Source organism: Bufo gargarizans, chromosome 6 (assembly GCF_014858855.1).
Source record: "Bufo gargarizans isolate SCDJY-AF-19 chromosome 6, ASM1485885v1, whole genome shotgun sequence".
Classification (NCBI taxonomy): Eukaryota; Metazoa; Chordata; class Amphibia; order Anura; family Bufonidae; genus Bufo; species Bufo gargarizans.
The window spans coordinates 277,220,825-277,281,772 of NC_058085.1; the positions used below are offsets into that span (position 1 = coordinate 277,220,825).

At 46.9% G+C, this 60,948-nt stretch overlaps 1 protein-coding gene across 1 annotated transcript; it reads left to right on the top strand.

The window, feature by feature from the left end:
• Nucleotides 1–7,863: 7,863 nt before the first annotated feature.
• Nucleotides 7,864–59,734, top strand: VAPB (VAMP associated protein B and C). The gene is made up of 6 exons (XM_044299908.1): nucleotides 7,864–8,066; nucleotides 37,915–38,067; nucleotides 40,078–40,181; nucleotides 41,911–41,991; nucleotides 42,315–42,491; nucleotides 54,882–59,734. The coding sequence occupies exons 1-6, from the start codon at nucleotides 8,009–8,011 to the stop codon at nucleotides 55,038–55,040; spliced, it is 732 nt and encodes a 243-aa protein (XP_044155843.1). The 5' UTR covers nucleotides 7,864–8,008; the 3' UTR covers nucleotides 55,041–59,734.
• The last annotated feature ends 1,214 nt before the right edge of the window (nucleotides 59,735–60,948 follow it).

Consider the following 60,948-nt stretch of genomic DNA (forward strand, 5'->3'; position numbering starts at 1 on the left):
CTGATATAGCAGAAACGACTAAATTATGAAATTGCTAAATTGGGAATTGTATTTCAACCCAGAACAAAAAATGTGCTTTGACGGACACTAAATAACTTTCCCAGCCACAACAGGACAGCGGTAACGAGAGATTTAGCGGGATATAAATTTGAGGCCTAGTATTTAGGCGCTGGGTGACAGGTATGGGTTTAGTGACAGAATTAGATTTGGAAATGCACAGTAGCGGGTGTGTGAAGTTATTCTGAATGACCCTATGTGCACCTTGAATATTATATACCCTTTTAGGGATAGATTTCAAATAGCTCTGATATAGCAGAAACCACTAAATTATGAAATTGCTAAATTGGGAATTGTATTTCAACCCAGAACAAGAAATGTGCTTGAACGGACACTAAATAACTCGCCCAGCTACAGCACTAGGGACAGATTTAGCGGGATATAAATTTGAGGCCTAGTATTTAGGCGCTGGGTGACAGGTATGGGTTTAGTGCCAGAATTAGACTTGGAAATACACAGTAGCGGGTGTGTGTGAAGTTATTCTGAATGACCCAATGTGCACCTTGAATATTATATACCCTTTTAGGGATAGATTTCAAATAGCTCTGATATAGCAGAAACCACTAAATTATGAAATTGCTAAATTGGGAATTGTATTTCAACCCAGAACAAGAAATGTGCTTGAACGGACACTAAATAACTCGCCCAGCTACAGCACTAAGGACAGATTTAGCGGGATATAAATTTGAGGCCTAGTATTTAGGCGCTGGGTGACAGGTATGGGTTTAGTGCCAGAATTAGACTTGGAAATACACAGTAGCGGGTGTGTGTGAAGTTATTCTGAATGACCCAATGTGCACCTTGAATATTATATACCCTTTTAGGGATAGATTTCAAATAGCTCTGATATAGCAGAAACCACTAAATTATGAAATTGCTAAATTGGGAATTGTATTTCAACCCAGAACAAGAAATGTGCTTGAACGGACACTAAATAACTCGCCCAGCTACAGCACTAAGGACAGATTTAGCGGGATATAAATTTGAGGCCTAGTATTTAGGCGCTGGGTGACAGGTATGGGTTTAGTGCCAGAATTAGACTTGGAAATACACAGTAGCGGGTGTGTGTGAAGTTATTCTGAATGACCCAATGTGCACCTTGAATATTATATACCCTTTTAGGGATAGATTTCAAATAGCTCTGATATAGCAGAAACCACTAAATTATGAAATTGCTAAATTGGGAATTGTATTTCAACCCAGAACAAGAAATGTGCTTGAACGGACACTAAATAACTCGCCCAGCTACAGCACTAGGGACAGATTTAGCTGGATATAAATTTGAGGCCTAGTATTTAGGCGCTGGGTGACAGGTATGGGTTTAGTGCCAGAATTAGACTTGGAAATACACAGTAGCGGGTGTGTGTGAAGTTATTCTGAATGACCCAATGTGCACCTTGAATATTATATACCCTTTTAGGGATAGATTTCAAATAGCTCTGATATAGCAGAAACCACTAAATTATGAAATTGCTAAATTGGGAATTGTATTTCAACCCAGAACAAGAAATGTGCTTGAACGGACACTAAATAACTCGCCCAGCTACAGCACTAAGGACAGATTTAGCGGGATATAAATTTGAGGCCTAGTATTTAGGCGCTGGGTGACAGGTATGGGTTTAGTGCCAGAATTAGACTTGGAAATACACAGTAGCGGGTGTGTGTGAAGTTATTCTGAATGACCCAATGTGCACCTTGAATATTATATACCCTTTTAGGGATAGATTTCAAATAGCTCTGATATAGCAGAAACCACTAAATTATGAAATTGCTAAATTGGGAATTGTATTTCAACCCAGAACAAGAAATGTGCTTGAACGGACACTAAATAACTCGCCCAGCTACAGCACTAAGGACAGATTTAGCGGGATATAAATTTGAGGCCTAGTATTTAGGCGCTGGGTGACAGGTATGGGTTTAGTGCCAGAATTAGACTTGGAAATACACAGTAGCGGGTGTGTGTGAAGTTATTCTGAATGACCCAATGTGCACCTTGAATATTATATACCCTTTTAGGGATAGATTTCAAATAGCTCTGATATAGCAGAAACCACTAAATTATGAAATTGCTAAATTGGGAATTGTATTTCAACCCAGAACAAGAAATGTGCTTGAACGGACACTAAATAACTCGCCCAGCTACAGCACTAAGGACAGATTTAGCGGGATATAAATTTGAGGCCTAGTATTTAGGCGCTGGGTGACAGGTATGGGTTTAGTGCCAGAATTAGACTTGGAAATACACAGTAGCGGGTGTGTGTGAAGTTATTCTGAATGACCCAATGTGCACCTTGAATATTATATACCCTTTTAGGGATAGATTTCAAATAGCTCTGATATAGCAGAAACCACTAAATTATGAAATTGCTAAATTGGGAATTGTATTTCAACCCAGAACAAGAAATGTGCTTGAACGGACACTAAATAACTCGCCCAGCTACAGCACTAAGGACAGATTTAGCGGGATATAAATTTGAGGCCTAGTATTTAGGCGCTGGGTGACAGGTATGGGTTTAGTGCCAGAATTAGACTTGGAAATACACAGTAGCGGGTGTGTGTGAAGTTATTCTGAATGACCCAATGTGCACCTTGAATATTATATACCCTTTTAGGGATAGATTTCAAATAGCTCTGATATAGCAGAAACCACTAAATTATGAAATTGCTAAATTGGGAATTGTATTTCAACCCAGAACAAGAAATGTGCTTGAACGGACACTAAATAACTCGCCCAGCTACAGCACTAGGGACAGATTTAGCTGGATATAAATTTGAGGCCTAGTATTTAGGCGCTGGGTGACAGGTATGGGTTTAGTGCCAGAATTAGACTTGGAAATACACAGTAGCGGGTGTGTGTGAAGTTATTCTGAATGACCCAATGTGCACCTTGAATATTATATACCCTTTTAGGGATAGATTTCAAATAGCTCTGATATAGCAGAAACCACTAAATTATGAAATTGCTAAATTGGGAATTGTATTTCAACCCAGAACAAGAAATGTGCTTGAACGGACACTAAATAACTCGCCCAGCTACAGCACTAAGGACAGATTTAGCGGGATATAAATTTGAGGCCTAGTATTTAGGCGCTGGGTGACCGGTATGGATTTAGTGACAGAATTAGACTGGGATATGGCCAAAAAATAAACAGACTATTGCTGGTTAAATGCACTTGGTGTGACAGCTTCACCCTGATGTAGGCTTTAGCCAAAAAACAACCACACCATTGAGGGTTAAATGCACTTGGTGACAGGCGCAGCTTGCCCCTGATTTAGTATATGGCCAAAAAATGAACAGGCTATTGCTGGTTAAATGCACTTGGTGTGACAGCTTCACCCTGATGTAGGCTTTAGCCAAAAAACAACCACACCATTGAGGGTTAAATGCACTTGGTGACAGGCGCAGCTTGCCCCTGATTTTGTATATGGCCAAAAAATGAACAGACTATTGCTGGTTAAATGCACTTGGTGTGACAGCTTCACCCTGATGTAGGCTTTAGCCAAAAAACAACCACACCATTGAGCACTTGGTCGCAGCTTGTGCTGGCGCACCACAAGACACAAAATGGCCGCCGATCACCCCAGAAAAATGTGACTGACAAACGGTCTGGGCAGCCTAAAAACAGTGAGCAATTGAGGATCAGCAGCTCAATGATCCACAGCTGCAGATCGATCAGTTAATCAAGTCCTTTGGAGGAGTTAATCTGCCTAATCTCGCCCTACTGTCGCAGCCGCAACCTCTCCCTACGCTAATCAGAGCAGAGTGACGGGCGGCGCTATGTGACTCCAGCTTAAATAGAGGCTGGGTCACATGGTGCTCTGGCCAATCACAGCCATGCCAATAGTAGGCATGGCTGTGATGGCCTCTTGGGGCAAGTAGTATGACGCTTGTTGATTGGCTGCTTTGCAGCCTTTCAAAAAGCGCCAAGAAAGCGTCACAAAAGCGCGAAGAAAGCGACGAACACCGAACCCGAACCCGGACTTTTACGAAAATGTCCGGGTTCGGGTCCGTGTCACGGACACCCCAAAATTCGGTACGAACCCGAACTATACAGTTCGAGTTCGCTCATCCCTAATCACTAGTGAGACCTCATTTGGAGTATTGTGCGCAGTACTGGAGACCATATCTCCAGAAGGATAGTGATACTTTGGAGAGAGTTCAGAGAAGAGCTACTAAACTAGTACATGGATTGCAGGATAAAACTTACCAGGAAAGATTAAAGGACCTTAACATGTATAGCTTGGAAGAAAGACGAGACAGAGGGGATATGATAGAAACGTTTAAATACATAACGGGAATCAACAAGGTAAAAGAGGAGAGAATATTTAAAAGAAGAAAAACTTCTACAAGAGGACATAGTTTTAAATTAGAGGGGCAAAGGTTTAAAAGTAATATCAGAAAGTATTACTTTACTGAGAGAGTAGTGGATGCGTGGAATAGCCTTCCTTCAGAAGTGGTAGCTGCAAATACAGTGGAGGAGTTTAAAGGGAATCTGTCACCTCCATATGGCCATATACAGTGCTTACATGGCTCTGTAGCACACCTATACAGGATTGTAACGGTACCGGTGTCTTTGTCTTTAGACTTGCACCAGCAGGAAAAACGAAGTTTAATTCATATGCAAATTAGCACTCACAAGTGCCCAGGGGCGACGTTCAGTGTGTAGGTGCCCAGGGGCGGCATTCAGTGTGTAGGTGCCCAGGGGCGGCGTTCAGTGTGTAGGTGCTCAGGCTGCTCTGCCTTCTTCTCACTTTACTCCTCCCCAGCCTCTGCCTTTGCCCACCCTCCAAGTCTCTTGCCTCATTGATAGGTCCGGACTTGGAGGGCGGGCAAAGGCAGAGGCTGGGGAGGAGTAAAGTGAAAAGAAGGCAGAGCAGCCTGGGCACCTACACACTGAACGCCGCCCCTGGGCACTTGCGAGTGCTCATTTGCATATGAATTAAACTTTGTTTTTCCTGCTGGTGCAAGTCTAAAGACAAAGACACCTGTACCGTTACAATCCTGTATAGGTGTGCTACAGAGCCATGCAAGCACTGTATATGGCCATATGGAGGTGACAGACTCCCTTTAAGCATGCATGGGATAGGCATAAGGCCATCCTTCATATAAGATAGGGCCAGGGGCTATCCATAGTATTCAGTATATTGGGCAGACTAGATGGGCCAAATGGTTCTTATCTGCCGACACATTCTATGTTTCTATCAGGAAAGCAATGAGTTTTTGTTGTTTCAACAGTACAAAAGGAGCGGATTCTAGAGATGTTTTTGAGGTGCAGGCGGCACAGGTGGGTGAGTGATTGAATATAGGGAAGGAGAGATCGGTGTCAAACATAACACAGACACAGCGAGCGTGCTGCCGAGGCGTAATGGTAGTGACACGCGCTGAGATGGAGATATTAGGTTTTGGTAGGTTAGGAGATGGGGGAAAGACAAGAAGTGTAGTTTTTGAATGATTCAGTTTCAGTTAGAGAAAGGACATAATGTTAGAGAGTATGGACAGTCACCAGTGTTCTGTAGTAAAGCAGGGGTGATGTCACGGGATGAAGTGTATAGTTAGGTGTCGTCGGCACAGAGATGGTACTGGAAACCAAGTCTGCCGTCCTATTAGTACACACAAAACCTGTTCTAATCACACAGCAAAACAAGTTACTTCAGAACACTGAGGTAAGGAGCTGCCTCATCCTCCTTTCTGCTTGTCAGGGATTATGATCCTGTATACATTTAAATATGATCTTCAGCAGAATCTCTGTAGGAATGGAGTTCATGAGGAGACATGAAGTACAGAGAGGAGGTTTGGATAATGAGCAGCAGCACTTGCAAGCAATCTCCATTACCACAGCCCCACATTACCACAGTCTGTCCTGTCCGTCCTCTCTGTACTTCATGTCTCCTTATGAACTCCAGACCTACAGAGATTCAGCTGAATATCCTATCAGCTGTATTCAGGATCATAATCCCTGATAAGTAGAGAGGAGGATGAGGCAGCTCTTTACCTAAGTGTTCTGAAGTAACTTGTCCTCCTGTGTGACTAGGACAGCTTTTGTGTGTACTGATAGGAAGGCGGCAATTTTATTTCCCCTGATAATTGCTCTCCAGACAAAATTAACAATTAGAAAAAAATGAAAGGTATTTGGGAATATATTTATAATAAAGTAATATTTAAGTATTTTCATTTTTTAAATTCCCAGAGAACCCCTTTAAGGGCCCATTAACATTTTTTGTGGATTGGAATGTAGACCCATTCATTTCAATGGGGCTGCAAAAGATGCGGACTAGAATAGGCATTTCTGAACGAGGGCAGCACGTGCCGATCCGCAAAATGCCGGAATACACACGGCCGGTATCCACGCTTTGCAGATCTGCAATTTGCAGACCGCAACAATGAATACAGTTATGTGAATGAGACCTAAGGCCAATAGACTGGGGCATGCTAAATAGAAGCTGGTGGTCTACAGTGTCAAATGCTGCAGAGAGGATCCCATTCACTTGTGTAGATGGAGTGTAACGTTACTTTCACACTTGCTGCCGACGATTCCGGCAGGCAGTTCCGTCACCTGAACTGCCTGCCGGATCCGGCAATCCAGACGCAAACTGGTGGCATTTGTCAGACAATCCGGATCAAATGCATTGAAATACCGGATCCGTCTCTCCGCTGTCAACTGGAAAAACGGATCCAGTATTATTATTTTTTTGCATTTTTAAAGGTCTACGCATGCGCAGACTGGAAAGCCGGATCTGGCACTAATACACTTCAAAGTAAATGAATGCCGGATCCGGCATGTGATCAGTATTTTTGGCCGGAGAGAAAACTGCAACATGCTGCGGTATTTTCTCCATCCAAAAAACGTAAGAGGGACTGAACTGATGCATCCTGAACGGAATGCTCTGCATTCAGAATGCATTAGGATAAGGGTCTATTCACACGTCCATAGTGCATTGCGGATCCGCAATACACCCGGCCGGCACCCCCATAGAAATGCCTATTCTTGTCTGCAATTGCGGACAAGAATAGGACATGTTCTATTTTTTTCCGGAGCCGGGGACCCGAAGATCGGCGGCGCACTCCAGAAATGCGGATGTGGAGAGCACATAGTGTGCTCTCTGCATCCATTCCGTCCCCATAGAGAATAAATGGGTCCGCATCTGATCCGCAATTTGTGAATGGAGCCTAAAACGGATCCGTTTTTTTTTCCGGTAGTACCCTAACTACATCTGTTTCTTCCCATTGAAGTGAATGGGACGGAAAAGCTGTAATGAGACCCGCTCGCCGCTGCGAAGTCGACAGCCAGCAGGTAAGCAGTGAAGAGAACGCAGGGCTCCCACAAATGCTGCAATCTCTTCAGAATGCTGATCAGCAGGGGTGGCGGGAGGATAGGTCATCGGTATAGGAAACTGGACAATTCCTTTAAGGATTGCTATCATCCGAAACGCGTAAGCCAGTTCTAGTCTGCTGTATTTTGTACTGCGTTTTATGGGACCGCTTAGCCTTGCTGGATTTTTCTAGAGCAGTGTCATAGCTCCATTCTTCATCCTTCTAGCCAATGATCCTCCCATAAACATAAGATACTGGCCACCCTAACAGTGCCCTGAATACAACTCTTCAGAATTGAGGGCTACCCTGTGTAAACACGTCCATGAGGACGGCAGCCGGTGTATCTACGTATTTCCAGGGCAGGGTGCTGCTATCTGTGTGGATGTGAGTCACACGGCTTTTGCCCTGCGTGTCCCCTGCAGCCGGCCCCCCTCTTCCTCCTCCTCCTTCCCTCCCCTTCTCCCGAGCATGCGCGGCGGCTGAACCGTTGCACTGGGCCTTGCAGTGCGTGACGTCAGCAGCCTCCGCCCTCCGCCGCTTTGCTGCATCACCAGCTCCTGCACTGCTCACTGCACAGGCCCGAGCACCCCCTGACCGCTGCATGCACTGCCCCTTCCCGGAGAGCACCCAGGAGGAGACATGGCCAAATCCGAGCAGGTCCTTGTCCTGGAGCCTCAGCATGAGCTCAAATTCAAAGGTGAGGAGCCCTGGGGCGGCGTCCGCCCGGCGACATAGGGGGTGGGGGTACCCCTGGGGTGCAGGGAGAGGGACGGGCGGCATGTGGCTTCCCCGCCCATGGGGGGATTGCACAATATTAGGGGGCGCTGGTGGCGTGTATTCTGTCTGTGTCCTCGTGTATTATACCGTAGTGGGGTGAGGTTTTATGTATATGCTACATACATATGTGATTCACCTCGGCATTGTGCTGCCTGCTGTATGGGAGCTGCTCATACACATATATGTGTAATATATATATATATATTCTATACATCTACCCAGAGAATGCCAGCTCATGGCGAGATCGTCCTACCTGCCCCTGTGACCCCCTGACGTCCAGGTGTGGGCCCCTGGCACCCTGTGATCAGCGGTATATTATACCCTGGTGTATGGATTACATGATCTGCTATATGGAAGCCTAGCCGTCACCTGATGTATAGGGTGCCTCTGTGTGCATTACATCTGCAGAGCAGACACCTGATAGCGGAGGAGGCTGCGGCCTCTGTACCTTACATTGGGACACTCGGCCTGCTTCCCATTCCCATAGTACTGGGTTCATTCCCAGCCCTTACTACGGCGACAGCAGACAATAAACCCACAGGCTCTGGTATGAAAAGCCGTGATTCGTGCGTCTCCCATCCGAGGATCAGCGGTGCTATATATATCAGTCGTACAAGTCTGGGAATCCCTGCTGCGTTCCCATACACAAGGGCCCCTGGGCCCCCCTATCTAATCCACAGTATGAGGACCCGCGGCATATCCCCTGTGTATAGGAACGCAGTAGGGATTCCATCCCAGGCTTCTGCATCAGTTCTCCAGCTGCTGGGACGTGTAGTACTACGACGGGAAGGGACGTCACCAAGCATTCATCCACTAGCAATGTGGAGTGCAATATAGTATTCCCAGTTTGGGCAAGAAAGTAATTTTTTTTTGTGTCGCCCCGGGTACCTGAGGTATAAAATATTTGCAGACCCAAATGCAACTCTTCATGTCAAGTTCAGTCAGATGTCCCTTTCCAGGAAAGCTGGGTGGCACCTGACACGGCTGCCCTTCAGGCAGTGAAAGGGGGCCCGAATGCTGGACGCCCACTTGCCATTATGCGGTGATGTAGCTGGTAGTCATGTATCCCAGTAGGAGGTGACAACCACTATAGAAGATGGGATGGTGGCCGCAGAAGTTGTCAGCCAAGAAATGGCTGAATAGGATTCCTAAAAGGAACACTTCGTGCGAAACGAATGCGCTGCGTTGTGCAGGGCCTGAGGGGGCGAATCGTGACACAGGGATTTATAGATCACAAGGCCTGTTCTACACTGCTGTAATATGAGCACGTTTTTTAACCTCTGTATTACAAGCTCACAGCCCCCACCGTAGCCATGTAGAACTTAAAAATTTTACGTCCATAATATGGAAACTAAAATTTGGCCATCTGTAACTGACTTTTTGAATCCCTGTGTCATGCTCCGCCCTCTCAGGCGTAGCACATTGGGTTAGATTTGATTGGAACGCCCCCTTTTTAATGCAGTTTTTCACAAACTTTTTTTCTTCATTACCCAAAATTGTTTATAAAAAAAAAACAGTTTAACCTTTATTTATTAACCCTTATTTACCTGATTGCTCGGTTTGGGAAACACTGCTTGCTTTAAGGGTAAGTTCACACTTGAGCGTTTAACGCGCTGTAAAACGCGCAACACATGAAAACCAATGCTTCCCTATGGGTCTGGTTCACATTTTCGCATTTTACAGCGCGTTTGAACGCGCTGTAAAACGCCCGACGCTCAAACAAGTACAGGAGCTTTTTTTGGCGCGTTTGACGCGCGTTTGGGCCATAGACTCTTTGGACAACACTGCTGTCAATCACCCAAACGCGCATCAAACGCTCGTTTACTATTACAAAAAACGCACATAAAAACACGCGACAAAAACGCGCATAGAAACGCGCGTTTGCGAAACGCTCATGTGTGAAACCAGGGTAAGGGGTTGGCTACTTTCTGGTTACTGTTGACCAGTGTGTATGTAAAATGATTATATGGCTCCTACCAATATAGTCTTTGTTGAAATTCTGCTCCATTTTCTATATTTCAAAAAGAACGTCCCCTTGTTACACAGAGGGCCTGTCCATAAAATGGCTGCTGATGGAGGGTCATGTGACCAGGCAAATCACTCCCTTCCAATACATTGACACTGTCATCCGCACTTGCACTGTTGGGAGATTTGTGCAGGTGCAGTGCGTTTGAATGCAGGAGGCTGATGATGTGTCTGGTCACATGACCCTCCATCAGCAGCCATCTTATGGACAGGACCTCTATAGGGACAGCACTGAAGATTTGCCGAACAAGGGGACATACCTTATGAAATAGAGCAAACGGCACAGAATATCTGCAAAGGCTGTATTAGTAAGTGCCATATGGTCATGTTACATGCACATTTGGCAACATAGCCAGAAAGTGGACAACCCCTCTAAATGAAGCTCTCTAGGGTCTTCCTTTGCCCGTTTGTGTTAGTGAGGTCATTGTTTTACTGGCCACTCTGTAGGTCCCCGGTTACATTATGTGTCCACAGCCTGACTACCTGAGCTCTACAGCATCTGCAGTGTCAGCCGGGAGTCAGTCCCTCTGTGCAAGTCTCTGAGACTCCGGTGCACACAGTGGACGCTATAGTGTTCAGGTAGTCAGAATGGAGCTCACAGTAAGGGTCCATTCACACGTCTGCAATTCTGTTCCGCATTTTGCAGAACGTAATTGCGGACCCATTCATTTCTATGGGGCTGCATGATGTGTTGTCCGGATCCGGAAATTCCGTACTTCCGGGTCCGCAATTCGGTTCCCGAAAAGAAAAAATATAACATGTCCTATTCTTGTCCGCAATTGCAGACAAGATCGGGCATTTTCTAATATAGTTCCGGCTATGTGCGGTCCGCAAAATGCGGAACGCACTCTGATCCATGGATCTGCAAAACACATACGGATGTGTGAATGGACCCTAAGATGGGGGTTACCTGCAATACCATTTACAGACCGAAAAGAGAAAAAATTCCTGGAGTGACTTGACAGAAGAGGATATCTCAAGGACGTGTGTTTACTGTTAATTTTCATTTCTATGCAGTGATTGCCCCCCCTTTGTCATCGGCACGTCACTTCTGGTTGTCGGTATCATACAGCGGGCACTGAGATGCCGCTGTCATGTAAGCCTTTGTACCCGCCTGGCTTGTGCTTTTATCAGTGAAGTGTCCTCTGCCCCTGATGTTACATCAGATTCCATTACTGAGGTAGAGTCAAAGTGCTTTGCAAATTGAGCCAGCGTCTCATGGGGGCAATGGTTTCTGCTGCTCAGGAAGATGAGAACGTACAGTGTACACGAATATACTGCACACATGTATATACAGTCTGTATACTGTATGTACGTGAATAGATAGACAGACAGTGTACACTATATATTCTATGTACGTGAAGTGTAGGAAATCCCATTGGCAGCTATGGCCACCATTACTTTAAGTTTTTTTTTTTTTTTTATATCCCTAGGCAGAGCAACATGGAGCCTTTGCACATGCGTATTATAAAGCTGCGGGTGCTCTATGCGTTGCCGTATGGCGCTGTAGTATGGGATTGTTCACACCCTCCTCAATATGGTGTCCAGGGGAGCAGGACTCGCAGAGTGCCTTTTAGAAATCTATAGGTTCTGTATCGGGGCCTACTGTGTCCTCCGTGTAGCCCCATTTTATGGGGGTGTTGCCTATGAAACGCCACCTCAGATTCTGAAGGAATAATGGCAAATCGATGACAGCCTAATAGAATGATATGTGCTGTTATTACCTCATGGACATACATGACAGGGATTATGCCACAGATTGGGCGGTACATTATGGCTCCCCTCCTCAGGGACTGGTTGTGGCCATATATTTTATTATACTCCCGCTATGGCTTCCATTTTGTGCTATTAGGACTTCAGAGCAAGCTCTCTCCATATTTTACCTTTTTACAGATTTCTGTGAATTTTCTACCATTGGTAATGGCCAGTCTTTTAGACCATGTTTTAAAGGGATATTCCAGGATATTATTATTGATGGCCTGTCCCCATGATAGTATCTGACTGCCGAGGTCCGACACCCTTTACCACCTCCGATCACCTGTTCTGCAGTAGCTTTGGCGCTGGAACTACATGGCTCAGTTCATGGAGGCAAATGACACCACTCTTCCTCCACCATATTGTGTTTAAGATAAATAAAAACACTGACAACTTTTTCTTAATGGAATAGAAATAGCCGAAGTGCTTTATTAAGAGTAACCAAGATTAAAACCAATAAATAATTTAATAAATTAATTAATAATCATAACCATAACAATAAATACCAATTTAAAACCATCCACATAGACCAAGATCCTCTCAGCATCAGCTGAGCGATACAGCCCCTCTAACAAATTACAGCGACAGATGGCACAAAATTAAAGGGAGGGCGGGCGCTGTCCAGATCCGCGGCGACTGCCCTGAGGTAGCGGCGAACCTGGGAATATAAAGGGGACAAATTTCCCACCTTGCGGGCAGGGACAAATCACAGAGCTGGAAATCTCCCCCAGCAACAGGGCAGCAACCAATTAGAAGCTCCTCTTCAGTTGCCATACAGAATCTCCAACATAAACAAAACCAGCTCCAACCGGATTCTTCTTCTTTGAGGTAAATTTACCTGTAAAATAAGAGCGGGAAAAAGAAAGGGGGGGGGGGGGCAGAGAACACATACTGCCTAGTAACTGACATAAAATATGGGGGTCATTGCCCCCGTGTGTCCCCCAAGCTAATCGCTCTGGTGGGCCCTCACATTTTGTAGTGGATCAATCTTTTTTTTCTGCTGCGCTGCTTCCATTGTAGTGACTGGGAGCAGCGCTGCAGTAACGGATGGAGCTGTGTTGTTCCGGTGCTGCGGCTACCCTGAAACAGCTGATTGTTGCACCCTTGCTAATCAGATATTGGTGGTCTGTCATGAGGTATACCCCTTTAAGGTTGCATGAGAGTGTAGTCTAAATACCACTATGACTGTAGCCAGAGCTCCTGCCATATTTGTGCCATAGTTCTCAGTGGGACCAGCTGCTTCCTGATCCCACAGGGAGTGGAGCAGCAGAGGGTCCGCTGACAAGTGAGTGCTTTTTTTTCCTATTTAGGGCCACAGCTTCAAGGCCGGACAACTCCTTTAATTTGGCACATTTAAAATGCACACAACTGTCTTTTTGGTCCACATCCAATACGCATGTTGGATGCAGATCCATTCATTTCAATGGGGCCGCAAAAGATCCGGACAGAATACCATGTGCTGGCCGCATCCGTATGTCCGTTTTTCCACGGCCCCTCAAAAAAAGACAAGAATATGCATGGCTAACATAGCCCGGGACGTGCGGAAGGGAAAAAATGTGCCATGCACACGACCGGTGTCTATGTTTTGTGAACTGCAAAATGGATACGGTTGTGTGCATGGGGCCTAATAAGACCAGATGGGTGCTGGATTATCAGATAGTTTGGATTTTTGGTTGTCAGTAGTGTATAGAATGAGGTTTTTTTTTCATTTCCTCATTTTGTTGGCATGTGGTTTTTTTTTTTTGTTTTGTTTTCTGTAATAAAAGTCAGAATGTGACCTCCTGACAATATTAGTGTATCATGGGTCGTTATAACTCGGTTCCATTGCTTGGCTTTGTCTCATTCTAGGACGACTCGAACGAAAGACCATTGGCTGTAGTCTCATGCGGCAATGATTGGCCATATATGTGGATGAATGATCATCATTGCGATCATTCATCCACTTAGTTTTTTTTGTCTGCAGCATAGCCCTGTTTACACAAGGTGATGTACTGCTGGCGGACAGTGGTTTTAGGTGCTAACTTGATTGTCAGGTGATCGTCCGCACCTTTACACTTGACAATTATCGGGAATGGCTTTACGCTGAACATGCAGTGTGTTTTCACTACTCTAGGGAGACGAGACGCCCCTGGAAGATCTAATCTCTTCATGTAACTGGATTGATGAGTGCAGGTTTTTGCTGTAGAGATGATATACTGTGAGAATGTATACGTTCTACTACATTCAGAGCCTGATGGAAACACATGCCACCATAGGTCTATGAGCTGGCATATGTTACAGCCTTCCTGTAATCCTCCTCCTGATGTTTACCTTCTACGCAGCACAGTGTGAACAGAGCCTTAGTCTGCATAGTCACACAGGACTGATTCCCCTGGAAACTATGCATTAAAGGGGTTTTCTGAGAGATATATATATATATATATATTTTTTTTTCTGATGATCGGTGGGAGTCTGACACCCAGGACCCCCGCCGATCAGCTGTTTGAGAGGCGGCGCACCTTCTTGCAGCTTTTGCCTAGGCTTTGTGACCTCGGTGCAGCTCAGCCCCATTGAAGTGAATCTGCTACTGTGAGAGCCACTGCCCTCTGAAACAGCTGATCAGCGGGGGTCCCAGGTTTCTGACCCCCACTGATCAGCTACTGATGACCTAATCAGAGGATAGGTCATCAGTAAAAATCTCAGAAAACCCTTTTTTTTTTTTTAAACAAATTTTTCTTTATTTTATTCAAAATAAATTCTCTTACATAGCATCTTCACTGCATGTCGCAGATCATTGAATAAAAAATACTGTTTACAATGAAAGATATCAGTAATACTGTGAAAACAGCACAATAGTATAATCAGAAAGATACATGCCTTGCAGAGAAAAAGAAAATCATAAGTAAAAATATAACATTTAACATCCCCCCCACCCCAGCTCAAGGATGTCTGACCCTTCGACCCCCCCTTTCTTACTGTATTGTCAGTACAGCATTTTACACAAAATATGATGGTGTATTATACCTTCCCTAGTGTCTTATATATAATCTCCCTATGCTCCCATTCAATACCGCCTTTGAATACCACTCCGTATATTTAAAGGATGCCATCAGCTCTCCGACATCCCCCCGTGAGAGGTGTTTTTCAATAAAGGTTTGTCATTTACGAAAGAAACCCCCCGTCTTTTTCTTTTTGGTGTTCCGTGTCCAATTTGTCGATATACATAAAATGGGACATCTGGGAAATCAGTTCACCAACTTGAGGGACACTTGGTTTAAGCCAGTTGTTTAAAAGGCCTCGGAGAGATGTCAGAAAAGCAACCTCCACTATCAACTTGGGTTTAGAGGTTTCATCGAATATATGGAAAAGGAGTGTCTCAGGACTATAAGACAAAGTGTCCCCCCACGTTCTCTTGATCCAATCATTCACCTCCTTCCAGAAAGTTTGGACATGTGAACACTCCCACACACAATGTAGCAGATCTGCTCGGTCTGCATCGCATTTCGGGCATTTAGTCAAGTAATCCGTTTTAGGATCTTTTCTTAAAATGTTAAATGCATAGATCGCTGACTGTATAAGGCGAAAGTGTGATTCTCTCCATTTTTCACAGGGCACTGCCTTAAGAAAACCCTTTTAATGTTGTTTTATTTGAGAGCTCATCCATTTGATGGCTTGGGTGTGAAATATGGGCCATATAAATAGATTGCCCAGCAGTGCGGGATTATTATAGACATGTGGGCATCTTGTGCACTTCTCAGGAAGATCCCCACTTCATGTGCAGCTGTCATTTACAGCTGTTACCTGGACCGGGTTGATACTGTGTAGCCTCAGCACTGGTATATGAATGGACTGTAGGGATGGTGCACTAGGCTCAGTGGCATTTCACACTTCTGTAAGGAGTTGCAGGTGCCATGGTGCGGAATATTATGGCTGTGAGCAGTGCCACACTACGCGTGCAGAAGTACTAGGGACCCTCCTTCAGAGCTGACACATGAGTATACCCGATTAGGCGATGGAGAGTTGATCCAAGGAGCATTGTCTTTGCGGATATGTAGGATTGTACTCCGCTTCGCAAAATGAGTTTTTGCGGCCAGTACAAGTTTCAGTTCACTTGTTTGAAAGAGCCCTAATTTTGGAGTAAACGGGTGGTCTCATTTCAGCAAATGACATTTATCATGTAGCCACTTACTAATGTATTGTGATTGTCCATATTGCCTCCTTTCCTGCATGGATTAATTTTCCCATCACGTATACACTGCTTGTTTCCAAGGTTACGACCACCTTGCAATGCAGCCCTGGTGGTCCTGCTTGTACACTATAGGAAAAAGGTGCTGCCCTTTTTGGTGGCGGGGACCACGGGAGTGCACATAAGACCGCGCTTTTTCCTATAGTCTGCAAGCACGGCCACCGCTGATGGATTGAAGGGTGGTTATAACTATGCAAACGAGCAGAGTATAATGTGGTGGAAAAATGAATCCAGCCAGCAAAGGAAGCAATATGGACAATAACAATACATTAGTAAGTGACTTGTATTAACTTTCTCTACCTGATAAGTGCCTTTAGGGCCCATTTAGACAACCATAAGCTGCTAGTGCTGCGGATCGCAAATTGCTGTCTGCAATGCACGGGTGCTGGACGCATGAATCCCGTATGGTGGTTTGGACCCATTGACTTGAATGGGTCTGTGATACACAATATATGCCAAAAGATAGTACATGTCCTATCTTTTGCGTTGTAGAGGCACGGACACCTTGCTTCTGCTCCGTATCTTGCGGATTGTGGACCCATTCAAGTCAATGGGTCCACATCCGTGATACAGTATTCACACGCAAAGTGCCCGTATATTGCGGACCACAATGCGGGCACAGACGGCTTACGGTTGTGTGAATGGATTTTACTGTATATAGGTTGTGATGAGTCCATTTCTGTACCTTTCACTACAGTGCGCCCAGAAATTTGCTGCTGGTGCCTCATACCACGAGCAGTCTGACCTTTTACGCTGGGTTCACACCTGAGCGTTCGCGATGGAGCGCTCTGTATGCGCGATTGTATGGGCGTTTGCAATCGCGCATACAGAGACAAGCGAATGCCCATTGTCGCGCGTTCCCGGAAGTCTATGTACGGGAACGCGTGACAAGACGCCCCAAAGAAGCTCATGTACTTCTTGGGGCCTCGGGCGTTTTACAGCGCGATCGTACGCGCTGTAAAACGCCCAGGTGAGAACCATGCCGATAGGGAAACATTGGTTTCTCCTTGTTGAGCGTTTTACAGCGCGTAGGAACGCGCTGTAAAACTCTCAGGTGTGAACCCAGCGTTATAGAGCAGTGATAGTGAACCTTTTACAGACTAAGTGCCCAAACTGCAACCCAAAACTCATTATTTATCGCAGTGTGCCAACACAGCAATTTAACCTGAATACTACAGTCCAATATAGCATATCTTCCATGTACTTTATCATTTAGCTACCTACATTCAGTGTCCTGCCCATGCTGTTCATAGAGCACCCTGCGCTGATGAATGGCAGGAAAAGTCATATTGGTACACCATAAAAAACAATAAAGCCCCTCCCCCTCCATGCACATTTCTCCAGTTCAAACAGAACCAGGGCGGCCCCATGGCACATTTCTTTACTCCAGCAGTGCCAGGTGCCAGAACATGAACAGACATCTCTCTCATGACTCCCCCGCCCCCCCCCCCCCCCCTGGCAGAGTCTGGGCTGTGGCTGGCGCGGCTCACTCCTTCTTCTTCTTCTCTGCTCTGGGGGCGGAGCTGTAACAACGTCAGACAGACGCGAAGACGTGCCTGCTTGTGCGGCGGCACGCACGCTCACATGCCACCTCTCGAGTCTCTTAAAGAGGCAGGCAGAGCGGGGCTCAGAGCGGCCGCTGGCGGGGGGGGGCCCCCTCCTTTCCATAACTCCATGCACAGCTGCGCTTAGCAGTTAAAAAACTTAGCAGCGCTAGTATTGCGGGCCGGCGCTGGGGGGCCCTTGTAAGAGCCGCATTCAAGGGCCTAAAAAGCCGCTTGTGGCTCGCGAGCCGCAGTTTGCCGACCACTGGTCTAATATATACATATGGTGCACATGTCTCCAGTACAATAAGATCTCCTACGTGAGGGCACATGATGTTCCTCAGATGTTCTTGACGCTTTGTCATAAGTCAAGGATTATGGCCGCACCCATCACTATTAATAAATGCCAATTTGCCAAGGGCACAATTTCCGGCTGTATAACGCCTAAGGTATGGGGCATGTCAAAGGAGTAGTGTGACCTCTTAACAAGACGTCTGAATTCTGGCAGAGGGGCCGGATAGCAGTTAAACATTTAGCTAGTAGTCATGTTATCGGGCCTGGTGGTAGAACATAGACCTCGCCAGCGTGTACCACTTGCCAGTCTCTGTGATGGTGCTGAGTAGGAATACTTGTATTATCCTGCACCGTCTTTGAGGCATCTCAGTACAATATCGGCACAGTGCAGTTCCATCAATGGCCACCGGAGTGGCTGCCATTTTGTTTGCCGAAGCAATTTTCAAGTCCATGCAGCTTTAGGCAGCTGTGATGCCGCTGGCTTCCTTCCGGAAATTTCTTCACTTTTTAGGATCCTTTGCACTTTAAGAAAGTGAACAAACTTGAGATGGCCTTGGAGCGGTTGACATGATTTGTTGGGCGGTCCCCTTGGAAACGAGTAACAAGAGGCCTTTATTGCAAGCAATTTATCTCCTGTGCTAAGTGCTAGGTTTACAGTCTTTCCCACGCATTCTGGGAATTTTAGACATGTCCCCCTCCTTCCTAAAGCAAGCCTTTCCAAGGGGAGTTTCCATTATGGCCAGTTTTTTGGAATTCAGAAGCATAGGGGTAGATTTATCAAAACTGGCGCAAAGGAAAACTGGCTTAGTTGCCCATAGCAACCAATCAGATTCCACCTTTCATTTTTCAGAGGTCCTTTGGAAAATGAAAGGTGGAATCTGATTGGTTGCTATGGGCCACTAAGCCAGCTCTACTTTACACCAGTTTCGATAAAGCTCTCTCATAATGTTTTTTTTCTCTCCCAAAAACAGCGCCACAATCTCAGGGAACCTAATAACTATTATGGAATGTCCAAAAACAACCCTCAGAGACGACCTCTTTCAATTTTTACCTACCTACATGGCACATTCAGGTGAGCGTCTCCATTCTGGCTCATCGATGGGCTTCTTCTGTGGGGCACACGCTCTGTGACGTCCATGTGGTCTTTCATAATGCATGTTGTGTCCCACAGTTCTGTACACTGGGCGTACTATATGAAAAGTGGCACAGTAGGAGCCCATAGTGACATTAACCCCTTAGTGACAGACCGTTCTGGGCGTAACCATTTTTTTTTTTTTTTTTTTATCATCCTGTTTCAAAAGCCATTTTTTTTTTTTTTTTTTTTTTTTTTTTTTTTACAGCAGTATGAGACGTAATTTAAATTTTTTTTTTGACGGTTTTTATAATGCAGGATCATTATAATAACTTTAATTCTCTGGATCAGTACCATTACAGCAATTCCAAATTTATCTTGGAACTGTTTGCATAGACACGAAGCAGAACTTCACCTGTGTCGATCGGAGGCTCCGTTCCCTTGTTTCTAATATCAAATTGAATGTCAGCATCCCCATTGCTCTCGTTGCACCCAAACTCTGCTTTTTCTGTTGCCAGCCCCTTCACTGCTTTGCCACTGCCTGCCCCTGTCGATCAACTTTTTTTTTGCCTTGATTACTCACATAATACAGTGCAGTACTTTTGTATTGCAGTGTATTATGCTTGTTTTTTTAGGTCCTAATAGGCACTTGGATACCGGTCACTATTGACTACAGTACCTACACGGTTAATTATTGAAAGTTCCTCTTGTCCTAGCTTTTAGCCTGGAACCTCAGCCTGCACAGGATGTCCTTGCCCTAGCCTAAAGCCACTTAGTGATCACTATTAAAAGGCGCATGTTCACCAAGGCTACTTTCACACTAGCGTTTGTTTTTTTTTGCTGGATCCTGCACCGTCCAGCAAAAACGATTTAGTTACTGATAATACAACCATCTGCATCCGTTATGAATGGATCCGGTTGTATTATCTGTAACATAGCCAAGACAGATCTGTCATTAACTCCATTGAAAGTCAAAGGGGGACGGATCCATTTTCTATTGTGGCAGATTGTTTCAGAGAAAACTGAGCCGTCCCCATTGACTTTCATTGGGGGTTATGATGCATCCGTCTTGATCAGTTTCCCAGCATGAAAAGCAAAATACAACATGTTGCGGTTTGCTCTCCGGTCTGGGAACGCAACTAAGCGGAACGGAATGCATTTTGGTGCATTCCGTTCTGTTCAGTTTTGTCCCCATTGACAATGAACGGGGACAAAACTGAAGCGTTTTTTTCCGGTATTGAGCCCCCTATGATGGAACTCAATACCGGAAAACTTAAACGCCAGTGTGAAAGTGCCCTTAGGAGTTATATAATGCCTTAAAGGGGTTGTGGGGGTAAGGGGGGTTTCAAACTCCCTCCCCTCATGCCCAGACCTTGGAAGAGAAGCTGACTTACCTGCATCCCCCTTCTACTCTTCCGGCCTAGGCTGCTCCATTGCGCTCCCTCGCTGCAAACACGGCAGTGACTTAGGCTACTTTCACACTTGCGTTCAGAGTGGATCCGTCTGAGACGGATCCGCTCATATAATGCAGACGGTGGCTCCGTTCAGAACGGATCCGTCTGCATTATATTGTAAAAAAAATTCTAAGTGTGAAAGTAGCCTGAACGGATCCGTCCAGACTTTTACATTGAAAGTCAATAGGGGACGGATCCGTTTGAAGATTGAGCCATAGTGTGTCATCTTCAAACGGATCCGTCCCCATTGACTTACATTGTAAGTCTGGACTGATCCGCACGCCTCCATACGGCCAGGCGGACACCCGAACGCTGCAAGCAGCGTTCAGGTGTCCGCCTGCTGAGCGGAGGCTGAACGCTGCCAGACTGATGCATTCTGAGCGGATCTGCGTCCACTCAGAATGCATTAGTGCTGGACGGATGCGTTCGGGGCCGCTTGTGAGCGGAGCTCACAAGCGGACACCCGAACGCTAGTGTGAAAGTAGCCTAACTCCTGTTGTGTCATGACAAAAGGCCAAGTGACGCAAGAGGGGCAGGTCACCACCATGACCAGCAACTGGCTCAGCCATGTGAAACCAGATGCTAACAACGTGGGAGCTCAGCGGAGCAGCCTAGGGCTGTAGGGAGAAGGAGCGGGGAGCCAGCGGCGGTAAGCAGGTAACTAAGCTTCCCTTTACAGGTCTGGCCAAAAGGTAGGGTTTGCAAACCTCCCAAATGTGCACAATATATAAGAAACTTGCCCGAGATATGCCGCAGTCCTGCACGTCTGCTACCTTTGGGATCACGTGTCCAACATACGGACTGGGCTTAAAACCTGCAGTGCACGAGTGAGTCCGAATCTGTTGCAAGCGTGTTGGTGACAGAATCAGACTCGTGCAGACTTGCACTGCAGGTTGTAATCCAAGGCTCATGATCCCGGAAATGGCAGCCGCACGAGATTGTGGAGCATCTCGGATAACCCATTTTACTTTTTTCTTTATCATGGTATTCCAAAGTCCATAGCCACCTATAAAGGTTCAGCTTTCATTTTCCAAGCGTCACTGGGGAAAAAAATGCAACATGGACTCCTTGTTTTCTCTCGGGCAGCGCTGACGGGGGAGGGATAGGTTATATAAGGTTATGTGCCCTCTGGCATACGGACAGGAGAGAGGATATGCCACACTGGAGAAATGGCGCCTCTCTTCCCGTTGCTAGGCCTCTCCATTGTTACCTGCTTCTTGTAAAATTATATTTCTGGGTTTTCTTTCCCCGAGGAGGCTCATGTTTCTCTGTCCTACCTCGCTAAGGTTGGATGAGTCTAGCTAACAGATAAAGGAGTGGTGGAGGAGGGGGCAGCGGTATGAGCCATTCTAGGATAGCGTTCTTATAAATAAACTTGCGACGGTTGCCAACCCTTGTAATTGTAGCCAGGCCTCGTCCATGCTAATTACATTACTCTGTGTGTTTTATTATCCTTCTGTAGCATGTGCGAGATCAGCCCGTGGGTATTTATGAAGTGTGAAAGCCTCCGAAAGTCATATCCCTGCTCTGGAATCCACTGTATATATCTGTGTGGCTGTATCGGTAGTGATAACGTGAAATATAAAGAAATTCCCTTAATCTGTCATCTGATCTGCTCTGCACCTGTCTTCTGGAATTTTGTCCACCCTTAACTTTTACCTACCGGAAAACCCCTTTATCTCCTATCCACAGGATAGGGGATAACTATCAGATTGGGGGTCCCAGCGGTATGACCCCCACCGATCACGAGAACAGGAGATAGGTCAGCGCTCTACTCGGCTGTCTCCAGAAATCCCATAGAAATTAAAGGTGTGACCGCACGCATGGGCGACCGGCTGCCCCGTTCATTTCTGGGGAGAAACAGGGGTTACGAGGCCCCCGTTCTCATGATTAGTGGGGGTCCCAGCGTTAGGACCCTCCTCCCATCTGATAGTTATCCCCTATCCTGTGGACAGGGGATAACTTTTACCTACCTTAATACCCCTTTAAACGCCATACATGTATTTCAGTCCGCAACTTCCATGTACTTTTTGCATTTTTCTCCCTCCCATGAATTGAAATGACTATTCTGGTCCACAATGTTCTATAATTTGCAGAAGAGCCACATGGTTCCTCAACAAAATTAGGATGTGCACATGACCCCATAAAAATGAATGGGTCAGTGTTCTTTCTGCTAAAAATGCGGTTAGCACAAGGATGAAAAATACGTTTGTGTGCATGAGGCCTTGCATATCAATCTTATGTATCTGACACCTGCCTGGTCACATTGATTGAAGGAATTATAGTTATCAGATTATCCGCTGGCCGCGGAAAGGTATATCACTCGGCATAAAGGATAACCGCATCAGTAGGACTTGATCCAAGATCGCTCTGCAATGTATCAACCTGATCGTCACTAATACCGCCCTCTTACGCAATTCTTGTTTCACTATGAATAGCTCAGGCTGTATTTATTGCTACATTTACTATTAATTGATATCATGCCTTCATCTCCCTCGCAGAGATGCAGTGTCAAAGTGACACACGGGGTTTTAAACGTTTTAAAGATGACTGCATCAGTCAGGGAGGGGTGTTTTATAGCTTTGCTATACACATCGCCTGGTATATAGACTTCCGTCACGCTGGATGCACATCTTGCGTTGATCACTTTTGACCTTCTATAAGATGCCGTTTTCCTTGCAGCTGATCTAGAAGGTGTTATATCCAGTGGGAGACTGTCTCCGGGTTTATAAATAGGCTTACATTGCTGAGGTGGGCAGAAAAGGGCTTCAGAGCAGCGATCATGGCTCCGTTATGAGGGCATGGGTGACACTATCCCGTTGTCTTCTCTTGTTGATCTGGCCCCAGATTTTCAGGCCTTGTGTGCTTGCTACCTGCTTTTTGGTACACAGGCTCCTAGGTACTCTACATGGCGTATCTGTAATACAGCATCCAGTTTTATTTCCTTCTGATTTGTATGGAATTTATAGGAAATGTAGGGTTGTCAGGATTAGAAAAACATGGCTGTCGTTTCCAGAAATAGCGACACATTTATCCATGACGGCACAAAACCTGTGGACAGGTGTGTCGCTGTTTTTGGTGGTGACAGCTATGTTTCTTTCTAATTCTGTGTCAACTGTCTACGTTGCCCGTCCCTAGTTGTGTCCTTTCCCTTTTCTATGTTTAAAGGGAATGTGTCATCAGAAAATGACTTATTGTTTTAACCACGTTGAAGAACTTTTTGTTATTTTTAATTTTCCATACCTATATTTAAACATAAAACATAAATTCCTGCAGGTTTTTGCACTGCCCACTAGGCCTGATAATAGGTGCCACTTCTTGGTTTGTACAGATCATTTTACTGCAGTTATATACCATTCTAAACCTGGCTGTAATGAGGAGATATCATATCTTTGTATAGATAAGACAGGATCCACCATTCACAATAGGGGATTGTCAAATATTATCTATTCTTTTCCCTTTCATCCTCCATGACGGCATACCATGAGAGATGACCCGCCTCCAACCAGGTAGGGACAGGAAGATAAATTTAACCGTCCTCCGGCTCCTCCTCAGTGTCTTCCTGTCCCTCCAGGTGGAGACGGATTATCCTCATGGCACTTGCGGTGAGGCCGCTTTCTGTTTAAGGCAGGCAGAGGCGGATAAGAAGTAATAAAAAGGCGTTCAAATACGGGTGCTGCCTGCTTCCCTCATGTGGAAGTGCTGATAACCATGGACATTCCTGCTCCTTACCTTCCACTCTGCGCGTCGGGCGTGGAGGTCCATGTGCGGACCGGACACTCAAGGAGTCCCTCCGGTCATGTTCAAGCTCCGCATCGCAGTCTGATAATTTCGGCACTTGACGTCACCGGAACTCAGGTGCAGTCCATGTGCATTCCAAGCGGTACTTCCGGTCTGTGGAACGCATGCTAAGGGGGCGAAGCTAGTATTGACACGCAGGATCAAGGCGGATGTCGCCCTCTGATCTGAGGTCTGCAGGTAAGAGTACTTAAAGGGGTCAGAGGTAGAAACGACAAACATGTCTGAGCCTGGTACAGTCCAAATGGAGACCTCCCAGGGGCCGACTATTGTAAGTTACTGAAAGTCTCTTGGGGAGAATGCTGTATAATTTTACTTATGCTAACCCCCTTGTACCTCTGTCTTTGTCTCTTCCTGTATGCATGCAGAGTGATAAGCATGGGGCTCAGAGAGCTGCCTAGTCAAAAAACTAAGAAATGTGTTGTATGTTCAGTAAAATTACCTGATTCATATACTAAAACCTCTGCAGGAAATGCACTTCAAATGTGGCAAAAGATTTGGTTCCTTCTATTAGAGAGGAATTGAGAGACTTAATCAGGGAAGAAATGCGGGCAGCCCTGTCTGAAAATTCTCTGCCTACCCCTGGTGCATCAGTGTCAAAACATAGGGAACAAAAAATAAGTTACTCTAGTTCGTCTTCATAGTCGGATCAAGAATCTGATTGAGGGCCTTGTCTCCTCTGGTTTGTCTGGGTCTGATTCAGAATTTTAAAGGTTTTTGTTCTCCTCTGAGGATACGAAGGAATTAATTAAGGTGGTCAGGGCCGCCGTGGATCTCTCAGACAAAGTTCCAGAGGTCCGTTCAAGATCAAATGTTTAGTGGACTAGAACAAAATAAAAGGAGAGTTTTTCCAGTTCACATAAATATGCAGGAACTAATTAAAAGATAGTGGAAGGCTCCAGAGAGGAAGTTAGTTATTCCAAAAACGATGAGACGTCACCTTCTGTTTAGCGATGAAGATGAGGCGTTGTTTTCTTCTTGTCCAAAGGTAGATGTTTCCTTATCAAAATTAGTCAAAGGGGCAAAAATGCCCTTCCTTTTGAAGACATGGGGTCCCCAACAGATCCCATGGACATGAAAGCCGATTCAAGTCTAAAGAAAACCTGGGAGGCCACAGCAGCTTTATTCAAACCAAATCTAGCTGCCACATCCGTTTCTAGATCTATAAAAAAAAAAAAAATGGTTATCACAGTTGGAATCGCTTCTGAAAGAAGGGGCCATTTATGACTCCCTAAAAGATTCCTTTCCCCTCTTATTAAAAGAGGTGGACTTTCTGTCTGATTCCACTGCAGGAACAGCAGCAGGAACCTCGGGTCTAGCGGTAGTGGCCAGAAGGGCGCTTTGGTTAAAATCTTGGGCAGGTGACATCATTTTCAAGATGAGACTATGTAGTTTGCCCTTTCGTGTCAGGATTTAGAAAATATTTTAGAGAACATAGTAACATAGTTCTACCTCACAGTTGTTGTTTTTTTTGCCTTCGGGCTCTTTCACACTTGCGTTCTTAGAGTTCCGTCGTCTGGGCTCTATGCCGAAAGAATCCTGATCAGTTTTATCCTAATGCATTCTGAATGGAGAGAAATCCGTTCAGGATGCATCAGGATGTCTTCAGTTCCGGACCGGAACGTTTTTTGGCCGGAGAAAATACCGCAGCATGCTGTGCTTTTTGCTCTGGCCAAAAATCCTGAAGACTTGCCGCAAGGCCGGATCCGGAATTAATGCCCATTGAAAGGCATTGATCCGGATCCGGCCTTAAGCTAAACGTCGTTTCGGCGCATTGCCGGATCCGACATTTAGCTTTTTCTGAATGGTTACCACGGCTGCCGGGACGCTAAAGTCCTGGCAGCCATGGTAAAGTGTAGTGGGGAGCAGCATACTTACCGTCCGTGCGGCTCCCGGGGCGCTCCAGAGTGACGTCAGGGCGCCCCACGCGCATAGATCACGTGATCGCATGGCACGTCATCCATGCGCATGGGGCGCTCTGACGTCATTCTGGAGCGCCCCGGGAGCCGCACGGACTGTAAGTATACTGCTCCCCACTACTACTATGGCAAGCAGGACTTTAATAGCGTCCTGGCTGCCATAGTAACACTGAACGCATTTTGAAGACGGATCCGTCTTCAAATGTTTTCAGTTCACTTGCGTTTTTCCGGATCCGGCGTGTAATTCCGGCAAGTGGAGTACACGCCGGATCCGGACAACGCAAGTGTGAAAGAGGCCTTCCTCTGGATCAACTTGCAGGATAACAGGCCGAACTGGAAGGACAAATGTCTTTTTTCGGCCTTATGTACTATGTTAGTAGAAAAACCTGATGGGTTAAACTTAAAGAGCCTAAACAAATTCATAAAATATAACAAGTTTAAAATGGAAACCATAAAATCCACCATAAATCTATTAAAGGAAGGAGGTTTCTTGGCATCAATAGATCTAAAAGATGTGTATTACCATATTCCGGTATGCGAAAAAGCTCAAATTCCTTCCGCATAGCAGTCTTTTTTTAAGTAAGGAGATACATCATTTCCAGTTCCAAGTTCTCCCCTTTGACATCACCTCCGCTCCAAGGATGTTTACCAAAGTAATGTTAGAAGTAGTGGCTCATTTAAGGAGAAGGAACATTTTAGTAATTGTCGATCTGTTGGTTAGTAGGAAGCTCAAAAACTGTCATGGAAAACAATTTGTTCATAACATGTCAGACACTATATCAGACAGGCTGGGTAAAAAAACTGGAAAAAAAATCAAACCCCCTGTCCATCCCAGAGTTTAATATTTTTAGGGGTCCGTCTAGACTCAATCCTTCAGAAGACTTTTCTTCCAACCCAGAAAGTGATAGGGATAAGTGAAAGTCTTACAATTCCAAAGTCAGTCAGTATGCACAATCGGAGAGGCTATGAAGCTATTAGGCTCATTGACATCTTGCATCCCAGCAGTAAAATGGGTCCATTTCCACACTCAGACTTTCCAACAATGGATATTAGAGAGTTGGGACAGAAATCGGGACACATTGGAGAAGACAATTCAGATTCCCTTAAGAGTGAATCAGTCCTTTACAGTGGTGGAAAGATCCAGACCATCTGACGAGGGGAGTTTCTTGGAATCTCGAACATCTTCAAGTTACTACCATAGACGCGAGCCATCTTTCTTTCTAAGGACAATGGTCCGAGGTTCAGAGATTTCTCTCTTCAAATCAGAGAGAATTGTCCGCAGTCTGGGAAGCTATAAAGGCATTGTCCCATTACATAGAAGGTATGGACATTCAAGTAAGGACGGACAACACGACGGTAGTCGCCTACTTAAACCATCAAGGGGGTACAAGAAGTGTAGTCTAATGACAGAAAAAATATTTTCATGGTCAGAAGTTCGCTCAAGATTGCTGAGGTCAACAGAATGGAGCCTAAAAAAAGGGTGTTTTTTTAGATTACAGAATTATGGGGTACTCCCCTAGTGGATCTGTTTGCCTCAGCAGAAAACACAAAGCAAAACAAAATTCTTCTTGCTAAATCCCTTTGGGACTATAGGAGTAGACGCGCTGTCACAAAAATGGGGCTTTCAGCTGACGTACGTCTTCCCCCCCCCTCTTCAGTTGATTTCCAGGGTGCTAAAAAAAGATCCACATAGACCAGGCCCATGTAATTTTAATAGCCCCTCTGTGGCCCAAAAAGCCATGGTTCCCTCTGCTGAAGCTCTTGTCAAACCAGTGCCTGTGGGTTCTTCCCTGGAGTTAAGATCTGTTGTCACAGGGGCTTGTCCATCATACCAAAGTGGAAAGACTACATCTGGCAGCTTGGAACCTGAGAGGGTAACATTAAAGTCCAAGGGTTTATTGGATGCCATAATTGACACTATGGCAGCCAGCAGGAAGGCGGTTACTTCCAAGATTTACTCTAAAATTTGGAAAAGATTCTGTGGTTGGTGTAGTCAGACGGGGAACTGTTCTCAGAGATTTCCATCCAGGCAATTTGGGGATTTTTGCAAACAGAATTTGAAAAAAGGGTTGCGTCCAAATACCCTAAGGGTACATGTATCAGCATTGAGTTCAGTGTTTGATAAAAACATTTTGGGGCCATCTTTGTCTGGTTTTAGAAAAGGGGCAGATAGATCAAGATCCTTCTTAAGACCTACTGTTCCTCCCTGGGATCTTAATTTAAGTTCTGTCAGGTCTGACGAATTTCCCCTTTGAACCCCTTTCGGAGGTCGCACTAAAATATGTTTCCCTACAAACCCTATTTTTAGTAGCAATTACCTCAGCACGTAGAGTAAGTGAGATCCAGGCTCTAAAAATAGTGGAACCATTTTTCATGGTCTTTCCAGACAGGATTGTTTTTTAGATCGGACAATTCTTTCCTTCCAAAAGGTGTATCTAATTTTCACAGACAGGAGGAGATTATTATTCTCTTTCTGTTCAAATCCAAAATTAGATGGAGAGGAGAAATTTCACAAATTGGATGTATATAGAGCTATCTTATACTACTTTAGAGACCACGAAGTCCTTTAGGAAAACTGATTACTCGTTTTGTACAGTTCAGTGGGGCACATAAAGGACATAAAGTCACAAATAATTCTTTGTCCAGATGGATAAAAATGGCCGTATTGGAATCCTATAAGTCTTTAGTGGTATCTTCACCAAAGTCTCTCACAGCTCACTCTACAAGATCTGTCGCAACATCCTGGGCTGAAAGAGCAAGTGCTTCGTTAGAACAGATCTGTAGAGCAGCAACATGGTCAAGCCCTCACACGTTTACTAAACACTACGGGGTAGATACTAGGGCTAATCGAGAGCTTTAATTTGGTAGAAAGGTATTGCAGGCCATAGACCCTCCCTAAAAAAAATAATAATCTGTTTTATCTCATGGTATGCCATCATGGAGGAATGAAAGGGAAAAACCATATTACTTATAAGGGTACTTTCACACTAGCGGTTTTCTTTTCCGGCATATAGTTCCGTCACAGGGGCTCTATACTGGAAAATAACTGATCAGGCATATCCCCATGCATTCTGAATGGAAAGTAATCCGTTCAGGATGTCTTCAGTTCAGTCATTTTGACTGATCAGGCAAAAGAGAAAACCGCATGCTACGGTTTTATCTCCTTGAAAAAAACTGAAGACTTGACGGAATGCGCAGACCGAAAAAAATAAAAAGGTGAAAAAAGTGCCGGATCCGTTTTGCCGGATGACACCGGAAAGACGGATCCGGCATTTCAATGCATTTTTTTTTTTTTGACTGATCAAGCATTTTTAAGACTGACCCTGATCAGTCTTACTAATGCCATCAGTTGGCATACGTTTTGCTGGCGACTGAACTGCTTGCTTGCCGGATCTCTCTGCCGCAAGTGTGAAAGCAGCCTTACCGGTAATTTCCTTTTCAGGAATACACTAAACAAAAATATAAATGCAACACTTTCGATTTTGCTCCCATTTTGCATGAGCTGAACTCAAAGATCTGAAACATTTTCTACATACACAAAAGACCCATTACTCTCAAATATGGTTCACAAATCTGTCTAAATCTGTGTTAGTGAGCACTTCTCCTTTGCCAAGATAATCCATCCCACCTCACAGGTGTGGCATATCAAGGTGCTGATTAGACAGCATGAATATTGCACAGGTGTGCCTTAGACTGCCCACAATACTGGCATTCCGGTATTTTTCATGCCGTATCTGGATTCCGGCAACTGATCCAGAATTTTGGACGGAGAGAATACTGCAGCATGCTGAGGTATTTCCTCTGTCCAAAACGCCGTTCAGTGACTGAACTGATGCATCCTGAACAGAGTTCTCTCCATTCAGAATGCATTAGGATAAAACTGATCAGTTCTTTTCCAGTATTGAGCCCCTATGATGGAACTCAGTGCCGGAAAAGAAAAGCGCTAGAGTTAAAGTACCCTAAGGGCTTTTGCTCACAACCATGAGTAGCCTGGGAAACACTTCCATGTGTTGGCCAAATCTCTCCATGGCTGACCAAGGATCCCCTGACCCAAACTGACTGTATGATAGTAACTTGTACACAATGATGCACCTTCACTGCAATAGCCCTGCGATCAAATATGGACCGACTATATCATAAATTAACAGGATACATTCAGTTCGGGTCAAAGGGAGGTGCAGTCAACCCAGAAGATATGGCCAACACACAGACCTTGTTTTCCCGAGCTGATCATGGTCTTGAGCCCTAAGAGATGTTATCACCATCACAAATACTTTAGGTAGCCTAAGTCTCGCTCACGTGCTGGACTGGGTGTTATATGGCCATCTTTGGCCAAACCTATTTGTGTTACTAGACTTACAGCTAGGATCCCATGGAGGAACTTGGCTCCATACCGCCTCAGTCTCATATAAAAGAGGTTATTCCATGAAAATTATTTATCACTTATCTAGAGCTTAGGTGATAAATAACAGACTATGCAACTTTCACCCTCCACATGAAATCTACATAGGGAATGCAGAGTCCCCTTTCTGTATGGAGTCATACGCAGTCCGTTCAGAGAAGGGACTTATGGGATCTTGGCTGGTCCCAGCAGCAGTTAGACCCGTGTAACCTGTCATTTATCACCTACCCTGTGGATAATTGGTAAATAATTCAGGTAGGATAACCCTGTTCAACCCCCACGGCCTGTGGATACTGATTTGGCCGCATGGCCTCCATGTATTTCGTGCTTTCTGAAGTTGTGTCGGGCGAGCATTCAAGTATTGTTCTGACTAGAAAGCCGATGACTTGTAAGTGATCGTGTGAACTGGGAGAGATCCTGAGGAATGTGTGTCTGTGTAGATAATCAACATAGTTTAGGTTGAGAATCTAGTTTGACAGGTTTTGATTTGTTAAGGTTTTCGGAGCTGCATTCCACCTGGTGGTATTGTCTTGGTAATCTATAGCTTTTCTTAGCATTTTCTAATGCTTCTTACCTTCCAAATGTTCCTTTAAGCCTTGAATCACAGTTGTTTCTTACCTTCAGTAGGGTTCAGTGTTTCAGGATTAGAAAAACATGGCTTCCTTTTTCCCGAAACTCTGGCACTCCTGCCTATGGGTTGTGTCTAGTATTGCAGCCAAGCTCCATTCAGGTGAATGGGACTTAGCTTAAATACCACACACAACTTGTGGACAAGGGTTGTGCTCTGGACAGCCTCTTTGAGACAACAGATTACATAGGCCAAAAATGTGCCCATAAACATTCCAGTTTTTATGCTTGAGGCAAGGCACGAGAAGGTGGGTGAAACCAGCATACTGGAAAAGTCTGCAACACAGTGGAAGGAAAGACAGGCAGACATTTCTTAAAACAGAAGGATAACACCCTGTGTGTGGTCCCGAGGACACTCAAATGACTCATCAGTTACTGTTGAGACATTGCCACCTTCACTTCGAGGTTAAGGACACGTGCGCTTATTAGAAGTAGATTGGCTTTCATCCAATACACCGCACTCTTGTTATGATGTGTAGTCTTGAAAGGGATGTTCATCATGAGAAAAGCTTGGCTGCTTTCTTCCCAAAACGGTGCAATTTATGGGTTGTTTGGTATTACCCCTCAATTGATAAGAATGGGGCCAAGCTGCAATGTTCTCTTTTGGCCAGGTGATGTTTCAGCAAGAAAGCACCCATCATTTTATCATTTCAAACAACATTTTTAACCTGTGGATGACGTGTGTCATATATTTACTGAAATGTACAGCATAGGAGCTTCAGTGCTTAGTCCTCTTTCTTGGCCAGTGATGCCACTATCCTGAGGATAGGCCATCAATATCAATATCCCAGATAACCTTTTTCTTTTTCTTTTTTATTTTTTTAATAATAATTCCTAATAACAATCCGTCAATGCACAAATACAGTACAGCTACCAGCACATGTACAATACAAAGGTCATAGTATAGTATCTAAACCTGCCATCCTCCCCCAAGAACATTAGTTACCCCCATCGCTACACCAAGCGCTATATTAGTCAGGCCACTCAGAAAGAGGTCCCTAGGACCCACCGGAGTGCAACTATGTAGAATTGACTCAAAGAGGACTCAATGGCGGTAGTCTCTGTTGAGGAGAGAGAGGCTGCAATTAAGAAATTATATTTCTTACTAAAGCGGATAGCTGATGGACCTTTCTGCCTATCCACCTCCCATTTCCCCGTCTCTAGGCTTAGTCTAGCGTGCTCCACTATTTCAGATATACTCGGCGGTTCCGAAGCTTGCCAGTGTCGCAATATACATGGCTTCGTTGCTGGAAGCGGCACCTGCACTGCCTCAGGGAGTGGCCTATAATGAAAGAGAAGTAAGCTACTGGCCAATGTAAGCTGTGACTGAAAGTGGGACCTAACTAAAGCCAATAAAGCTTACCACAGATTTACTATAGCCGAACAGGACCAAATTCCATGGGTGAGATCGGAGTTGGGTAAACTGCATTTAGGGCCCTCTTATATATGTCCCTGGGCCTGATCATCTCTTGTTACGAGAGTGGAACTCCTAAATCCCTCTATGCATGAGCTTCAGTTGCATCTCTCCAGACCTCATTCGACTGCCCTAAGTACTACCCTCCAACCCTGTAGTATTTCAAGTGCTACCACCTGGGTGTTCAGTGTCTTATTCCAAGTCTTAAAAAGATCTCCTTTGGATCTCTTCAGGTCCTCCTTCTGCAATATATCGTACAGCCGAGACAGAGACCTCCTCTCCTTGGGGCTCAATAATAACTCATCTGCGTCATCAACTAGGAAGTCCCCGGAGATATCCCGCACCTTGCATTTCAGGAAACCCATTATCTGATGGTACTCTAGGAAATGAGACACTTCTAACCCTTTAAAAAGTGCGACGCTCCTGAAAAGTGTAAAATCTCTGCTGCGAGTCACACCATAGGTCAGGGCTCGACAAATCCCAGGTCGCCATGGCGACTAGGAATTTTGCCCTGGCGCCTGGGTATTCGCCTCTGCTTGAAAATAGGCCCCGCAGCCGGGCGCATACACTGGAGGGTTAGGACCGCTAGCAAAATGAAACCTTTTTTTTTTTTTTATCACTTGCGCGGCGCGCCCAGGTTCGGACTGCCACCCTGCCCGGACCCCTCAGCTTTCGGCTCCATCATGGTTTAGCCTCTCTCTCTCGCCATCTATCGGTCGCAGCGTGCGTCTTCTCCAGGGCAGTTACAGGAGCCCGGCCGATACTTATCATCAGAGCACGTGTGCCGGTCAGAGAGCCTTGGCGGGGAGAGAGGAGTTAGTGCAGGGGAGGCAGAGCTGGAGCACAGTTAGCGGCGCTGCACTCGCGGACAAGTGGAGGTAAGACAATCCGGCCGGCTCTGCTGCTGTAAATGAGGCGCTCTGCACTAAGTTTGTAATGTCTGCCTGCTACGGCCATGAACCCAGGGGGGAGCTGCACACCTGCTGCCGTCATTAGGCCGGAGCTCCTGCTAGCCACAACTGGTGGCCATTCCTGCACCGTCCTCCATCCCTGCAGTTACCATTCGGCCACTTCTTAGTTCTGTCCCTTTCTAGGAAAGCTGGGTGACAGCCTGTACACCACACAGAAAGCCTGGTGGCAGCTCCTAGGAGAGCTGTGTGGTATACAGGCTGTCTGTCACCAAGCTTTCCTGGTCTCCTGAAGAGAATATATCTCCGTATAGGAACATTTAGATACGATATCATATGATTTACCCATTCAGGAGTCTTGGAAAGCCGGGTTGCAGCTCCTATGAGAACTAAGAATGCTGAATGGCCAAATCATCTGATGACTTCTCTATATGTTCCCATACTGAGATATGTTCTCCTCAGGAAAGCTGGGTGACAGGCTGTATACCACACAGTTCTCCTAGGAGTTGCCATAAGACTCCAAAATGGCTAAATCATCTGATATATCAAACTCAATTTATATCAAACTCTACATGTAGCGTGTGGATTTGCTGTGGAATTCAGTTACACGTGGTAAAATCATATATGACCACGGTGCAGATTTGAATTGTGCACAGCAGGTTCATTTCCGTGTGGATTTTAAGAAGTGTGAGGATTTTTGGTAAAATTTTATCCATTTTGCTGGTATTGGCTGCAATACGCTGTGGATTTCATAGCTGCAGTTCTATGAGATGAATGAGTCCGGACCAAACATCCTGGGGAAGGGATCTCAGTTCAGTCAGGTGCAGCGCAGGGATTACACACACAGTGACGTCACAGCGCAGGGATTACACACACAGTGACGTCACAGCGCAGGGATTACACACACAGTGACGTCACAGCGCAGGGATCACACACACAGTGACGTCACAGCGCAGGGATTATACACACAGTGACGTCACAGCACAGGGATTATACACACAGTGACGTCACAGCACAGGGATTATACACACAGTGACGTCACAGCGCAGGGATTATACACAGTGACGTCACAGCGCAGGGATTATACACAGTGACGTCACAGCGCAGAGATTACACACACAGTGACGTCATAGCACACTGATAATAAACAATGCCCATGTTGTTTGGGTCTAGACTTCTTTATATGTTAATTTAAGAGGTGTTATTTTTGTCGCTGAAAAAAAAAAGGCTTTATAAAAGGTTAAAAAAAAAAACGGCTAGATTCCAAAGGAAATTTGTCAAGCCCTGCCATAGGTATCATATTATACTGAGTGGCTTGCCACACTTGAAGCTGTTTATTCAGGGGACCCGAAATAAATTACGGGTCTTGCCAAGGTAGGTGGTATTGAGTAACTAGGAAAGGGTTTATGGCACAGCTTTCTCACTGCCTTCCAAGTAGCTATTGTATCTCTGACCAATATGCTCCCTCTTAACTGTCTAGGTACTGCAGATAACCTCTGACAGCCAGAATACCAGTGTAAGGCCTAGTTCACACGAACGTTTTTTTTGCGGGTGTACGGGCCGTTTTTTTGTGTTCCGTATACGGTCCGTATACGGAACCATTCATTTCAATGGTTCCGCAAAAAAAACGGAATGTGTTCCGTATGCCTTCCGTTTCCGTTTTTCCGTTTTTCCGTTCCGTTGAAAGATAGAGCTTGTCCTATATTTGGCCGTAAATCACGGGTCGTGGCTCCATTCAAGTCAATGGATCCGCAAAAAAAACGGAACACATACGGAAATGCATCCGTATGTCTTCCGTTTCCGTTCCGTTTTTTCTGAACCATCTATTGAAAATGTTATGGCCAGCCCAATTTTTCCTATGTAATTACTGTAAACTGTACATGGCATACGGAAAAACGGAACGGAACAACGGAACGGAAACGGAGACACAACGGAACTCAAAAACGGAACAACGGATCCGTGAAAAACGGACCGCAAAAAACTATAAAAGCCATACGTTCGTGTGAACTAGGCCTAAGCCTTATATTAATACAATCACCTTGATTCTTCTCTTCATCATTAGTGAGGTGATAGAATGTCTTGACTTTACTTTTAACTTGGTCTTGGGTGCATCTTTGGACTCCACATATGTATATTAGTCCTTTACTGCCTTCTCGTGGGTATATGTCCCTCCTTTGCCATGAGTGATGGTTCTGCAGATTGCCCTGTTGTCCTTTTTTTTTTTTTTGTTCTAAAACTTCTCAATGACGCATTTACATGTCCTTTGATTAACCTTTTTGGTGGTTGTCCGTTTCCTTTTTTCCCCTTTCATCACTTTTCCAATCATCTTTGTCTTCTTCATTGAGCTTTGTTTTCTTATAATATGGCCAAAGAAAGATGTTTTCTAGCTTTATTTCTTCCTAGGGGCCTCTTAACTTTTTTTTCTTCCTACCATAAATTTTCTGTTAGATCTTTTTTTGTATTGCTGTATTTCCATGCCTGCATATAAGGTAAATGTAAGATGTGGTCAAGGCAAGCGTTGGGGACACATTAGCTGCCCTTGCTGAAGGAGAGGCCACAGATGGCCTGGTGCCCAAGGCCTTGTAATTGCTAGCAGCGTGAGATTTTTTTTGGTCACTGTAAGTTTATTATTTGAGCACTGAATGATTTTATTAGACAGCTGTACTTGTGCAGGGTGTGGGCACCATAGTGTAAGGTGCTTATAATTATACCCTGTATGGTATTATTTGGCTCTGTATGACTGTACAGCATATGAGGTAAGAGGCACCAACAAAAGTTGCTAAACAGAGCACCATCCAACATAAGGCCAGGCCTGGTTGTGATGTTTAGTACATCAGCAAGCGTAGAGACACGTTGGCAGAAACCTGTTAGACAAGTGTCACAAGATGAGCAGCTGATAAATGTAGACTAGAGTGGAGCATGTTCCTTCCCTTCAGCAATCCACTGAATTAAAGGGCATGTGTCACTGCTCCAACTTGTGATGTTTTAGTGACAGTCAAACAATAGTGGACATATGGAATCTAATGTAGACCCCACTCTGGCCACTCTAGTAGCCTGTGTGAACTGTGCAGTGGCCAAGATGGAAGACTAAGCAGAGACACTATTTTCTACGTGCTTTCCATGGACATCAAATGTCAGTAAAGCCTAAATGGACATGGCCACTGATGGAGGGTGATAAGACCTGTCGCTTCCTTGGGCCTCCCCTCTCTTAGCAAACCTAGTACATCGCTAGTGGAGAGTGAGAGTAGGACTAGCCATCTTATAGAATATGCAGTATTTCTCCTTCACTGACGGCATTGAAATGAATGGCAAGCACGGCCACCGCTCTATTCACTTCTATGGGGCTTACGGAAATAGCAGAGTCAACGCTCAGCAAGTTTCGGTGCTCCCATATGCATGAATGGAGGGCATCCTATCGGCGGGGGTCCTGGGTGTTGGCTCCCGGCCGATCTGATATTGATGACTTATCTTGAAGATAGATCATCAGTATTAATTCCAGGATAACCCCTTTAAGGGTGAAGAACGTCCAGACTTTCACCCATTTGTTAGATTTGCAGCCGAAGTGAAGGCTCTATTGGTATATTGTACGGTACAACATCCATCCTTTTTCATGCTGAGTGATGAGGTTACTACCTCCAGCCTGGCGTGATTAGATACCATGATCTACCTCTGGCTAACAATGATTTTTAAGGCTACTTTCACACTAGCGTTCGAGCGGATCCGTTCTGAACGGATCCGCTCATATTAATGCAGACGGTGGCTCCGTTCAGAACGGATCCGTCTGCATTATAACTTAGAAAAATTTTCTAAGTGTGAAAGTAGCCTGAGCGGATCCGTTCAGACTTTACATTGAAAGTCAATGGGGGACGGATCCGCTTGAAGATTGAGCCATATGGTGTCATCTTCAAGCGGATCTGCCCCCATTGACTTCCATTATAAGTCGGAACGGATCCGCTCGCCTCCGCACGGCCAGACGGACACCCGAACGCTGCTTGCAGCGTTCAGGTGTCCGCTCACTGAGCGCTGGCAGGCGGATGCATTCTCAGTGGATCCGCCTCCACTGAGAGTGCATTAGGGCCAGACGGCTGCGTTCAGGGCCGCTTGTGAGCCCCTTCAAACGGAGCTCACGAGCGGACACCTGAACGCAGGTGTGAAAGGAGCCTAAGCATGCTTGCGATTGCCCGATGAACAAGCGTCACTGCTAGATAATGGCTAATGGGGGTTGCTAAGAAAGTAGGAGTAATACAGTTTTTGTAGTGCAGTTTGTGACTTTGTGTCCTGGTAATAAGGCTGACGGGCGTTTTACAATCGTCCACTTCTTTTCATTTCAGGTCCTTTCACAGATGTCGTTACAACAAACTTGAAACTCGCGAACCCCACAGAGAAAAACGTTTGTTTCAAAGTAAAGACCACGGCGCCGCGCCGGTACTGTGTGCGACCTAACAGCGGGGTCATCGATGCCGGCTCCTCCATCAATGTATCTGGTGAGTCCCTTGTAATTAAGACTTTGCCCCAGACAAAGGGATCTGACCTCATTAGCCGTTCATAAATATTCATAAGTTGTTCTTTCTCTGCCTGGCCTCTAATCTGACAGCTGATTGGCTCATCATGGGCAGCAGTAAGTATGATTAGTTGAAGGCTCCTCTGAATAGACTGACCACCCTATAGACCTAATAAAAAATTTCTGGCAAGGGGGAGCGGAGATGTGCCTTGGCCAAATACTTGCAAGACAATGGGGGTCATTTATTATTGATATGCCCTGTGCTGCCAGAGGATGTGCCTAATTTATGATGAGGGCCACGCCTGGTCATAAGTTGGGTGCAACCTCCACTAGTCCGTGCACCTAGATTGAAATCTACTACAGCCCCTGACTGGAGTAGATTTCAATAGTCATTTATGCCTGGAGGCAGGCCAATGGCCGTGCTCCGCTATGCCCTATCTCGCCACTCCCTAGTATCAAGTACACCTAAATCTAGATGCATGGACGTTGAAAAATTATCAAAACAGGCTAGTGGGACTTTTTTACACCCATTTCTGGTGTAGTGCTCTTTGATAAATAACTCCCAATATATTTTATTATATTAAGGTGACATGGTTCTCAATCTGGGACCCTCATCCTTATGATCAACAATTCAAAATAGTGTCCATTGGATTCTGTGGAGAAGTGGCCATGCCACAGGTTATCCTGTGTGATAAAAATTTTTTTTTTTTGTATAAGATGCCCCATGGGTTAATAAACAAAGTTACCTCACCAGTGTTCCCACGCTGACAGGATCACTGAAGGTCTCTGCCGCTTGGTTTTGGCTTGACGCACAGGAAGTGGCTGGAGATGCCAGTCACCAGTTCTGCTTCTTCTATATAAATGTCATCCCACTGGGCAACCTCTTTAAAAACTGTGTCACTGAAATAGAAAAAGGGGCATATCCTCTATAGGGAGACATTTTAAATACTATATAGTGTGTATCAACGTGAAAATAGTTAAATGGGTTATCCAGTAATAAATACATCAGTATCAAATCAGTGGGGGCACCTGTCACCCGGACCATGCTGATCAGCTGATAGAAGAGTCCGGCGCTCCGTGACATCACTGCACCTCAGTCACAAGGCCTAGTTGCAGATCGGCCCCATTCAAGTCAATAGGGCTGAGCTATAATACAAAGCACAACTACTATACGATGTACAGCGCTGTGCTTGGTAAGCGCCCGGGAGGTTGCTGCGCTCGCCAGAGCTGCGGTGAGCACGGCAGCTTCCCGACACAGCTGATTGGGGGGTTGCTTGGACTCAGACCCCTGCCAATGTGATATCGAGGATAGGTCATCAATATTATTTCATGAATAACCCCTTTAAGTGTTGCCAAGGTTGTTATCTACTTAGAGTCCTTTGTTGGAGTTCTTTCCACTGCAGTAGCTGATTGTGGCCTGCCATGGTCGTGATGTCATCATTGGCAGGGAGAATTGCTATGAAGACTATATGCTAAAGTTTTTTTTTTTTTTAAATGTCATCATGGGACTTAAACCAGTTTGGCCCAAAATCCAGCGTTCCTGTGTAATGACTGGCTGTGTCCTCATCTGTACTCATGTAGTTATGGGCGTGCGCTTTTAATTTAATTTATAGGTAATCAATAACATACTTTTCCCCAAAATTACTCCACTCCGATATCCCACTTAGTTTCCATTAATGAAATAATCAGAGTCATCAGGAATATGTCATTGAGGAACCGGAAGAACAAACAGAAAATGGGATGTTCTGGAGAAACATCGTCCATATGGTGGCCAAAAGTCAGAAACCATTTGGTAGTTTTTGTGAGGATTTTCATAATCGCTGCAAAAAAATAAAAATAAAATCCTGAATCTCCCTCATTTCTATGCAGTGATGACAAAGGATAAGAAAAATCACTGCCCTCTTGTGGAATGCTAAGAGTATTACAATGTACATACTGATTTACAGTTTTGCTTAATGTGCATGGTTAACCCTTTTTCTTCCCTTTATTTTAGTTATGCTCCAACCCTTCGACTATGATCCTAATGAGAAAAGCAAACATAAGTTCATGGTCCAGTCCATGTATGCACCGCCAGACACCACCGACATGGAAGCCGTTGTAAGTGTGTCTGACGTTTTCACTGTAGCATCATCCTGCAGTCTGATGTTAAGAAGCTTTTACACTGGACTGTTATCAGAAACAAATGTTCATACAAACACTTGATAACAGGCCCATGTAACGTTGCCTCCAAGCACCCGCTGAGCAAGCAAACATTTGTTCTAGGGATTTAATAGTTTATGCAGTGCATTAAATCAGCGTTTGTGGGCAGCAGAAACTGTGAATCTGTATAAGACAGGTGATGGCAGTAGAGATCGCTCTTCCCCCATACAGTGGAGGTTATTGCAGCTCTTACCTCCACTGGCAAGCAGACTATTATCTGGAAGGAATGGTTCCTTCTTGATAATTGCCTGCTCACTGGTGCATGTAAATGCATCTTTAGGGTCTTTATAGCAGATCTCCATCTTATTAAAGACCTATCCTCACCCCTGCCGATCAGCTGTTTTAAGAGGAGGCGTGCGCTGTGCCAGCACTGCCTCCTCTTCACTGTTTACCTTCTCACCGTTGTATCTGCAGCGGTGAGCAGGTGTAATTAGACCTAACCGTCCCATTCATTTCAATGGGACAGATCATTCCCATACACTTGTATAGGAGCGATGCGTCCCATTGAAATGAATGAGATGGCTTGGGTATAATTACACCTGCTCACCGCTGCAGAGGCGATGGCGATAAGGTAAACGGTGAAGAGGAGGCAGTGTTGGCATGGCGCGCGCCTCCTCTTCAAACAGCTGATCGGCGGGGGTGTCTGACCTCCGCCGATCTGATATTGATGACCTATCCTGAGGATAGGTCATCAATATTAAATGCCCGTAGAACCCCTTTAAGGTGGGTAATTACTATCTGATTGGTGAGGGTCTGGCATGCAGCCTCCGGCGCTGGAAATAGCATGTTGAATAGAACAGGAAGCACAGCTCCACTTAGTCTAGTGGTCGTGCTTGGTTACTGCAGCTTAGCTCCCATTTGCTTCAATAGAAACTGAGCAGCAGTAACCCGCCACGGCCTCTACACTTACAACAGGGCTGTGTTTCCTGTTCCATTCCAGAGCTAGTTTCAGCGCCAGAGGCTGCAGGCAACAGACCCTCGCCTATCAGATTGTAATGACCTATCTTGAGGATAGGTCATCAGTAGGAATGAGCGAACTTCATATTTTAAAGTTCGGGTTGGGGTATATACTGAATTGCATTATGGATTCCGTTACCACAGACCATAACGCAATTCCATCCTTTAGAGGCATTCCATTATTCATTCCGTCATAATAGAAGTCTATGGCCTGCATAACGGATCCGTCCGGTTTTCGTTATGCTGGAGCCCTCTCCTACATAGCGGAAACCGGACGGATCCATTATGCAGGATGGGACTGAGCTTCACCTGGGCCATGGGAGCCTAAGGAAAGCTGTAAGAAGGCTGCTTATGAGTGACGCAGCCTCCTCAAACAGCTGATCGGCAGGGGTCCTGGTTGTTGGACCCCCATTGATCAGATACTGATGAGCTATCCTGAGGATAGGTCATCAGTATAAAACAGTTGGAAAAATCCCTATAACAGTAATGGAAATCCGCTCACTTCCTTATGATCATTTGGTGGGCTGGTTTTTATACAGCAGCCAATTGGAACAGGCAGAGCTGCAGTTTAAAGTATAGGGGAAAGACAAATCAAAGCCTGAGCCCCTGGTGAGACATCGGGTAAAATTCCAACTAATATATATATATAAAATTTCTTGTTACTTTGCAGTGGAAAGAAGCTAAGCCGGAGGAATTGATGGACTCGAAGCTTCGGTGCCTGTTTGAGCTACCTTCTGAGAATGACAAGCCTGTAAGTATCTTCTTTTTAAAGGTCTCAGTTAATTTCAGTGTCGGAGCTAAGAAGCGTGATACATGTGCAGAGTGGCAGCTGCTTTGTGTACTAGGCCAAAATTTTTGACCATTTACCTGCCTTGAGGAGCCGTCGCCCATTGCAGCCTTTAGGAGAGATGAGCCTTAATGAGTGAAGCCACTGAAGTTTGTGGGGATTTGGGGGTGAAGATAACGCAAAATATGCTAGCTGACCGCACAGTGTGACTGCGCCCTTTATGAGAGACTGATGGGATTGCTGCAGATTTTCAGTTTAACGTCTCCTATTTTTCTGTTGCATTTCAGCATGAAGGAGAAGTGAACAAGGTCCTCTCTAGCAGTGTAACAAAGACAGAATCCACCTCCATGTTCAAATCCGTAAGTTCCAGTCTGGAAGACACCGAGCAAAAGAAGGTGTTAGAAGAAAACAAGCGGCTGCAGGCGGAAATCCAGAGACTACGGGAGGACTGCAAACAGCTTAAGGTAAAGCTGCAGAACCAGAACATGTTCACTGCGCTGCTACCATGTAGAGTGTCCTGGAGATTGCAGCAAATTTTAAACCAGTGTTTGCATGACAACACTTCCTACTTTATCATAGGGACATGTGTGGATCCAAATCCCCATCTACATCAGTGTCCAGACCTAATCTTCTACTATTCAGTCTAGTTCGGATGTAGAGGTTGATTATCTGGATCTACACAGTGGAGAAGGTTATTGCTCATTGCTAGGAAATTCGACATTTCTCGCCCATATTCATTGGGGGACACAGAAACCGTGGGTATAGCTATGTCCTCTAGGAGGCGTTGACACTAGTAAAAGCTGTTAGCTCCTCCCCTGGCAGCTCCTCCCCTGGCAGCTATACCCCCTCCAGCCTGGAGAGAGAGCTTCAGTTTTTTTCTAGTGTCATTAGGAGGCAAGACCTCCCTGCTCTGCAGGGATCTCCTGAAGATTTTTTATTTTATTTTATTTTATTTTTTTCCTTCTTTTTCAGATGGGAAAACAGTGGACGCTTCGCCTCCCTGTTCTCCCGGGGTCGAGTTGCGCCAGTACCGGTCATCCGCACTGCTGCCTCCCCCACAGAAGACAAGGTGGACCAGAGCAGCCTCGCTCCCCTGCATCCCGCCAGCCAAGGGGTCACCTAGTTCCGCCAAAGAGAAGACCCTGCCGTCATACCAGTCTCCTGCCACTACGGTGTCAGCTGCTGAGGAGGTGACCCTGCTGGAGAAGATACCTTATGGGCCCACCTAGGGAGGGTGAAGTGAAGAGGAGGAAGATAAGGCGAGTACACGGGATAGGCAAGTATGTTTTATCCCGCTTCCCCTTCCGTAGTTCCTAGGGTTAGGCACCGGAAAACAGACGCAGGATATGGGCTGACTTGCGGCTGTTAATAGGCCTCACTAGGCTCTGCCAGAGGAATGGCTTTCAAGCCAAGTATGCACAGGATCTGAGGGTGCCCTCAGTTTTTAGGTTGGCCATACTATTTTTCTAGCACAAGGACCCCCTCTCACTTTCCCTGTAAATTTTTATTCATTTTTGGATCTTCCAGACTCTGATCTTTACTCAGACTTGGAATGATCAGGTTACACTATATGTAAAACAGGGGAACTTCTCAGAAATCGCTGTGCAGCTTGAGACTAGGTTCTCAAAACACTGGTCTGTTAATCAAGGACTGCTCTTTCCTCCATTTTTGCCTTGTCCTTTCACAGATATTACGTCCTCCAGGCCGTCGGCTACGTGGCCATTTAGGGGTTAATAAAATCACAGGCGCTGCTTACTCGCGGCTCGCGATCTCCCAGCTGGTCTTATTAGGTAGATGTCCGCAGTTACCACCATCCACCTTTTCGGGAACGGCACCAGACGAGCGCCACTCCTGAAGGGTTAACACCCTATGACGCCGGCCGCCGCCGCACAATTTGGCCCGCGATCTTCCAGTCCGGGGGGTGCAAGCAGCGCTTCCGTTCCCTGTTCGGTCCCTCTGCGCCCCGGCTGACCGATTGATCGCGGTCGCCCGTGTGCGAAAACTTAGGCCCGGCCGCAGCTTCATCCACCGCGGACCGGGTCCATGCACCGGTCGACAGGCAAGGCAGGAAGCGCTCCACTCATTTCAGAGAACTCAGGGGGTTAATCACAGCTCTGGACTTTCCTCTCCCACAAGCTGCTAGGCCCCACCCCCGGTCCGCAAGACAGCTTAACCCCTTCTGGCCAATCACTTCTGAAGCCATCACACGATTATCTGAGATCTTATCTCCAGCGAAGTGTGCCTTAACATTAACACAGTTAACCCCTTCCTGCCTCTCTGCCAACTTGACACTGGGCATCCTAATAAAAAAATAAAATAAAAAAAGAGGGAGAGTGTAAAATGTGAGTTCATACTGCCCCCCTCCCCCTCATCACCGCAGGATTCCCCCTGTCTGTGTGGTACCAGGAGGACCTCTCGTAGTTCCCAATCCTCCTCCTGCGCACATCCAGGGAGGACGGCTGAAGTATTCCAATCCACCCTCTGGGTCGTGTGGTTGATAGTTCTCTAGCGCACTTCTCAAGGACATCTGTATTCCTAATCCGTCCTTTGGGGCCGTTTGGTTGATAATTCTCCACCAGCGCGATCCAGTGCAGAACCTCTGGAAGTTCCCATTCCATCCTCCGGGGTCGTCTGGTTGATAATCCTCCACCTGCGCTATCCAGTGCAGAACCTCTGGAAGTTCCCATTCCATCGTCCGGGGTTGTCTGGTTGATAATCCTCCACCTGCGCATTCCAGTGGAGAGCCTTGAAGTTCCCAATACATCCTCCGGGGTCGCTTGGTTGATAAGCTCCACCTACGCACTCCAGTGGACGGACCTCTAGTTCCCACTCCACCCTCTGGGTAGTTTGGTTGATGTATTTCCTCCGGCGTGGCCTACAACTGCCACGGGCAAGCTTCTAAACAGTAGAACTGTGCGCAAGTGGGCCAGAGCAGAACATTCTTCTTGGCCACCTCCGCAACCCCACCTTCCTCCCTAGGGTCTCGCTCAGACACACCCCTCCATTCCTGGAGAGGCTCGGTCTGAGGGGGGGGATATTGTGATTCAGGCTCTCACTCAAATCCACTGCAATCTTAAAGATTGCATCCAAGGTAGCCAGCAGTCCTTGTCTGCATTACCCTCCTTCTGGCGGAGTATTTGCACCTCTGCTGCATGCAATACTTACCTTAGGCATTATAGGTGAACTAAATGCTAGAACGCTGTTTCAGTGATGCCAGTAGGCATTTACCCTTCCTTAGGGGACGGAATTGCTTTCTACTCGGTACAGTACGTACCGTATGAATTAGCCTCTTCCATAGGTGGGTTCTGGCATTATCACCGGTTACAGTGTTTACAGGCGTAATCTCCCTACCGTTGCATTCTGTTCCTGCCGTAAGCATGACCACTTGCGATGGCAGTGCTTGTATGCATCACCCCTTCCATAGGCGGAATGATTGCACTACTACGGTTAAAGTACTTGCCTTATGTTCTGCCCCCTGCGATAGGTGGACTAAGTATAGTTACACTGGTTTTAGTGCCTGACGTATGCATCCCCCCCCCCCCCCCCCCCCCCCCCTTCGGTAGGTGGCGGCATTGCATCTCCACTGGGTTCTGTACCGGCCGTATGCATTAGCCCTTCTCCCATTACCGCGCTTCCTGTTGCATTCCCCTTCCACAAGTGATCCGCTTACAGGGGAATGCCATGGCTCTGGATGCCTTAGCTTCTTCAGTGGGGCGTGGCAACAGTCGATAACTGCAGATGGCGGTGCTCTGCTACTTGGTGTAAAGGTGCTGCCAGTGGATACGGTCGCTGTTTCCAGTTGGTACCTTTCTTATCTTTCGGTGCTGGTTTTGGAGCATGGTTGTTACATCCTCTGTCTCTGAGGGGTTGCCTAGCCACACTTATGTGTCCTAGAGACCTCCCTTCTCCATGGGCCTCCTTTGTTCCAGTCGGTCAGGACATTGTCCTCATCACTACGTGGTGCATATGTCATTGCGTATATTATGGGGAGTACGTTTCAGTGAGTGGAGTGTTCACTGACTCTGTTGTCCCCCCCCCCCCCCCCCCTCAGCTGGGGGTTCTACCCTGACGCTAGATTGCTGTTGCTCCTGTTCAGGTAAAGTGTTAAAGCTAGCTCTTACCTGGGGCCATGACTTCTACGGGATAGCCTCATGGCTCCCCTTTAGTTTTGCGCCAATGGGGCAGGCGCTGGCTATTTCAGGGAGAGTGGTATTTGTGTTACCACTACATACTATGGTTCTTACCGCACAGCTCCTTCTTCGACATCTGAATTGGTGGCCTCTGTCGTATGGCCCCCTCCTCCGCTGGGGTATGGGCTAGTGATACAGTTGTGGCGGGTGTCATCCGCAAGCCTGCATCGTCCAGGATCTATTCAGGACCTGGAGGTCTTCCTGGGTTTCTGTGGAAACCGGATTGTTTCACCACTTCATTCTGCTCTCCACGGTCCTGTCCTTTCTACAATCAGGGTTGGAACTTGGTCTGGCCCTTAGTTCTTGCGGAGTCATGCGTCATCTCCTTCTATCCTTTTCCAGCGCTCTCTGGTACCCTGGGGTCTGTAAGGACCTTCTTCAGGGAGTAGCACATACGGTGCCTCCGTACCGTTCTTCGTTACTGCCTTGGGATCTGACTTGGTCCTCTCAGCGCTCCAGGCCTTCTCTGGAGCCCTTGTGGGAGATTTCTCCGAATTCTGTCCTGGAAGGTAGTTTTTTCTGGTCGCTGTCACTCCCATCAGAACGGGTGTCTGAGTTGGCGGCGCTCTCTGCAGAGAACTGTTCCTGGTTCTTCATAGGGGCAAGGTGGTTCGCTGGCCTGTCCCTTCTTTTCTTCCGAAGGGGGTCTCTGACTTCCATATTAACGAGGAAATTGTCCTTCCCTCTCTGTGCTCATTTCCTTAACGCCCTAGGGGAAGGAGTTGCGCTTTTTGAATGTCAGAGCTCTGAAGATCTATTTATCAGCCTCCGGTCTCTTCCGCCGTACGGATCCTTTTTTTTGTCATCCGGAGGGTCCTCGAATAGGATCGGCGGCTTCCAAGATGTCAATCGCACGCTCAATTCGGTCTACAATTGCTGAAGCATACCGTGCCCGAGGCAGGGTTCTGCCCCTCGGTGTCATGCTTACTCCACCAAGCGGTGGGCGCATCTTGGGCTTGGAGGTGTCGCGCTTCGGCTGCACAGTTGTGTAAGGCGGCTACCGGCCTCCTTACACACATTCACAAGCTTACTAGATGCATACTTATGCATCGGCGGATGCTGCCTTAGGCCGCATGGTCTGCGGGTGGCAGTTTCTTATATGCCTGCAGGGACTATTGCTTCCATGGGTCTGTGGTTTTTCCCTCCCCGTGGACTGCTTTTGGACACAGCACCCACCCAGTATTATTGTTCGACCTCAGTTGGCAGTTGCTGGTTTGAACCCCGTTGGGTCTTTTGGCATGGTTGGTGTTCCATGTTTTTTCTTTGATTGGCTTGCTTCTCCTACTGCTTCTACACAAACTGAAGCTCTCTCTCCAAGCTGGAGGGGGTATAGCTGCCAGGGGAGGAGCTAACAGCTTTTACTAGTGTCAACGCCTCCTAGAGGACATAGCTATACCCACGGTTCCTGTGTCACCCAATGAAGAGCGAGAAAGAGATTTTACTGGTAAGTTATACAAAAATCTCCTTTTTGCAAAGTCAAAAACAGACGTTGGATCTCTGCTGCTCAGACTGTGGTGGCAAATTCTTAGTGTAACTCATTCTTTTTTTTATTTGTGTAATGTATAGGGGCAGTGATACTGACCATTTTTGTAATATACTTTAATTACTGGAATTGTACATTTCTGTCAGAAAAATAGCTCTAAAGTGGCCCATTTTGAGCCTTAGCAGCGCTCCTCTGTCTTCTGTTTACATTACAGTGGAGACTTGCTAAGGGTACTTTCACACTTGCGGCAGGACGGATCCAACTGGCTGTTCACAATGTCGGATCCGTCCTGCGGCTATTTCGCCGTGCCGCCGGACCGCCTCTCCGTCCCCATTAACTATAATGGGGACGGGGGCGGAGCTCCGACGCAGCACGGCGAAAGCCGCCGGACTAAAAAGTCGGACATGCAGTAATTTTTAGTCCGGCGGCTTTTGCCGCAGGACGGATCCGACATGGTGAACAGCCTGTCGGATTCGTCCTGCCGCAAGTGTGAAAGTACCGTAACACTGACTGTGTTATTGAAGTTATGTACAGGCACAGGCCTCTACATCCAGCGCCAGTCTAAGGCTACCTGCACACAACCGTATGTCTTTCTCGCCCATTTTCCTTGGGGGACACAGACCTTTGGGTATAGCTCAGCTCCCTAGGAGGCGTGACACTAAGTAAAACTGTTAAGCCCCTCCTCCATCAGCTATACCCTCAGCCTGGAGATAGAGGCTACCAGTTTTAGCTTAGTGTCCAAGGAGGCAAGACACCCCCTGCTACTGCAGGGCTGTTTTCTCCTTGTTTTAATTTTTTCTCTAATTTTGTTATTTTATTTTTGTTTTTTCCTAGGGATACCAGAGACGCATTGGACCTCTCTGTTCTCCCGGGGTTGAGCTGCACCAGTGCCAACGTATTTGCGCTGCTGCCTCCCCCACTGAAGCAATAGGAGGATCTGGGCAGCACCGGCTCCCCTACATCCCGCCAGCTAGGGGGTCGCCCGCACGCCAAGCCCCTCTTCCAGCTTCCTGCCACTGCGGTGCCAGGGGCTGAAGGGGCGACCCTGCTGGAAGGAAATGAGGGTGAAGACAGGTAAGATGGCTTTTCCAGCCCATTCCCTGTCCCTGTTGCACTGGGTTCGGGGGGGGGCACCCGTGGTCGGCCGTTTCCTGCGCTTCTCAGAGCGCTCTGTGGGATCTCCCCATCTGCCTGCTTTTCATGTACCTCCCGATCTTACGCTTAGAAGATAGCCCCTGCTTCTTACTACCTCCCCGCCGCCGCCCGCTCCGTACCGTGATCGAGGGGGCGGGGCTTAGGCCCGGCATCGGCGGTTCGGTTCGGCGGGACGGGGGTCAGGTGACCACCTTACCTTCCGACGTCCGGTTATACCGCCGCGCTTTTGGGGCCTGCGGGCCCTTCTTTGACAACATATGCCTGGGAATCTCGGGCAGCACGGGGTGCGGGTGTTTTTTCGCGCGCGCGCGCGTCATGGGGGCGGAGTTTCGTTATGAAACATTCAAGCGTGGAGGGGGCGGAGCTTGTTCCCGCGTCTCTGCTCAAGCTTGCCGCGCTTCCTCACTCCGGACTGAAGTGGAGACACGTGGGAGACACCGGTGCATCGCTGGGGACGCACGCTGGTTTTCTGGCTGACTCGCGGCTGCTGATCTGGACCTTCGCTCCTAGGGATCTGACCTGACGTTCTTCTGAGGCACTGGTAGGGCTGTTAACCCTCTCCTAACCCCACTGGTCATAGCCGCTGCAATCCCTTGTCCCTGTATCAAGGTACGACCACTTGTCAGCATGTCTGATCCCACGGGTGCCCCCAAACCCTGGTACCACGCCTGTACCGCCTGCAAGGCACTTTTTCCAAGTGGGCAATCTGAGCCGCATTGCCTTGCATGTCAGGCCCCGGTGCAGGGCCCGCTTTCTGCTGTGCCCCCTGTTGTTTCTGAACCCCCTGACTGGGCTAGGTCTCTGTCTCTGGCGGTGGAGAGCCTTACACACGTGGTGGGCCGTCTCGTGGATAGACCGCCTCTCCCGCAGACTGCCGAAATCCCTGTCGCACCTGCTGGGAATGCCGTTTCTGCCGCCCCCACTGATTCCCTGCCTCCCAGTGAATCTTCCAGGGCCCGGCGTACTCAGAAACGTTCAAGGGTTGAGCGCACATCTTCTCCTGATGTTTCGCTCTCTCCGCCATGCGTGCGAGCTCAGTCAAGCCTATCCTCTCAAAGGGATACGCCTTCTGAGGGAGAACTGGCGGATTCGGATGTGGACATGGACTCAGAGCTTCCGTCAAAATTGTCATCCGCGGTGGGGCATCTTATCACTAGTATCCGCGATACCTTTCAGATACACGATGACCCCCCCAGCTCTGAACAGGCCGGCGTGTCCTTTCTCCGACCCAGACAGGCCTCCAAGGTCTTTCCCATACATGCAGATTTTTCTTCTGTGGTATCCAAGGCTTGGACTCGGCCAAACGTCCGCTTTGTTACACCAAAAAAGCTGGACATTTGTTATCCCTTTCCGGCGGAGTCTGTGACCACCTGGACATCTCCGCCCAAGGTGGATCCTCCTGTGGCTCGCCTGTCCAAAAGCACTGCTATTCCTGTACAGGACGGATCTTCCCTCCAGTCCGCTGAGGACCGTCGGACGGAATCCCTTTCCAAGGCAATATTTTCTGCCTCTGGTTCAGCCCTTAGACCGGTTTTTGCCTCCGCCTGGGTTGGCAAAGCGGTCTCTGAATGGGGTTTGCAGCTGGAGCAGGAGTTGGGGTCGGACGTTCCTGTTCAGGACCTCCGTTCCTTAGCCCAGCTAATTATCCAGGCTGGAAAATTTATTTGTGAGGCCTCCCTGGATGCGGGGGCCCTCATTGCCCGTTCCTCTGCCCTGGCGGTTTCTGTCAGGAGGGAACTCTGGCTGAAGGTTTGGGCGGCGGACGCCGCTTCCAAACGCTCCTTGGCCGGTCTACCGTTCACGGGTTCCCGCTTGTTCGGGACCCGCCTGGACGAGCTTATATCAGAGGCCACGGGTGGGAAAAGTACTCTCCTTCCCCAGTCCAGGCCAAAGGGCGCCCCACGGGGTCGCGCGGGTTCGTCCCGTTTTCGGTCCTTTCGTAAGCCCTCCGGATCTAGACCCGGGGCCGGTTCTTCTTCCTCTGGCCCAACCCAGGATAGACGCAAGAAGCCGTTTTTTTCGGGCGCAACCTACCTGGCGCAAGACCCAGCCTGCACGGGCTACCACAGGCCAGCAGCCCTCTGCCTGAAGGTGCGCCCCCACCCACCCGGGTGGGGGGCCGCCTTCTCCTTTTCAGGAACGTTTGGCGGAACCACATCTCAGATGCATGGGCGCTCGAGATTGTATCTTGCGGGTACAAGATCGAATTTGCGGCCATTCCGCCAGACCGTTTCTTCCGGTCCCGTCCTCCGCGGGACCCCGTACGAGCGGCCTCTTTCTTCGCAGCCGTTCGCTCACTCATGGACAAGGGTGTCATCACCCCGGTGCCTCCGACGGAAAGGTTCAGGGGGTTCTACTCGAACCTCTTCGTGATCCCCAAAAAGGAAGGCTCGGTGCGACCGATCTTGGACCTGAAGCGCCTGAACCGCTTCCTCCGCCTGCAGAGATTCCGGATGGAGTCTCTCCGGTCCGCAGTGGCCTCCCTGGAAAAGGGGGATTTCATGGCCTCCATCGACGTTCAGGATGCATACCTCCACGTTCCGGTTGCTCCATGTCATCACCGCTTCCTACGCTTCGCGGTGGGGGACGATCACTTCCAGTTCGTTGCCCTTCCCTTTGGTCTAGCAACGGCTCCTCGGGTGTTCACCAAGGTCCTGGCCCCTGTCTTGGCCCTTCTACGTTCAAGAAGTGTTTTTCTTCTTCCGTACTTGGACGACATCTTGGTCAAGGCACCCTCCCTTTCACAGGCATCCGGCAGTGTGGATCTCACTCTGGAGACCCTGACGCGGTTTGGTTGGATTATCAACCACCCCAAGTCTTCCCTTACCCCCTCCAGACGGCTGATCTTCCTGGGGATGCTCCTGGATACGGAACTGGCAGAGGTCCGTCTTCCGTCGGACAAGCGTCTGGCCCTTCGCGGGTCGGTTCGCAGCCTTCTCCGTCATCACCGGCCTTCCCTCAGATCCGGCATGCGGTTGCTGGGGAAGATGGTTGCCTGTTTCGAGGCAGTGCCGTTCGCACAATTCCATTCCCGCACCTTTCAGAGGGCGATTCTGTCGGCCTGGGACAAATCACCGAGGAGTCTGGACAGGACCTTCCTTCTGCCTCCCCTGGCTCGGGCTTCCCTCAACTGGTGGTTGCATCTCCCTCTGAGGGGGAGGTCCTTCCTTCCACTGAACTGGCTGGTGATTACCACCGACGCCAGCTTACGGGGGTGGGGGGGGGTTTTCCCTCCCCGATCCGTCCAGGGCGTTTGGTCTCTATCGGAGTCCAGACTTCCGATCAACATTCTGGAGCTGAGGGCAGTTCTTTTGTCCCTCAGACACTGGACCCATCTACTGAGGGGCCGCCCTGTTCGGATCCAATCGGACAATGCCACGGCGGTGGCGTACATAAACCATCAGGGAGGCACCCGCAGCGCTGCGGCGATGCAAGAGGTGTCCCTCATTCTCCTCTGGGCGGAGACGCACGTGCCAGCCTTGTCTGCGATTTACATCCCGGGGGTAGACAACTGGGCGGCAGATTTCCTCAGCCGGTCCACCATCGATCCGGGAGAATGGTCCCTGCACCCAGAGGTGTTCGAGGCCCTTTGTCTTCGCTGGGGTCGCCCCGACGTGGACCTCATGGCCTCCAAATTCAACCGCAAGGTTCCCCTATACGTATCCAGGGCACGGGACCCGGAGGCTTACGGCGCCGACGCGCTTGTCCTTCCGTGGTGCCAATTCTCCCTTCTGTACATCTTTCCTCCTCTTCCCCTCCTGCCACGGGTTCTTCGGAGGATCGCGGCAGAGGGCGTTCCCGCGATTCTGATCGCCCCGGATTGGCCCCGTCGGTCCTGGTACGCCGACCTAATGTTGCTGTTGGCAGACGTTCCGTGGCCACTGCCCTCCAGGGAGGACCTTCTCTCTCAAGGTCCGATCTTCCACAAGCATTTAGGCTCGCTACGTTTGACGGCGTGGCTGTTGAGACCGCCGTCTTAACGCGACGGGGTTTCTCCGCGGACGTTGTCCGCACCATGATCCGTGCTCGTAAACCCGTATCTTCGAGGATCTACTATCGGGTTTGGAGGTCCTATCTGGGGTTCTGTGAGTCCCGGAGCGTCCCACCTCTCCGGTTTTCTCTTCCCACGATCCTGTCCTTCCTCCAGTCGGGCCTGGACCTGGGGCTGGGCCTCAGTTCTCTGAAGGGACAGATTTCGGCGCTGTCTATTCTTCTCCAGCGTCCCCTGGCCCCTCTGGGGCCGATTAAGACCTTTTTGCAAGGGGTGGCTCACTCTGTTCCACCGTATCGCCCTCCGGTTCCTTCCTGGGACCTGAATGTGGTGCTCTCGGCGCTTCAATCTGCCCCCTTCGAGCCCTTGCGGGAGGTCTCCCTTCGCCTTCTGTCCTGCAAGGTCATCTTTCTTGTGGCCATCACGTCTCTCCGGCGGGTGTCTGAGTTGGCGGCTCTTTCTTGTTCCGAACCTTTCCTGATCTTCCACCAGGATAAGGTTGTGCTCCGACCAGTCCCGGCTTTCCTGCCAAAGGTGGTCTCCGCCTTTCACATCAATGAGGACATCGTCCTTCCGTCGCTCTGTCCCTCTCCTTCCCACTCCAGAGAACGGGAACTGCACCGTCTGGATGTGGTCAGGGCATTGAGGATTTACTTGGAGGTCACCGGATCCTTCCGGCGCACGGATTCCCTGTTTGTGGTCCCGGAGGGTTCGCGCAAGGGTTTGGCGGTCTCCAAGGTGGCCATTGCCCGGTTCATTAAACTGGCGGTGTCTGAGGCTTATCGAGCCAAGGGTAGGGCTCCGCCTTTCGGCGTCACTGCTCATTCCACCAGAGCAGTCGGGGCTTCCTGGGCGCAGAGGCATCGAGCCTCGGCTGAGCAGTTGTGCAAAGCGGCCACTTGGTCCTCTTTGCACACTTTCACCAGGTTCTATAGGGTGCATACGCACGCGTCGGCGGATGCTGCTTTGGGCCGCCTGGTCTTGCAGGCTGCGGTTTCCTGATGCTCCGGTGGTCCGCCTTGGGTTATGGTCCCTCCCTTCTTGGACTGCTCTTGAACGTCCCAAGGTCTGTGTCCCCCAAGGAAAATGGGCGAGAAAAGGAGATTTTTGTATAACTTACCAGTTAAATCTCTTTCTCGCTCTTCCTTGGGGGACACAGCACCCACCCTTCTGTGTTTGGTTCTAGGGTTTTGGCTGGCGCCCCGTTGGGTTGTTGGCTGTTGTTTGCATTGTTGGTTGTTTCCTTTCACTACTTGGACACGCAACTGGTAGCCTCTATCTCCAGGCTGAGGGTATAGCTGATGGAGGAGGGGCTTAACAGTTTTACTTAGTGTCACGCCTCCTAGGGAGCTGAGCTATACCCAAAGGTCTGTGTCCCCCAAGGAAGAGCGAGAAAGAGATTTAACTGGTAAGTTATACAAAATCTCCTTTTTGTGGTCCGCAAATTGCAAATCCGCAAAAATACACGGATGACATCCATATGCCATCAGTTTTTTGTTTTTTGCAGATCCATTGCAACACTGACAATCATTGTCTGCAAAACGGACAATAGGACATGTTCTATTTTTTTATGCTACAGAATGGACATACTGATGCGGACAGCACACGGTGTGCTGTCCGCGTTTTTTTACGGACCCGTTGTAATGAATGGGTCCGCATCCTATCTGCAAAAAAAAAACAACAACTAACGGAAACAAAATACGTTCGTGTGCATGTAGCCTAAATGTAAGACCGCTTTCGAGCGGTTTTACATTTAGACCATTTTCTACACCTAAAGCGGGCGTAGAAAATGATGAATGAGACGCGCCGTCCTCTTCCACACCCACAATTTTAGACCTGGTGTGAGTGGGGCAGAGTCGCAGATAGTGGAACAACTAGCTGTTACGCCACCATATGCGCCTGAAACACTCCTAATTTAGGCGTATTTCAGCTTAGAAAATGACCCCCTACGTCTTGTTTGTAACAAGTTTGTTGTTCTGCAATTCTCCTTATTGGCTACTAGGCTGTGCACTGACACAAGTCTTTATTTTAACAGGAGGAAGATGGGTTGAGGATGCGAAAACTTCAAGCCTCCAGTAACCCTGTGTCTTCATCCACTAGCCTTGTAAAAGAAGAAGGCTTAAACCCCCGGATACTCGCCCTGGCAGTCTTGCTTTTCATTATCGGTGTAATCATAGGGAAAGTGGCCTTGTAGACGTCGCATGCTTTAACGGAAACGAGAAACAAAAATTACAGAATCATACTGTCAATGGTTTAGCCATATCAAAGAAATTGAAATTTATTCATAACGAGAGCGAGAAAAAAAAGTACAACATTTCACAGGTCCTGCCTTTGTTCTCCCCCACCCCTCCCCCGCTCAGTTCTAACATTTTTGCTTCTAGGATCAGACCAGTTGTACAGGATGATTCATTAGCAAAGATCATTATTGATTAAATAACAAGAAAAGTCACCTAATTCTTTAACATCGTACTGTAAAAAGTAATTTTAAAGACGAAAAAAGAAAAAAAACACATTTTTAAACCTCTGGATAAGTGTTTCTGGTTTACCTCTTTTAAGAAAAAATGGGGGGGGAAAAAATCTATTGAAATGTCCTCACTTTAGGTCCAGTGGCGCCATCTTACACCCTTCTGTTGAGTAGATTGAAAGGGAAGGGGAGGGGAAGTGGATTTTTTTTTTTAGCCCTCCAGTCTATGTATACATATATATAAATATATATAAATATAATAGTCATACATGCTGCTCATGAAGGATTACGTCTGCGTTTAAGTGTGTAAACCTTCCCAATCCCCCGTGATGTATCCCGCAGTTGCAGACTACTTGGATTTGCTCGTGGTCAGTTGCCAGTCTGAGGTTAGGGGCAGGCCAGCCATAGGAAGGGGGGTCAGTTAACCTGGTTGCCAGTGCTGTGCAGTACAGAGATTTTTTTTTTGCAATGGTTATGGGACGCAGACCTCTATGTACATAAGGGATATGGGGTGTTCTGGCATAACCGTGAATATTGGGGTGTTTGAGAATATTATTATTATTTTTTTTTGGAATAGGGACCAAACAGGAGGCCATGGTTTAGTATTTATACAGGGTTGGGAGACGGGTCTGCTCTCCCTTGCCCCATAAAAGCCATTATACAGTGTTTACACCACTTCCCTATCCATTATGTTCTACCTGTTGTTCATGTGGAGACTAACACGTTTATGTCATCTGTATATAAAACCCAAGCGCAGATATAGATTGGCGTTCGTTGTCTCTATGGGGTCTTTTTTGTGTGTTACGTCTGTGTGGGTAAACCAGAAACGTTTCCTATGAACATCTTTAGTACATTGGGTCTTGTTTAAGGTTTAGCGTCCCTTGATTTCCATCCCCCCCCTCCTTGGGTTTAAAGGGCATCTGTCTGTAGATTTGTACCTGTGATACTTGTTCACTTGTTACATGTGCACTTGGCAGTCGAAGGCCTCTGTGTTGGTCATAAGTGTCCTCGGTGCTGAGAAAAATTATGTTTTAATGTATGCAAATGAGCCTCTAGGAGCAACAGGGGCGTTACTGTTACACTTAGAGGCTCTGCTCTCTCTGCAACTGCCGCTCCCTCTGCACTTTGACAGGACCTGGCAGTCAAAATATCATCACGCCCGGCCTTGTCAAAGTGCTGAGGGCACTGCAGTTGTAGAGAGAGCAGAGACTCAGGTGTAACAGCAACACCCCCGTTGCTCCTAGAGACTCATTTGCCTATATTTAAATAGTTTTTTTCAGTAATGCGGCTACATATGAACATGGGACCAACACAGATGCCTTCAGCTGCCAAACGCACATGTAACACATCAGCCAGTTTCATGAGTACAAGCCTGCTGACAGATACCCTTTTAGTATAAAATCTGGGGGAAAAATTGAAAATTAACTTCATTAGGTGTCCCTGTTGTAAATTAAATCTTTCAAAAATATCTGTTTTGTCTTCTAGTTTTTAATTTTGTGGAATTTTGTTGAGGATTTCCATCCAAATGTATTTGTTGACAAACAGTGCCACCCTGGTTCGTGGACTGTATCTTGTATTGCAACCGCCCCCGTTTTCTATGAAGCTGAGCTGCAGCACCAGACAGGGGACATGAACAAGTGTCGCTGTTTCCGCCAAAGGTGCAGACCCGTTTTCTAATCTCGTCTAACACCTTTAAGTATTTTTGGCTACGTAAAGAGCCCAAACTGGTTGCTAAGGGTACATTGAAGCCAGTTTTGGACAGCTGCTCTATCTGGGACCCGCTTCAGGTCTGTTGAGCTGCACTTAGATCATCATAGGACCTTGTCGTGATCTGACTTCAGTTCAGTAGAACTTCAGAGGTCAGGATTTTCTGGTCGTCTTAACTGATGCGGTGCTTAATATATAGTTCACGATTGTTGGTTGCCTAGCAATTAATCGGTCATAGATTAATCGGGTCTGTATTGTTTCCCTTATGGAAATATGAATAAGATTTGGTAGGTTCCCATGGCCACTTGTGCAGCACCTTTGGTCATCTAACTAGTATTGCACCTTTCATACGCCTCCATCATGTTACCCTTCCAGTCTGGGTTCCAGCCCACTGTCCCTAAGCACCCTACCTTTTTCCAGAAACCCCAGGTGATAAGCTTACATACAGACGTCTCTTGTTTCAGCTAAAGAAGATGAGGGTGGGGGGCAGCATTTTAGGCAGACGTACCGAGAACTAGACAGAAAAGGTTAAGGGGCCAATAATGAAGTCTGGGTTGAGTACTTTTTAGTCTCCTTGCTCGTTTTCTTCCCTTTTTGACTCTGTGCCATTTCATCCTTGGGCCTCGAAGAACCAAGTAATGTGGTTGCTATGGATATGCCTTCCTGTCAATCCCTTGCAGCGTTTCCATAGCAACTAGTCTACTCATCATAGTTCAGCTCTTCACCTTGGGGCTGGATTGGCACAGTACTAGCAACAGAGAAGAGGGAAGGTTTTGTGTCGGCCATACCATTGCCCATCCCGGCTTGCATTATTAATTAGATTTTTTTTTTTCTGGTGGTAGCATAGAATCCCTTTAAAAGATTGTTAATGACTTGCACCCCTGTTTTTCTAGTTCAAGAAGCATCTAACGTCCAGGATTTGGTCACTTACATTAGCAATCCTGTAGTAAAGGGCCAGTATTGTATATAGTTTTTCTTTAGGTGGAGCTTATATACTAAGGAAAACAGTTACTCGTAGCTTAAAAGTAAATCCCATTTTAGAACAATGTTTTTACAGTTAAAATCTACATTAAAATTTGAGGAACTCTTATAAATGCTTTCCTTATCCTGTACGGATTTTGAGCTGTAAGTAGATGTCTTCTCCTTTTCCATCCAAAGCAAAAGTGAAAATTCTGCCGCCACTTCCTTGGACCCTATATGCCATTTATTTAGGCAGTCCATAGTCATGTGACCGATGTAATCTGACCTTCCACAGTTCACTGCAACGTGATCACATGAATCCGGCAGAATGTTCAATTTATCTTTCGGTCCGAACAGAGAATAAAATATGATAATTCAACACTTTCTCTAGACCTAACCTATAAAGTGTTGTGAAGCCTCCTCCTTACATCTGCTGCAGATTCCATGCATTCTGTCCTACCACGCCTGTGAATGCACCAAGATGAGTCTTTCATATCCCATCAAATTGTACTTTTTGAGTTTATTGCACTATAAAAGGACCACTCCACCTACAAAGACAAGGCGGCTGTCCCAGAGCTATTCACACTGGCCGTTCGGCAACGCCTCAGTTTCCCCGCTCCCCTCAGCCAGGTCATGGAGAAGAACGGTTTGTTGAATATTGAATTTCAATAAGTTGCGTTAATGTGGAAAAGTTTACATTTAGCTGTTACCAGATTTTAATTTGATGGTCCTTTAAGTGCCCAGTATTACATGATCTCTGTATTACATTTGGACTGTGGCAGCAGAATGAAAAAGGGGTTTGTAAGAGATTAGGAAAAAGGATCCACTTATTATTTTTTTTCTTCCAGAACCGCGCCACTTCTGTCCATAGGCCATGTCTGGTATTGCAGCAGCCAGTCACATTCATTGGATTGGGTTGAGATGCAACACAAGACACGGGGAGATTTATCAAGACTGGTGCTTTCTGCGCTGGTTTTGATATCCCCCTGCGCTGCCGGAGGATGCGCCTAATTTATGATGAATGTCCCCGTCTGGTAGTCCCTGCGCTTAAACAGAAAATCTACGACAGACCATAGCTGCTGTAGATTTCTACAGCGTGCAATTTTTTAAAGTCACTTTTCTGGCGCAAGGAAGGTAATAACTCGGCTCATTCACACGACCACAGTGTTTTGTGGATAAGCAAAACACGGATGCTGTGTGAGTTCCGCAATTTGTGGAAAGGAATGTGCTGCCCGTAATAAAAATGTCGAATTTCTTTAAAATATTTTTTTTTGTCTGAGACACAGAACGGAGAAACGGCAATTTTTGCGGCCCCATTGAAGTTAATGGGTCCGTATTTGAGCCACAAAAAATATGACTTATGACTGATGTGGACCCAAACAACGTTTGTGTGCATGAGCCCTTATGGGGGACAGTGGCATGTGTTCTGGGGGGAAAAAGGGAAACCGCTTATTTTCTAATTTTGGACAACCCCTTTATGTTCTCTGCTAATCCACTCTCCTACCCTCCCCATGTCTACCTGTGTTATCTGTCACCAATAAGTCCGCCACCTCCTCCCAGCTGTGTAAAGCACATTTCCACTTAGGCTGATGAAGTTACAACTCTTGTGTAGTTCCTCCATAGGAGACATCCTATGGTGATCCTTGTTTGTAGTCTCCGCTACAAGTGGTCTGTGTGTTTCTACACTTTTATCACACACCAGTTAGAATTGTCCATGTTCTGAGTTGAAATATTAAAAATTACGATATTAAACTGTCTGTTGTCGCAAATGTTTTAAAAAAAAATGCAATTCCTAAAATCTGGCATCATTGGGACAGTTCAGTGGGACCATGTCCATATTGTATTAGGTTTTTTATTTTCTTCATAGACCCCTATGCTACTACTACTACTATCATTGTCCATTGACTATAGTCCTTTCTGTAGATGAGAGTGGGGAAAAAATAAGAAATGCACACGAAAACGGTTTTCCAAGGATCCGTTTATTTTTTTTTGCAGACCGAAAATCTGATATAGCTGTGTGCATGAGGTCTTAGGGTACTTATACACTTGCGTCAGGTTTTCCGGTATTGAGTTCTGTCCTAGAGGCTCAATACCGGAAAAACAGATCAGTTTTATCCTAATGCATTCTGAATGGAAAGCAATCCGTTCAGGATGCATTCAGTTCAGTCCTTTTACGGTATTTGGACGGAGAAAATACCGCAGCATGCTGCATTTTTCTCTCCAGCCAAAAATCCTGACCACTTGCCGGAATGCCGGATCTGGCATTTTTTTCCATTGGTATGTATTGATCCGGCATTAAAATTGCTGCATTGACAGATCCGGTCTGTGCATGCGCAGCAGACCTTTTAAAAATGTTTAAAAAAAAATATACAAAAATACTGGATCAGTCTTTCCAGATGACACCGGAGAGACTGATCTGGTATTGCAATGCATTTGTGAGACGGGTCCGCATCTGGATCCGTCTACAAATGGTTTCAGTTTGCATACAGATTGCCGGATCCGGCAGGCAGTTCTGGCGACGGAACTGCCTGCCCGGAATCCAGCAACGCAAGTGTGAAAGTACCCTTAAGTAGGTTGTCTCATCTCAGACAATGGGGGCATATCGCTAGGATATGCCCCCCATTGTCTTATAGGTGCGGGTCTCATGGGAACCAAGTCCTGCAAAGTGATGGCTGGAAGACTCCGGTGCGGCCACCACCAAGCGCTTGCCCCATAGAAATGCACCTCGCCTGACCGGTCACCGCTCCCATTCACTTCTTATGGGCAAATGATTGGAAGGCACCCTCCACCACTTTGGGGCTCTGTTCACTATATAGGTGTGGGACCCACACTAATGAGACAATGGGGGCATATCCTGGCGATATGCCCCCATTGTCTAAGATGAGACAACCCCTTTAATTTTATAACTTGGTGAATCAGGTTTACTGGATTTATTGGATGCCGGATTAAAGGAATTTCACAATATAATTCT

Excerpts from the sequence above, each read along its gene's own strand:
- VAPB (XM_044299908.1), top strand. The coding sequence starts at position 8,009 with ATGGCCAAATCCGAGCAGGTCCTTGTCCTGGAGCCTCAGCATGAGCTC. Across the intron at positions 38,068-40,077 it reads CTCCTCCATCAATGTATCTG|TTATGCTCCAACCCTTCGAC; the intron begins GTGAGTCCCTTG and ends CCTTTATTTTAG. Across the intron at positions 41,992-42,314 it reads CTTCTGAGAATGACAAGCCT|CATGAAGGAGAAGTGAACAA; the intron begins GTAAGTATCTTC and ends GTTGCATTTCAG.